Source organism: Loxodonta africana, chromosome 18, assembly GCF_030014295.1.
Source record: "Loxodonta africana isolate mLoxAfr1 chromosome 18, mLoxAfr1.hap2, whole genome shotgun sequence".
Classification (NCBI taxonomy): Eukaryota; Metazoa; Chordata; class Mammalia; order Proboscidea; family Elephantidae; genus Loxodonta; species Loxodonta africana.
Window position 1 is genome coordinate 32,808,648 of NC_087359.1, and position 70,465 is coordinate 32,879,112.

General features: G+C 46.4%; 4 protein-coding genes across 4 annotated transcripts in view; 3 read left to right on the top strand and 1 right to left on the bottom strand.

Moving 5' to 3' along the window:
• MPP3 (MAGUK p55 scaffold protein 3) overlaps positions 1–25 on the top strand; it is a 24,704-nt gene extending 24,679 nt beyond the window's left edge. Inside the window, exon 18 of the mRNA XM_064270312.1 lies at positions 1–25. This exon is cut by the window's left edge and continues 398 nt beyond it. The gene's annotated coding sequence lies outside the window, so the exon portion shown is untranslated.
• Positions 26–6,399: 6,374 nt separating this feature from the next.
• CFAP97D1 (CFAP97 domain containing 1) lies at positions 6,400–13,189 on the bottom strand. The gene is made up of 5 exons (XM_023553421.2): positions 11,654–13,189; positions 11,049–11,119; positions 10,422–10,540; positions 7,188–7,311; positions 6,400–6,456 (listed from the first exon to the last, which is right to left on the bottom strand). The coding sequence occupies exons 1-5, from the start codon at positions 11,775–11,777 to the stop codon at positions 6,400–6,402; spliced, it is 495 nt and encodes a 164-aa protein (XP_023409189.1). The 5' UTR covers positions 11,778–13,189.
• A 161-nt stretch (positions 13,190–13,350) lies between these two features.
• Positions 13,351–27,888, top strand: DUSP3 (dual specificity phosphatase 3). Its single transcript, XM_003414488.4, has 3 exons — positions 13,351–13,518; positions 18,154–18,380; positions 25,154–27,888. The coding sequence occupies exons 1-3, from the start codon at positions 13,394–13,396 to the stop codon at positions 25,351–25,353; spliced, it is 552 nt and encodes a 183-aa protein (XP_003414536.1). The 5' UTR covers positions 13,351–13,393; the 3' UTR covers positions 25,354–27,888.
• An 8,617-nt stretch (positions 27,889–36,505) lies between these two features.
• Positions 36,506–41,454, top strand: SOST (sclerostin). The gene is made up of 2 exons (XM_003414277.3): positions 36,506–37,068; positions 40,050–41,454. Exons 1-2 carry the CDS (start codon positions 36,849–36,851, stop codon positions 40,469–40,471), a joined length of 642 nt encoding a protein of 213 aa, XP_003414325.1. The 5' UTR covers positions 36,506–36,848; the 3' UTR covers positions 40,472–41,454.
• Positions 41,455–70,465: the final 29,011 nt, after the last annotated feature.

A 70,465-nucleotide genomic window follows, 5' to 3' on the forward strand; every position in this document is an offset into this window, starting at 1 on the left:
TCATTCATTAAAGTATCACAGGCAAGTTGACCCTGATTCTTTGTACCAAAGTAAAGTAGCCACTGTCTTTGGGAGAGGGGTGGTTAATTCATAGGTCCCTGGGTAGCACAAAAGGAGCCCTGGTGGCACAGTGATTAAAGTGCTTGGCTGTTAACCGAAAGGTCAGCGGTGGGTTGGTTTGAACCCACCAGCCGCTCTGTGGGAGAAAGATGTGGCAGTCTGCTTCTGTAAAGATTTACAGCCTTGTAAACCCTGTAGGGCAACTCCACTCTGTCCTATAGGGTCAAATAGGAATCAACTCTTTGTTTATTTGTTTGTTTTGGTTTGAGGTGGTGCAAACAATTTGCTCTTGGCTACTAACCTAACTTATGAGTCGGAATCTACTCGAGGGCAACGGGTTTGGTTTTTTCTGGTTTATTAACCTGAAGGTTGGTGGTTCGAGCCCACCCAGATGTTCTGTGGAAGAAAAGGCCTGGCCATCTGTTTCTGTAAAGATTACAGCCAAGAAAACTCTATGGAGCGGTTCTACTCTGTAACACGTGGGGTGGTCACCATGAGTCAGAACTGACTTGACAGCAACAAGTTTATAAACTACCGGTAAACACAGCGACGTAAACATAGCGACGCCTCTCTTATCCAGCTGTGTGGGAAGCTAACTTGTTTTACCTAAAGGGATGTCCACACAACTGAAACTCCCTGTCCTCAAGTGCTAAAATGTTGATTTTAACCTTTTTGATAGCGAATGCTTGCCTATTAACAGATAACTTGCTTCTCTGCCTTTTAAAGTAGTGAGCATACATTGACCTTCTCTGGCAGACTGAGATACACTTTACTGTCAACATAAATGACTGTCCTAGTCTATAATAAAGTAAGGTCTTCAGGGACTCTTGAGGAATGTGAGGCTGCTTGTCTCCTTTCTAAATACCCTCGGACTCCTAAAACGGAACTCATGTATCTGTTTTTTATTTTTTATTCCTTCTATTCCATCAGTTGTCCTGCTTGTTACTGCCAGTTGTCCTGGCTGTAGCCTAACTTTCAGATTCTAGGGACTCCTGTTGTGCTAGATGGTGGGAAACCAGATGACTCTCCTTGTCAAAATTGTCTAATGACATCTAAAACACAATAAATCAGTTCTGACGATATAAGGGTATATAGACTCTGAGTGTGCGCCTAATGGGTTTTCTCTGAGCAAAAGTGTTAATGTCACACAGAATTGGTGATATGTATCTTAGCTGCTCAGAGAATTTTATTTCTTATTAATAGCCAAGGTTTGTAAGTCTTTATTTGGTGCCAGGTGCTGTGCTAAAGACTTTTATACACATACAGTGCCTTGATAAATACTCAGACCAAGCCTATGAGGTAGGGATTCTTATCATCCCCATTATACAAACAAGAAAAACAAAGCTTAGAAAGTTTAAATAACTTGTCAAGCTCACATAGCTGCTAAAAAATTAGCATCGCTGGTATTTGAGATGAAGGCTCCCTAATCCCAGAGCTGGCCACTAACTACTATACTATACTGCCTTGTTCTTTTGTAGTCCAAAAGGAGTCCCTGGGTGGTGCAAATGATTAAGCACTGGACTACTAACAGAAAGGTTGGTGGTTCAAACCCACCCAGAGGCACCTCAGGAGACAGGCCTATTGATCTGCTTCTGATAGGTCACAGCCTTGAAAACCCTATGGAGCAGTTTTAGTTGGCACACAAGCAGTCGCCATGAGTCAGAATCGACTCAGCAGCACCTAGGAACAACAACAATTGAGGCTACTGGTTAAATAATTGACTTATAAGTGAGGAATGTGTTCATAACCAGAATTTACAATAATATACAGTGTGGCCATAATTTCTAAGGCTGAAAAGAGACTACTTACATGGGTATAAACTTTCAAGCTCTTTTACCTATGAGAAGAAGGGGAGGCCAGGTTAAAGTGGAAGCATCATAAAGAAGTTTTGCTGCTCATTTAGAAAGTACACAAGGACACCTTCACAACTCTGTAGCTCCCTAACCTGGTCGGTCCACCTAATAGGATCACATTCTACAGAGCTTTCTAGTAAAAGCGTGGGGATTTCTTTGTACCTACAGAGACTGGATTCTTGTCAAGTGAAATTGGTCTTGAGTTGTTCAGCAGAGAGCCAGGTCAAGGCGGGGGGCCTCCCCTTGAAGTGTGAATGGCACATACAAAGCTGCATGTTATACAGGACAGCCAGGATCCAAAGTCAGCTCAGAAGGCAGAAAACACATACAGTCAAAATCACCTTTGAAAATCCCCTAGCAAGCCACCTTGGTGGAGATCCTAACTACCACTTAGGAAGTCCCACCTGGGTGGTTTTTCCTCTAGTGTTGGCATACAGTGGTTGAGCAGCACATGACATGACTTCACGCAATTTTGTGTTTCATACTACTCAACAGACATTTTCTGCTGTTTAATATTTCTACATAATTGACAGATGAAATGGTAGTAATTCTCTTGTCATATATTATGAAGCAAGGCGTGAGAAAGCAATGCCTGCCTTATTTCCTGTCAAGGTAGCTTCCCCATCCCCTAAACAAGCCATGTGTACAGCTGTTTGTATGCTACTAGATCTGTGGGGTAGGAAGGATAGGATCCCCGAGACAGAAAAGTGTCAAAAAAAAAAAAAAATGCACCTGTTTACAAATATATATAGGTTGAATGTGTGTAAATGCAATTCCAAGACTCATTCTACCAATCAGGCACACCTTCACTGGTTTGGAACTAGGGACTGGTGACACAGAATTGCAGGGACAATGAAGACTCTTCAAAGGCAGCAGGAGCAGTTTAACAAGATCCTAGATCTAGCTGAAACAGTGGCAGCACTATGGCCCACAGCACTTCTAGGCCAGTCCTACTCCAAGATTGTGGGTGCTGCTCCTGGATGTGCAGTGTGAAGCTTGGCTCTGCAGTTTTCTAGGAAGTATTGAGAACGAATTCATATTCTTTTAATAAATTATTTCACTACGGATTCGGTTTCTGTTGCTTGAAACTAAGAGTTCATATTGATAGAGGTGGCAGAGGTGGGGTGGGGGGGATCATGGAGGGCCTTGTATGTCATATTTAAAGCTATGGCTCATTCTGTAAGGAATGGTAAGTCACTGAAGATGTTAAGCTAAAAAGTGATATGGGCATATTTTTGCATCAATAACACCAGCCATAAATCACAAGGACCTGAAATATTGATGGTAGCGCACACAGAGACTGGAAAGTAGGACTTACGTATTTAAGATATGTAGTTTTTTTTTTTTTTAGGGTGGGGGAAAAGGAGTTAGCTGGTGGCACAACTGTTAATTAAGCACTTGGCTGCTAACCGAAAGTGGCTCCACTGGAGAAAAGACCTGGTGATCTGCTAGTGTAAAGATTACAGCCTAGGAAACCCTATGGGCAGTTCTACTCTGTCTTAAGGGTCGTGATGAGTCGGAAATCGATGAGTCAGAATGGACTCGATGGTACATAACAACGGGGAGGGGGAAGGATGAGAGAAAGGGTGTAAAGTAAAGGGTGATCCTCAGGTTTCTAGCCTGGTTGTCTAAAAGAATGGTAGTTCCTCTGAGATTACCTGGAGCCAGTTAATTTATATTTGGACATGCTGCCTTTTTTTTCTTTAAATTAAACTTTTTATTTTGAGATAATTATAGACTCACAGGAAACCCTGGTGGCATAGTGGTTAAGTGCTACGGCTACTAACCAAAAGGTCAGCAGTTCAAATCCGCCAGGTGCTCCTTGGAAACTCTACGGGGCAGTTTTACCCTGTCCTATAGGGTCGCTATGAGTCGGAATCGACTCGACGGCAGTGTTTTTTTTTTTTTTATAGACTCACATGCAGTTGTAAGATATAATACAGATAGATCCCATGTACTCCTTACCCAGTTTCCCCTCACAGTTACATCTTGCAAAAGTATAGTATAATATCACAAAGATATTCACCTTGATACAGTCAAGACACAGAACAGTTCCATCATTAATAAATTGGACTTCATCAAAATGAAAAGGTTTTGCCTATGAAAGACCCTGTTAAAGAGGATGAAAAGACATTACAGCCTGGGAGAAAATATTTGCAAAGCGCATAGCTGACAAAGGACTTGTATCCAGAATATATAAAGAAGTCTCAAAATTCAATATTAAGAAAAAAAAAAAAAGACCCAAACAATTCAATTATATAATGGGCAAGAGATGTCCACAGACATTTCACCAAAGGGGATACACACCTGGCAAACAAGCACATGAAAGATGTTCAACGTCATTAGCCACTGGAGAAATTAAAACCACAGGAGATATCACTATACACAGAACCAAAAAGTGATAACATCAAATGCTGGCGAGGCTGTGGAGAAACTGGATCACTCAGACATGGCTGGTGGGAATGTAAAATACTGCAGCCACTTTTGAAATAATTTTGCAGTTCCTTTTAAAACTTAAAAAAAAAAAAGGACTTATGATGGACCCAGGATTTGCACCCTCGGGTGTTTATCCCAGAGAAATGAAAACTTATTTTCATGCAGAAACTTGTGCACCAAAGTGCATAGCTTTATTTGTAATAGCCAAAAAACTAGAAACTACCCAAATGTCCTTCAGTGGGTGAATGGTTACACAAACTGGCCACATTCATACCAGCAATAAAAAGGAATGAACCATTGGTACCTGCCACAACTTGGATGAGCTGCAAGGAAACTATACTGAATGACAAAAAGCCAATCTCAAATGGATACATACTGCATGATTCCACTTGCAAAATAACATAATTAGTGATTGTCAGGGGTTAGGAATGGGGGTGGGGGGAAGAGTGGCTGTGGCTAATAGGGGTGGCATGAGGGAGTCTTTTGATGATGGTACAGTTAAGTATCTTGAATATGGTGGTGATTACATGAAGCTACACATGTGATAAAATTACAAAGAGCTAAAAAAAATTTTTTTTTTTATACACACACATATACAAATGAGTGCATATAAAACTGGTGGAATCCGAATATGCTCTATGGATTGTACTGTCAATTTCCTGGGTTGATATTGTATGATAGTTATGTAAGATGCTATTATTGGGGGAGGCTGGGTGAAGGGTGTATGAGACCTTCCTGTACATTCCTTTTCACTTCCTGTGAATCCATAATTATTTAAAAAAAAAAAAAAAAGACTCAAAGCCAGCAGGACCAATCATGCAACAATGTCTCACCATGAGTTTTTAGATATTTTTGACAGTTTTACTGTTGCTGCCCCATAAATGAATAGAGTACATGGAAATTTCAACAAAGCCTTCTTTTCCAATTTTGTGTGTTGACAAAGGAACAAATGGCATTTGTTCCCTGTGTCATCTGAATCTTAATTTTGTCATGTGTTTGTATACCCTTTTTGACAGTTGAACGTGTGGCTGGATCATCTCACCCCCACCCTTTTTTCTTCCCCTCAGGATGGTGGTGGTGATGGTGTCTGTTTAAAAGGGTTTAAAGAGTTCTCATTCTCTTGCTCTCCCTCTTGTGCTCCCTCTCTCTCTCTCCCTGACTGGCTTGCTTGCTCGCTATCACTTGCCAGTATTAAAAGTTCTTTGCAAAGCCCCAAATAAAAATGCTCCTTGCATCTTTCCTTCTTCCTGCCTCATTTTGTCTCCAGATTGGGGTGAGGATTTAAAACCTTTGGGTACCTTAAATGTAACTTACTCATTTTATGTTCCAAGCTTTATTGCAGCATCCTAAGATTGAGCATTCAGCCACTCAGGAGTGTCTTGAGATTCTAAGCAGCTAAGAAATCCTAGGGCCTTCTTGTATTTTTTTCCATGGTGATGAACCTTGTATTTAGTGGGAGAGAGATGGGGAGAAGCATTAATTACACAGAACTGTTCTTTGCAAAGCCGGGTTGTCCATTTATCCCCACTCCTCAAACAAAACAAAAACACCTGGTCATTCCTAATACAAAATGCCAAGCTGGCCATGTTTTTGAAGAGTGACAGAAACCCATATACAACTTTGGCACAGCATGAAAGCCAAGAGGAAATGTGGACAACAGGCATCAAAGCCTCTTCCTGTTTCTGTCTGATTGGAACAGATCACTTCTCAAAGCTAATGACAAACTAAATGGAATGAGAAAATCTCCAAGCTGATGACAAAAGACAATGCACATGTAGAAACTGTTGAATTGGTATGTGTTTCGCTGGGTATATTCTCAACAACAAAATAAATTTAGAGGGAAAAAAAGACAACGTCATTCCTTAGCTGTATGGAGAGAGGAAACACAGTTCTCAGTACCCTGCTGAATGGCCAGTCAGCATGACATGAGAAGAGCTGAAGTCATCTCCTTAACTGGGCTCCTAGTTCTCCATCGATATGGATGTTAAGGCTTTGGTGTCAACTAGGATTACTGTGTTCTGTAGTCAAGAGCAGCCGTGTTAAGACGTACCTATTCATCTTGGGAGAGAAGGTACCTTGTTGTATTTCTGATATAGCGCCTTGAATTCTTAAAGGAAAAAAAAAAAAGGTAGAGTTATGTCAGCGCTAGAGTGCTGGTGCTAAAGCTGAAGTTTTAAATCCTAAGGATGACTAAGAAAAGGTTTACAGCCCAAAGCCAGAGACTGGAGGTATTTTAAAACACTGGACATAGCTTTGTTTCTTTTTTTTTTGAGGAGTCATTTCTTTTTTTTAAATATCTTTGAGTCATTTCTTTTCTTTTTTTTAAATATCTTTTTATTGAACTTTAGACAAAGGTTTATGGAGCAAATTAGTTTCTCATCAAACAGTACACACATTGTTGCATGGCATTAGTGAACAATCCCATGACACAACAGCACTCTCCCTTCTTAACCCTGGGTTCCCTATTACCAGCTTTCCTGTTCCCTCCTGCCAGGAAGGGTCATTTCTAAGTGAAGCAAATCCACCACACGTTGAATCCTATACCCACCCTCCTCTTTGCTTATACATTCAGCCTTTCTGAAGGAGTGAAGGGATGAGAGATAATGCTATAAACTAGTTTCTGAAACTGACACATAATAGCTTTGCTTGCTACCAAGGAGATTTCTTTAGCTGCTGGCTTGTGTTGTTAGCTCTGCTTGCTTTGGGCAGTTTTTCTTTGAACGATTGTTGCATTTCACATGATCTGGCCCTCCGCTGCCCAGGGGTCCCTCCTTAGACTCTCTTTACTCTGAACACAGGAACCTTGTGTGTGTAGTAATAACAAGGGCGCCCACATGCCTGCCAGTCTATCTCGGATGTCCTGCGGTCATAGTGGGGTTTACGATCGCCAAGCCTCTTCAGAATGCCCTGGTTTTCCACAGTGATTCTCACTAGCTCCCGGTTCCTTGTTTCTCGGTTTAAGCTGAAAAACACAAAACCCTGAGATTAGTAAAGAAGAAAAAAGATCTTCTAGGATGGGAGTTGGGGAGGAAAGGAAGTCATGACACCTTAAATGGAGGCTGCCTCAGGGTGGGGAGTACACTCTACCCTTGAACCCTGAGGCCGAGCAAACTTGATTATAAATGGCAGTTGAACCAGGCTACACTCTGGAAAATGGGCTAAAGCATTTGCAGGCTTATATCAATGGTTCTCAACCCGGCTGTCCACTACTGGCAGATTCTACTTGATGGGTCTAGGGTGGGGCCTGGGCATTGGTACTGTGTAAACGGTCCCAGGTTTATAATGTGAACCCAAGACTGAGAATCTCTGGTTTATGTGATGAGGGGAGGTCTCCATCACAAATGGCTTGAAACAAATTTCGAGTCACCTCACTCTCCTCAGCTTTCAACTCCTTTTCAGGTAGTCAAGGATATAGGCAATGGTACTGGTACAACAACAGACACATAGACCAATGGAACAAAATTGAGAATCCAGATATAAATCCATCCACATATGGGCAGCTGATATTTGACAAAGGCCTGGTGTCAGTTAATTGGGGAAAAGACAGCCTTTTTAACAAATGATGTTGGCATAGCTGGATATTCATCTGCAAAAAAATGAAACAGGACCCATACCTCACACCATGTGCAAAAACTAACTCCAAATGGATCAAAGACCTAAACATAAAATCTAAAACGATAAAGATCATGGAAGAAAAAATAGGGACAACGTTAGGAGCCCTGATACATGGCATAAACAGAATACAAAACATTACCAAAAATGCAGAAGAGAAACCAGATAACTGGGAGCTCCTAAAAATCAAACACCTTTTTTTTTTTTTTTTTTAGAGACTTCACCAAAAGAGTAAAAAGACCACCTACAGACTGGGAAAAAATTTTCAGTTACAACATCTCCGACCAGCACCTAATCTCTAAAATCTACATGACTCTGGTAAGACTCAACCACAAAAAGACAAACAACCCAATTAAAAAATGGGTAGAGAATATGAACAGACACTTCACTAAAGACATTCAGGCAGCATTAGAGAAATGCAAATCAAAACTACAGTGAGATTCCATCTCACTCCAACAAGGCTGGCACTAATCCAAAAAATACAAAATAATAAATGTTGGAGAGGCTGTGAAGAGGTTGGAACACTTATACGCTGCTGGTGGGAATGTCAAATGGTACAACCACTTTGGAAATCGATTTGGCGCCTCCTTAAAAAGCTAGAAATAGAACTACCATACGACCCAGCAATCCCACTCCTTGGAATATATCCTAGAGAAATAAGAGCCTTTACACAAACAGATATATGCACACCCATGTTTATTGCAGCACTGTTTACAATAGCAAAAAGATGGAACCAACCAAGGTGCCCATCAATGGATGAATGGACAAATAAATTATGGTATACTCACACAATGGAATACTACGCATGGATAAAGAGCAGTGATGAATCTGTGAAACATTTCATAACATGGAGAAACCTGGAAGGCATTATGCTGAGTGAAATTAGTCAGTTGCAAAAGGGCAAATATTATATAAGACCACTATTATAAGATCTTGAGAAATAGTTTAAACTGAGAAGAACATACTCTTTTGTGGTTACGAGACGGAGGAGGGAGGGAAGGTGGGTGATGGGTATTTAGTAAATAGATAGTAGACAAGAACTACTTTAGGTGAAGGGAAGGATAATACTCAACACAGTGGAGGTCAGCACAACCGGACTAAACCAAAGCAGTTTCCTGAATAAAATGAATGCTTTGAAGGTCAGCGAAGCAGGGGCAGGTGTTTGGGAACCATGGTTTCAGGTGACATCTAAGTCAATTGGCAAAATAAAATCTATTAAGAAAACATTCTGCATCCCACTTTGAAGAGTGGCGTCTGGGGTCTTAAATGCTGGCAAGTGGCCATCTAAGATTCATTGATGAGTCTCAACCCACCTGGATCAAGGAGAATGAAGAACACCAAGAACACAAGATAATAACGAACCCAAAAGACAGAAGGGGCTACGTGAACCAGAGACTACATCATGCTGAAGAACTAGATGGTGCCTGGCCACAACCAATGACTGCCCTGACAGGGAACACAACAGAGAACCCCTGAGGGAGCAGGAGAACAGTGGGATGTAGATCCCAAATTCTCATAAAGAGGCCAGACTTAATGGTCTGACTGAGACTAGAAGGACCCCAGTGATCATGGCCCCCAGGCCTTCTGTTGGCCCAGGACAGGAACCATCCCCGAAGCCAACTCATCAGACATGGATTGGACTGGACAATGGGTTGGAGAGAGATGCAGATGAGGAGTGAGCTACTTGGTTTAGGTGGTCACTTGAGACTATGTTGGCATCTCCTGCCTGGAGGGGAGATAGGAGGGTAGAGGGGCTTAGAAGCTGGCAAAAATGTCACGAAAAGAGAGAGTGGAAGGAGGGAGCGGGCTGTCTCATGGCAGGGGAGGGGGGACGGAGAGTAATTGGGAATATGTAGAAAGGTGTATATAAGTTTTTATGTGAGAGACTGACTTGATTTGTAAACTTTCACTTAAAGCACAATAAAAATTATTAAAAAAAAAATATATAGACAAGGCATCTGGATGCTCTCACACACACCCATACACACCCCATGAATTTTTGCCCTTGATAAATTTTTTAGCCCTAATCACACTGTGTTGTCATTATTTACATAAATGTCTCCCCCAGCAGGCCAGGAGTTCTTTGAAGTTAGGAAATACATCTCTCAACTTTTCTGTGTATTCCAGTTGCCTAGCACATAGTAGGTGGTCAGCAAAGATTTGTGAAACTGATTTTAAGAATGCTGTGTCATAGTCACAACTATGTCATCATTTTACAAAAGTATTCAGCGCATTCTTACGACAAACTCTAGGTGTGTCTCTTAGCTGAGATGAAATAGCTCTTTAGAGCTAGAGAAACGGCCCCATTGCTTGTAGTTTTCATTCTCCCTAATATGGTCTGTCTGGTGTTCCCTCAAGATAACTTCCCTTATGCATTTCTCTCTCTTGGGGGATCCTAGCACTAAAGTGCAACAAGGCGCTGAAACTTTTCAGACATGAAGTGAAGAGGAACAACACTACCTCTTGGAAAAGTATTCGTTCCAGCAGTCCACCCTGGCGGGGCCGCGGTGGGCATTTGCGATTTTCTGACACAGTTGCTTGTTTTCGTATTCAATCTTGTCGATTCTCTTTTGCTCGCCCTGGTAAGAAACCCCACCCCACCATAGTGACATCATTACACTGCTCCAACCCACAACGACTTAGTGTCACCCTTCTCTGGAAAGGGGCAAATCGAGTGGCCACCGCAGAGACTGGGTATAGAGATTAGGAACCTATGGGTGCTGTGGAGGGGCAGGAGGTTTATTCACAAATCTTTGGGTTAGGTGGGTATTTAAAAGGCTTTGGGAGATTGGACTCTTCAGGACAGAGATAACAACCAGCTAACCATACTGTTTGGTTACTGTCCAGTCAACTCTGACTCATGGTGACCCCATGTGTGTCAGAGTAGAAATGTGCTCCATAGGATTTTCGATGGCTGATTTTTTTGTGATATATCACCAGGTCTTTCTTCCTAGGTGCCTCTGGATGGACCTGAACTGCCAACCTTTCAGTTAGCAGCAGAGCACATTAACCCTTTGCACCACCCAGGGACTCCAGGACATAGAGAAAAATTAGTAACATGGATCTGCAGATGGCAAGAACAAATACCTGTAGTTTGCTCAATTTTAAAATGTGATGTGTATGTGCCACTGGAGGTTTGGTGTCCACAGTAGGCTTCACTAGAGAAGAGGGACAAAAGAGCCACTTATATATCACGGGAGTCCTCACGGCAGCCACAGAAAACCTGCTAACGTACTAGATAAGGATGCCAACAAATAACCATTACAATTTTGAATTCTGAGGGATTTTAGTTAGGTTTAATTTCTCAGACTAACATCTTTGAATAGTTTTGAGCAGAAAAGAATGATGAGGGCTAGAAAAAGTAAAATTTACAGAGATAAATGTCCTAATCCAAGGGAAGTGCTCCCCTCCCACCCCCTTCCCTATATTACTAGGCTGTCTATTGGGTGCCGAAGTCCTATTCTCTCTCTGGGTTACTTTGGCTTTAAAGGTTTAAATGGGTGTTTCCATCAAACGAATTCCCTGGTGGGAGATAAAGTTCGTCACTGATGCTAATGCCCGCTTAACCAAACTCAGCAGATAAGGTTATATCATTGGAAATCTGTAGATTGGGCTGGTTTACTGTCAGTATCTCTATGGCGGATCCTTCCCGAATCTCTAATAGCAATAACCAGTCCAAACTGCCCACGTACCTATTTGTATTCTATTCTTGTGAAATATGTAGTGGCCAAAGTCCAGTTTCCTCCTGAAGGTTGTGCTTTGCCTGTGATTAGAGACGATTACAGGGTAGGCCAGGTAATCCAAGGAATTGTTCATCTTCTCTTCCTAATCTCACTTCAGAAATGAGACACCCAGGCTCCTCTGTGAAGTGCTTAGGTGTCCCATAAAAAGGTTGTCATAGTTACCCAGTTATGACATCAGGAAAGGAGTAGGCACAGCAGAGCCTGCCTGGCCATCCCTGGGCTTCTGTCTTGAATGCCATCCTAGGCCCAAGTCAAGATGAGGGACAAGGGACTAGGAAGCTTTCCCACCTGCCTGGTCTGCAGGTGCCACCAACACCGGAAGGAAAAGGTGTGGTGTTCTGGAAGGGAAGAGAAGGCACAGGGTAAAGAAATTCCAACCCTGGCTCTGTATCTGGGACTATAAATTGAGTGGTCTCTCCTGCAATGGTTTCCCTGAAAGTGTGAGACCACAGATTTTCAAGAGTGAAGGATGACCTTCAAGATAACCTGATCTAATCCCTTCATTTTGCAGATGAGGTGACTAAAATCCAGAACAGCAATGAAGCTGCTCAAGAACACAAAGCAAGTTAGTGGACTCCTGATGTGGGTTTGCTGAATTCCAGGAACCATGTTTGCTCTTTTAGGGAGGTGGTCTGCATTTTCCTGGCAGTGGGAGTAGGTGACTTTCTTCAAGGACAGAGACTGTTTTTTGCACATAGTGGGAGTTCACTAAACGCAGAGTTGAGGACACTGTGTGGCTCAGAGTGGGCTGGAAGCTGCTCCAGAAAGGGTTGCAAAAGAGCCTGATTCACCTCCACACTAGCACAGGTGTAGCACATAGTAGGTGTTCAATACATTTGCTGATGAAGAAAGGAAAAACAAACACTGACTGCTCACTGTGTCGTGCCGGGCGCTTTCCTTGAATGCCACATTTAATCTTTCCAACAACCCTAGGAGTTAGGTGGTACTATTATGATGCCCATTTTTCAGTAAACTGAGGCTCGGAAAGGTTCATTCCCTGGGGTCAGAATTCCAAGCCTGATTGCATAGATTCCAAGCTTTTAAGCACGAGGTGGACTCTCAATGAGTGATGGAAGCTGGTGTGCCCCAGAGCAGGACTTCCCAAACTTTTAACTTTCACAGGGATCTTGCCAATTGCACATTCTGATTCCAAAGGTCTGGACTGGGGCCGAGATTCTACATTTCTGACAAGCTCCTCGGTTATGTCGACGCTGCTGGTCCGCAGCAGAGTTAGAGCTCAGAAACAGAGCCCGAGGGCTCCTGTTATCCTGAAAATTGAGAGACACGTGGGTCCACCTCCGTCAATAGTAGCATTTATTGCGTCCTGCATTTTGCCCAGTGAAGGAAGTTACTGCACTTCCCAGTTTACAAAGGTAAAGAAAATGTGTTAGCTGAGGGTCAGGAGAGGACCCCTAACCTCCAGTGTGGCGGTATTACCGCCCCCCGGGACAGGCCCAGGGGTCTTCCTAAGCGCTCGCTCGGCGCCCAGCGGCGCCGTATTTCTGCAAAGTGGAGCGCGGGTGGCTGCGGGCGCTGCGGCGCCTGGCGCTCCGCAGCTTCCCGCGCGCGGCGGGGCCCGCCCCAGGGGCGGGACGGGGCGGGTCTCGGCGCTGGAGCACCGGCCCAGCTGACCCGGCGCCTGTCCCCCTCGCTCGCTCCTGCCCCGGCGTGCAGGGCCCGGCCGCCGCCATGGCGGGCCCGTGCGAACTCTCAGTGCAGGACCTCAACGATCTGCTCTCGGACGGCAGCGGCTGCTACAGCCTCCCGAGCCAGCCCTGCAACGAGGTCACCCCGAGGATCTACGTGGGCAACGCGTGAGTCGCCCCGGCTGAACCCCAGCGGCCGGCCCCACCCCAGGCGCCCCGCCCACCCGAAAGCCGGGGTCCGGGTGTCGCGAGGCGCAGGTCCGGGAGCGCGGGCGTGGTCGTCCTTCTTGGAAGAGCAGCAGGGCCAGGGAAGGGGGCGCGAGGCGAACCCCGGTGCGTGGGGCGGAGGGGCTGGGCTCCGCCCCGGACCAGAGCCGGCCTCCCGTTCGCGGGGTGCATGGAGCCTGGGGGATCCGCGGCCCGGTGGGCCGCCGGGCCAGCTCAGCGTCAGGCCTGAAGCCGCCACCCGCTAGCGGCCGGGCCTTGGGTGGGGCCGGGCTTCCATGTTCATCGAACAGGTGGTCCGCCGTGGCCCGGCAGGTCTCCTGCCCGCGCGTCATGTGACAGCTGCCTGGTTCTGCAGTGAGGTCACCGCGGAATGTCTGCTTTCGCTGCCATGGCAACGGGCTGACGTCACAATCGGGCTTGGAACTTTCCCGGCCCGGCAGGTTCAGACCCGGGAATTGAAATCTTCCGAACCAGGGGTGCAGAGAGCTAGGCAGCAGTTTCCTCGTCCCTTCTCCCGCCCTCAAGATAGGGTTTGATTTATATGGGATTCTAGAACGATCCAATGATAAACCTCATAAGGAACCATCGCCTAGAAAAGGCTTCCAATGTTCTCACTGCCAGGAAATGCATTATTTATTACTTCCAAGTTCTTATTACCAAAACGGGAAAAATTTCCTTTTAGTCAATCTACTAGTAAGAATTTCTCAGCAACAGGCGAGAGTCAGTGTTAACCATTTCTGAGAGGTGCTGAAATGCAGCCCAGAGCAAAGAACGGATTAGCACGTGGGTACAGCCTGGGCAAGGCTTAGGGTGGATTTTAATGAGACGAGGAGGACCGTTACCAACTTCCTAATAAGCTCCATGGGTCCAAGAACTGCATGTCGGCAACTCTAGTATTAGAGAAGGGAGATGAATGGGAGTGACTCTTCAAAGCTAGTTATTTTATTGTTCATTTTTCTCTTGGCCACTGCTTTACAACCATGTTCAGTGTGGTGAGCAGCAACAGCTAAAACAGGCTCCCATAGTCTCAGTCGAAGACCCCAGTACTTACAAAGTTCTGAGGACCCATCTTCCCCAACCACTGAAGTAGCAAGCAGGCCTTGGCACATGCAGAAACTCTGCTCTTTTGAGAAATTTGTACACTCAACTGGGTATGAGCTGACAAGATGCTGCTGTCACCACATCCCCAGTGGGGACCAAGGCTGTGAAGGTCTGCTGGTAGCCAGAGTGGCGTGTACTGATGGCCACCCTAGAAAACACATCCCTTCCCCCAGGCAAATCTGACCTTGGCGGAGGCAGGGGTGGGAGGGGGTGGCTCAGTAGGGAGGATGAACTGAGCATTTAGTGCTGAACTGACTTGGGCTCCCTTACCCACTGGGAGTCCCTTAGCAAAACCAGGACTCCATCCATGGCCTCACTGGGCAGAGACTGAGCCCGTGCGCCACACTTTCTGGGCCTCTGGGTTTTGCAGTTGCTGTGGGCACGAGAGGCAGAGGGGGTGGAAGACTGAAAGCTGGGTGTCAGTAGACCAAAGTCTGCTCCCAGCTCTGCCACTCAGCAGCCCGTGTGAGCATATCACATCCTTCCGCCTGTCCCATCGGGGCCAGAGTTGAACTCTCTTGGATGGAGATACTGCCATCCTTCCTTCCTTCCTTGGGGGGCTGCTGGGCCGGGCAATTGAGATCAAGTAGGAGGACGTATAAACTAAAGTATAAACCATTTGCATTGAGGTGTTATTGTCAGATGAAATAAAGGGGCCATCTGACTGTTCAATCAAGTAGTTTGCAACCTCCTTAGTTCTGCTGGGGTCACTTGCTCCCCAAGTGCTAATTCACCCAGGAGAGCTCTAGAAATGGGACTGGTGGAGGGCGACAGGAAGGATCCTGCTGCAGGATGGGGAAGGGGCTGCTGCACTTGATAATCCAAGGAAGGGCACAGTCTGCCTGGCATGTGACCATTTCCTTCTTTACTCATTCACCACATATTTACACAGCACCTTCTGTCTGCCAGGTGCTGGGGATACAGACCTGAAGCAACTAGGGTTCCTCCCTCAAGGAGCTCACAGCCTGGACATCGAAACAAACAAGCACAGCAGAGTGTTCCAAACGTACCAAAAACCAGACCTGTTGTCACTGAGTTGATTCCTAGTGACCTTATAGTACAGAGTAGAACTCCCCCGTTGGGTTTCTAAGGCTGTAATCTGTATGGAAACAGACTGCCACATCTTTCTCCCATAAAGCGGCTGGTGGATTCGAACCACTGGCTTTTTCGATTAGCTGCCAAGTGCTTGACCACTGTGCCACTGTGGCTACTTGCTTGAATAGTAGCTGACACCTGTTAGGTGTCAGGCTCTGTCTATGGAATAGCTCATTTAACACTCAGAGCAACTGCAGGGAGTAGATACTATTATTATTGTCCCTATTTTTATGGAGAGGGAAACTGAGGCACAGAAAAGTTAAGTAACTTCCTTGAGGTTGCCTGACTGGACTCACGCAGTCCAGCTCCAGAATCCATTTTTAGCCACGACAGTATAGGGAGCGTGATGCCAAATGGAATGGAAGGGGGATGGGGAAATACCGCAGAGAGGTGAAAGACGAGAGGGTGCGTGTCCCCAGAGAAGGTGGGGGAGGGCACTTCAGACAGAGGGGACAGAATGGACATGAAACACCCAGTCTATTTGGAGAAGCTGCTGGTTATTAGATATGGCTGGAGTGGGAGGGGGGTCATGAGATGAGGCTGGAGAAGCTGGCAGGGGCTGGACCATGGAGAGTTTCCTTGCTTTTTAAAATTTTTGTATTCTGCTTTAGGTGAAAGTTTACTGAGCAAATTAGTTTCTCATTAAACAATTAACGTGCAAATTGTTTTGTGACGTTAGTTGTCAACCCTGTGATGTGTTGCAGTACTCTCCCCTTCTCTACCCTGGATTTCCTGTTTCCGTTCCTCCAGTTTTCCTGTCCGTTCCTGCCTTCTCGTCTTTGTTTTTGGGCTGGTGTGCCCGTTAGCCTCCTATATATGACTGAACTGCAAAGCACCTTTCTATATGTGTTATTGTTTGCCTTGTAACAACCCATTGCCATTGAGCTGATTCCAACTCCTAGCAACCCTATGACCTGTCTGATTTCGGGAGTGACTTCAGTATCGAGTTAAAGGGTGTTGGGGACCATACTCTTGGGGTTTCTCCAGTCTCTGTCAGACCAGCAAGCCTGGTCTTTTTTTTGTGTGTATGTGAATTTGAATTTTGTTCTATATTTTTCTCTCGCTTTGTCTGGGACGCTGTATTGTGACCCCTGTCAGAACAGTTGGTGGTGGTAGCTGGGCACCATCTAGTTCTGGGCTCAGTCTGATGGAGGCTGTGATCGTTGTAGTCCATTAGTCCTTTGGACTAATCTTTCCCTTGTGTCTTTGGTTTTATTTATTCTCCTTTGCTCCAGCCAGGATGGGACCAGTAGATGTATCTCAGAGGGCTGCTCACAGGTCTTTAAGACCCCAGACACTACTCACCACAGTCTGACGTAGAACATTTTCTTTATAAACTGTTATGCCAGTTGAGTTAAATGTCTCCCGAGACCATGGTCCCCAGCCCTCAGCCTGGTAACTCAGTCCCTCAGGGAGTCTCGATGTGTCTGTGAAGCTTCTATGACTTTGCCTTGGTCAAGTTGTGCTGACTTCCCCAGTATTGTGTACTGTCTTAGCCTTCATCATATTTACCACTTATCTATTATGTAGTTAGTGTTTTTCCCTTCCCACTCCTCTCCTCTCTCATAACCATCGAAGATTGTTTCTTTCTGTGTATAAACCTTTTCTTGAGTTTTTATAATAGTGGTCTCATACAGTATATGTCCTTGTGTAATTGACTTATTTCAGTCAGCATAATGCCCTCCAGATTCATCCATGTTGTGAGATGTTTCGCAGATTCATCATTGTTCTTTATTGTATTGCGTTATGTGTATGTACCACAGTTTGTTTATCCATTCATCTGTTGATGGGCCCTTAGGTTATTTCGATCTTTTTGCTATTGTGAATAATGTTGCCATGAACATGGGTGTGCATATGTCTATTCCTGTGACAGCTCTTACTTCTCTAAGATATATTCCTAGGAGTGAGATTGCTGGATCATATGGTATTTCTATTTCTAGCTTTTTAAGGAAGCATCATATCATTTTCCAAAGTGGCTGTACCATTTTACATTTCCGCCAGCAGTGCGTAAGAGTTTTAGTCTCCTTGTACCCTCTCCAACATGTTATTTTCTGTTTTTTTTATTTGTGCCAATAATGTCAGGGTGAGATGGTATCTCATTGTAGTTTTGATTTGCATCTCTCTAATGGCTAGTGATCACAAGCATTTCCTCATGTGCCTGTTAGCTGCTTGAATGTCTTCTTTGAAGTGTCTGTTCAATTTGTTTGCCCATTTTTAAAATGGACTATTTGCTTTTTTGTTGTAGAGGTGTTGGATTTTCTTTTAGATTTCAGACTGAGTTTCCTCGCTTTGCCACAAGGCTTAGCTTCTTCCCCATCTTCTTTCCGTTGGGGCTGCTGGTTGGTCCATTTATCATCCTCTGTGCTGTCTCCTATCCAGATCTGTGGCTCAAGACATCCCCATGCTGCAGAAACTGGGCATCACCCATGTTCTGAACGCTGCTGAAGGCAGGTCCTTCATGCATGTCAACACCAGTGCCAATTTCTACAAGGACTCCGGCATCACCTACCTGGGCATCAAGGCCAACGACACACAGGAGTTCAACCTCAGCGCCTTCTTTGAAAAAGCTGCAGACTTCATTGACCAGGCCCTGGCTCAAAAGAATGGTAAGTGGCCTGCTGCCCAGGAGAAAAATAGGAGGCAGCTTTGGCTGGACTATCCTTCTAGAAAACGGTCCCACAGAGACCTCTTCTTGGAAACCCCCTGGCTTCCCATCTCTTGTGGTAAATGACTGAGAGCTTTAGGGCTCTCTGCTCATTTGGCTGTCTGTCAAATGGCCCCATATGACATATGATGGCAGTCCCAGGGTCCTTGCGTTTGATTTGATTTTGCCTGAGGGTTGCTTTCCAGCCACTTACCAAATGCTCTCTGCAGCTCCTGAGCAAGTAAGACCGAAGCAGAGCTGCTGAGGTGCTGGCACATCCCAGAGAGAAATACTAGAAGGCTAGAGGGCAGACAGCAGCTGAACAGGCGGGCTGCTTGCCCTTTGTTTTCAGTTTGTTTCCATCAGCAACTCCCTTTACCTTTTGCTGCTTCCTGCAGCCTCTTCTTTCTCCCCACCCTAAACCTCCAGGGGGAGATGACCTCCCATTGAGGTGCAATCAGCCTTGTCCCCCTGATTCTAGCCTGTCTCTGCTATACTGATGTTTCCGTGCCCAGCAGCCTCCCCATCCAAACCATTTCTAGTAAACTGAGTTTACTAGACCACTGGATAGCTCAGAGCTGGGGTCCAGGAGACCTGAAAATCTGTAGGCTTTACTGTTAGGCCCTTGACTGTCCTGTCCTTGTCACATCCTCCCCCTGCCCCAGCTCAGCCCAGCCTCGTCCACTCCAATGGCACTGAACTCCTTCTATATTGATGGAGGACGAGGGGCCCAGTTAAGGGGATGCGTTTTGCTCTTCCCATATAATATTGACTGACCATCCATGTAGGGGATGTAGAGCCCTCTGACTTTGCTTCCTCTCTCCATACAGCTAGGAACAACCTGACTCTTTGTGACTGCCTGCCTTAGCCCAGGTGGGCTGGGTCTTCAGTCTGGAAAGCTTTCTCTGCCTTTCTCCACCCTGTTGTCTGGCAAACTCCACCTTGTACTTAGCACTGGGTCTAAGTGTCTCCACTTCTTCCATGAAGTCTGCTCTCAGGTTTGGTCCACTGTGTCCCTTGTCTATCTCCTCAGCACCTAACATAGCATCGGGCACATAGGTGCACCGTAAATGCTTACCAAATGAGGGACAAAAGTGAATTCCATGGGCTTTAATGCCAAGTGTAAGTAAGTGCTCCTGAGATGGACTGGCCAAGTGAGTTTCAAGAAGCGCCCTGGCCAACCTCTGTGTGCAGAACTCTGCGCCATGGGCAGGGGTCCATTACCAAGGGAGCTCGGTGGAGGGAGTAGTCACTTCTACCCAGGAAGATCAAGGGAGGCTTCATGGAGAAAGTGGCATCTGGCTGGGTCTGGAAGGATGGGAGGTTGAAGCTCCCTCCCCCGGTAGGCTCTGTGTGACCTGGAAACACTAGATACATTACAGGTGGGAAGGCAGCTGCTCTGCAGAGGGTCTGACTCCCAGGGCAGGGGTGGGGAGGCCCCACTCTGAGTAGTTTGTGGAGACTAGACAGAGAGTGAATGGACAATAAAAGTGGAAGACTCCCACTCCCTGGTTTGAGAAGTGTGGGGAAAATAGAGTGGTGTTTTGGGAGTGATGAGAGCAGAAGAGGCTGTGTTTGACTCTGGAATAGCAGATTTCCCTTCATTTTACTTGGATCCCCAATCAATGCCTATGGCAGCAGCAGTTAAGAAATCAAACGATGTATTGCATTGGGCAAATCTGCTGCAAAAGACCTCTTTAAAGTATTAAAAAGAAAAGATGTCACTCTAAGGACTAAGGTGCATCGACCCAAGCCATGGTATTTTCAGTTGCCTCATATGCATGTGAAAGCTGAACAATGAATACGGAAGACAGAAGAAGAATAGATGCCTTTGAATTATGATGTTGATGAAAATATTGAATATACCATGGACTGCCAGAAGAACAAACAAATCTCTCTTGGGAGAAGTACAGCCAGAATACTTCTTAGAAGCAAGGATGGTGATACTTCATCTCACTTACTTTGCACATGTTATCAGAAGGGACCAGTCCCTGGGGAATAACATTGTCTCAGTTACCTAAAGAAACCTAGTCTGCCAAAATAGAAATACCACAAGTGGATTGATTTAACAAACAGAAATTTATTTTCTCACAGTCTAGGAGGCTAGACGTCTGAATTCAGGGTGCCAGTTCCCAGGGAAGGCTTTCTCTTTGTCAGTTCTGGGGGAAGGTCTTTATTATCAATCTTCCCCTGGTCTAGGAGCTGCTCGGTGCATGGATCCTGGGTCCAAAGGACACACTCTTCTCCTGGTTCTTCATTCTTGGTGGCATGAGGTGCCTTGATCCAAGGCAATGCTGTGTGGGATACCATGATAGTGGATAAGGCATTCTGTAAGTCCGTGGATGGTGGTTTTGGCAGAAGCATTGTGGGCAGGGAAGGCAAATCCATATCCAGAGTAAGTGTCTGTTCTGGTAAGAACAAAATGCTGGTCTTTCCGTAATGGAAGCAGTCGAATGTAATCAACCTGCCACAAGGTTGCTGACTGATCACCTTGAGGGATGGTGCCATATCAGGGACTCAGCATTGGTCTCTTCTGCTGGCACACTGGGCACTCAGTTATAGCTAAGTTGGCTTTGGTGAGTGGAAGTCCAGGTTGCTTAGCTCATGCATAACCTCCATCTCTGTCATCATGCCCGCTTTGTTCATGAGCTCGATGGGCAGCGACAGAAGTGGCTAGGGAAAGAGGATAACTGGCTTCCATAGAATGTTTCATCCTACCCACTTGACCTCCTCTGCTGAGGTCACCCTTTGGTGAGCATTCACATGAGACACAAATATCTTCACTTCTTTGGCCCATTCAGAGAGGTCTGTCCACATACCTCTTCCCCATATCTCCTTGTCTCTAGTTTTCCAGTCATTTTCCTTCCAAGTCCCTGACCATCCAGCCAAACCATTGGCCACAGCCCATGAATCAGTATATAATCGGACATCTGGCCGTTTCTCCTTCCAAGCAAAGTGAACAACCAGGTGCTCTGCTCGAAGTTCTGCCTATTGGTAGGATTTCCCTTCCCCTCTGTCCTTCAGGGAGGTCCCAGAAAGGGGCTGTAGTGCCGCTGCTGTCCACTTTCAAGTGGTGCCTGCATATTGCGCAGAACCATCTATAAACCAGACACTAGTTTTCTCCCGCTCAGTCAACTGATCATAAGGAACTCTTCATGAGGCCATAGGTGCAGACTAGGAGATGGAAGGTAACGTGACAGGAGTGGAGACCATGGGCATTTGGGCCACTTCGTCATGCGACTTACTTTTGCTTTCAGGTCCTGCTTGGGCCCGAGCTGGTATATACCACTTCCATTGAATGATGGTGTGTTGCTGTGCACGCCCAACTTTATGGCTGTGTGGGTCAGACAACATCCAGTTCATGACAAGACACTCAGGCTACATGGTGACTTGGTGGCCCGTGGTTAAGCGTTCAGTCTCTACTAAGGCCCAGTAACAAGCCAAAAGCTGTTTCTCAAAAGGAGAAACCAAACCAAACCCAGTGCCGTCAAGTCGATCCCAACTCATAGTGACCATATAGGACAGAGTAGAACTGCCCCGTAGAGTTTCCAAGGAGCGCCTGGTGGATTTGAACTGCCGACCCTTTGGTTAGCAGCCATAGCACTTAGCCACTATGCCACCAGGGTGAGTAGTTACCATATTGGCTGGTGTGATTGATCCTGATTACCAAGAAGAAATCAGATTGGTATTACATAATGAAGGCAAAGAAGAGTATGTCTGGAATGCAGGAGAGCCCTTAAAGTCAGTGGAAAACTAAACCCAATTCTGACACGACTACTAATGGCCCAGACCCTTCAGGAATGACAGTTTGGGTCACCCCACTAGGCAAAGAACCACGACCAGCTGAGGTGCTTGCTGAGGGCAAAGGGAATACAGAATGGGTGGTGGAAGAAAGTAGTTCTAAATACCAGTTACGACCATGTGACCAGTTGCAGAAATGAGGACTGCGATTGGTGTATTTCTGCTTTGTAGGTGTGCATCAAATATTTTTGTTTTCATCACTTATAAAATATGGGACATAAACAGGCCTAGTGCGTTTTCAGTTGTGTTTGTGTTAGTTGTATCGTGTTGGTGCAAATATGGCTTTAAATTGTCTATTAGAGATTATGTATGGTTTAAGGAGATGTGTATAGTGCCAAGTTGACAAGGGGTTGGCTGTGATCATTAAGGTTGTGTGCCAACTTGGCTGGGCCGTGATTCTCAGTGCTTTGGCAGTCATGATGTGGTTTGGCAGTCGTATAATGATGTGATCATCTCCGTGATGAGATTTGGTATAATGTGATCACCTCCATGACGGTATCTGCAGTGAGTAGCCAACCAGTTGAAAGGGAGTTTCCTTGGGCATGTGCCCTGCGTCCAATATAGATGGACTTTCTGGCAAGGCTTGCAGGCCTTTCGTCACTCTGGATCCTGCAGCTGGCTCCTGTTCATTTGATCTCTGGTTCTTGGGACTTGAGCTAGCAGCTTACCTGCTGCCTTGCCTGCCAATTTTGGGATTCATCGGTCTTCGAAGTCTGTGATCCAGAGCCCTGCTGTCTGACCTGCCAGTCTTGGGCTCAGCAGTCCCTGCGGCTACATGAATCAGGAGAAGCCTCCAGCCTGACCCATGAACTTGGGACATTCCAGCCTCTACAACCGTATGAGCCATTTCCTTGGTATAAATCTCTCTCTATATATATATTTACACGCTTTACTAGCTTTACTTCTCTGGAGAACCCAGCCTAAGACAGACATCATACTTGGTAAACTAAAGGGTCAGCAAAAAAGAGGAATACTCCCAACGAGATGGATTGACACAGTGGCTGAAACAACGGGCTTACACATAGCAAGAGTTGTGAGGATGGTGCAGGACTGGGCAGCATTTCATTCTATTGTACATAGGGTCTCCTACTGACTCGATAGCACCTAATAACAATAGAGGCATTTGTGGGTAATCATTCACTTGGTTAGTCAGCAAATACCTATTGAACACCTAGCACGTGCTAGAGATTGTAGGGGCACCCAAAAATCAATACTCCACAGTTCTCGGCCTTAAGGAATTGACATTCTGGAAGAGGAGGGTTGATCTGTGCATGGCACACAGGGTCCGGGCTGCTGTAATAGTGGATGTACTAGGTGCCACCAGAGGAATGTTGGTTAATATTTATTGCATACTCATGTATGTCAGACACTAGCCCAAGAGCCTTATATGTTGTCTTGTTTAATCTCATAACCATTTCACATGGTGGCCATTAATAGCATAGATGTGGAAACTGAAGTGCTGTGAGATTAAAAAAACCAAAACCATACCTATTGCCATTGAGTCAATTCCCACTCATAGAGACCCTATTGCACAGGGTAAAACTGCCTGATAGGTTTTCCAAGGCTGTATATCTTTACGGAAGCAAACTGTTGCATCTTTCTCCCACGGAGCAGCTGGTGGGTTCGAACTGCCAACCGTTCGGTTAGCAGCTGAATGCTTTAACCATTGTGCCTTCAGGGCTCCTTACTGTGAGGTTAGGTAAGTAAAATAGTTAATAACCAGCAAGTTAAAAATTTAAACCCAGGTTCATATGACTTCAGAGATTTGGGTTCTAAATCCCTGTGCTGATGATGGAAATGCTTGATGGGGTCTTAAGGTATGAGTAGGAGTTTTCTAGATAACCAAAAGGGAGAGCATGTTCCATATGGAAGGTACAGTGTATGCAAAAGCACAGAGATGAAAAAAAGCATGGAAAGGTCTGGTAGGCATGGGTAGTTGGCCTTGTAAGCCACACCTTGAAGAATGCCCTCTACCCTACAAATGTTGGCAGGTCATATTTGTATTTAGAAAGGTGTGTGGATCGGTGGTGGTGAGGTAGAGCAAGAGAGCTCAGTTTGGAGATGTCAGAGTGGTGCAGATGAGAGGTACCAAGGACCTCTCAGGGTGGGGATAGAGAGAAATGAAGTTCATGGCTCACAGGGGCTCCGCCTGACCTGCTGGGATTTTTCTCGACCATCTCCTCACCATCCATTGCCCTGTTCCTTTGCCAAGTACTGGAGATGCTGCAGGGGGCAAAAGAGACAGACATCCTTGCCCTGTGGAGCTGAGGGGGTAGAATCCCTGAATTTGCAGCCAGTTGGTCCAAAGTAAAAAAAAAAAAAAAAAAATTTTTTTTTTTTTTTTGTCCAAAGTGTGGGCATCTTGGGACCCCTAAACTTCCGGCTAGTGTCTGAAGTCTTGGGCAGACTTGGCAGTGGAAAGGACTGTGAGATCTGATCTAACTGGGTGGTTAAGATCAGAAAAACAACATTGAGTTGGTGTCACAAGAGAAGAGAATAGAAATGACTAGTTGCAGTTGGTGTCAGAGAAGACATTTAGAGTTGATTTCAGAAGACACATCTTATATTGCTGTGAACATTCTTCTAGTGCATTTCTTTTACTGAACATGTGTACATATTCCTGCTGGGTGTGTACCTCGGAGTGGAATAACTGGGTCGTAGGGGATACGTGTGTTCAGCTGTAGTAGATAACAGCCACACAGTTTTCCAAAGTGGTTATACCAATCAACACACTCTTCAGCCATGTATTAGAGTTCTAATACCACATCCTTACCAGCACTTTGTGTTTTCCGTCATTTTCATTTTAGCTATTCTGGTGGCTGTGCAATGGCGTCACATTGTGGGTTTTGTTTGCATTTCATGGAGGAGTTTCGTGGACTAGAGTTGTGATGTGGCTGGATATCCCAGCTCATGATTTTCCCCCATTTCTTACAGGCCGGGTGCTCGTTCACTGCCGCGAAGGTTACAGCCGCTCCCCAACCCTAGTCATCGCGTACCTCATGATGCGTCAGAAGATGGACGTCAAGTCTGCTCTGAGCATCGTGAGGCAGAACCGTGAGATTGGCCCCAATGATGGTTTTCTGGCCCAACTCTGCCATCTCAATGACAGACTAGTCAAGGAGGGGAAATTGTAACTCTAGGGTGCCCCCACTGCCTCTCCTCTAATGGCCAACAGGGGAGGCCCTGGGTGAGTGTCCCAAGCCGCCATGTTTAGGAATCACAGTGTACCCTGCTCCTAGCATCACCAGGCACTTGCCAATGAGTCTGTCCCAACACAGCCCTGGGCCACTTCCCCCTTGAGGAGCATATAAAGAAGCTTGCTGAGAAGTGCATCCTTGCTCCCTGATGTGTCCTGTTCCCGTAATTTGTGATGTCCTCTCCCCAAGGTATGGGCCCAGAGGGGCAGGCCTGTGGCATGCACTCTTCTTCTCAGTGACCCAGGGCAGGAACTCTGTGGATGCTCACAGGGGCACCTCCTGATCTTCGCCCCACTCCTGGGTTCTCTCCTAGGTGGGGACCTTGGCATCCTGAGCTCTAGTGAAGGAACTATGCAAACACGGGCCTGTCTCTCCCCATCATGTCTTTGCTCCCTGATCTCACAGCCATCCACACCCTGCTCACAGGCAGGGCCATGTCATGAGGTCTGAAGCAAGAGGGGTGGGGGTGCCTGCCAGAAAAAAATTTAGAGGGTGGAAATTCCCATAGAGAGACCTTATTTTTAAGTATTTCTTTAGGATTAAAGATACTTAAACAAAGCGGCCCTCTGAGTGGGCAAACAAATTCCCCTGGAAGATTCTCCTAAATCCAGAGAGTTTAAAAAATGTGACTCTCTGGATGGCTTGAGTTCAGAATTCACGGCATTAGACTATTTCATTTGACCTGCTCTCAGTTACTTCGTTTGTTAGAAGGGTGAAGCCTTGGGCATAGTTTTATTTTTCTTTTTCAGAAAACAGGGTGTTATAGCCCATCCTATTTAAAAACCCCACCATTTGGAGAATTACAAGGGTTTTGTCCTGAATTATAGTGTTGGTGAGCCCAAGCCACTCCTGCTAACTGCTTTTTGTCTCGGTTGCTATTCCAAGAGCAGAGGGAGGAAGTTGGCCAATTACAGCGTGCATGTGGGGGCGTGTGGGGGTGTGTCTCTCAGAAACACAGCCAGAGGCTGAGCAGGGAAATGAGTAGTCCTAGGCTCACCACCTGCCCACTTACAGGTTGTTCTTCCCCTCCCTGGGGCCTATGCAAGATCCCTGGAGCCTTGGGAGCCAAAGCGACTCAGCCGGGCAGAAATAAAACATGGCGGAGCGCCCAAACAAAAACAAGCAACCTCTTTTAGGACTTTCTTTAGGATGCAGTTGGAATGCACTAGCACTTACACTCACGTGTGTGCGCACATTTGTTAGAATATAAGTTTTGTTTTGAACACAGTCTCATTAGGGTTTTGCACTATTGTCATTACAGAAACTGATGCAAAGCTGTTTATCTTCAGGGTCCCAAAGGGCTGAGGGGTGGTCCTCGGGTACACCCCTGTTGCCTAGCACAGAGATGTCTGATGAAAGTTTGTGGAATTAATCCCCTCCCCTTTTTTTGAGTGCAAATATATGTAGGGTATGTAGGGTGTTCTTTTGGGTGTACGAAGCTTCCAGGAGGGTGAATTTGTGTTAGGATCACTTGCCAGGGTTTGCAAAGTAGTCTTACCTGAAGTGAAATATCAGGGACTTTTGTTGAATATTTGAAATTCAGTTTTAAATTTAAGTTCAAGAAGTGTTAACATGTTGCAATGCGGAACGTGCCTTTTTCAGGGTTTACCGAGGCATTCCGCTAGGAAAAGGAGACTGGGCTTAGATAGAAACAGGTGTGCCTTAGGGCTTTGCTAACAGGTGCGAGGATTCTCTGATCTCCTCAGGAGCCTCGCTGAGGCAGGAGGTTCACTACCATCTTTCCTCTTTGACCACAGCAGCCCTAAAGAAATGAGGCTCTGTTCCCTTTTTCTAGAGACCCGGCTGTCCAGATAGACCCACCTAAGTGACATAGCCATCCTTTAAACTGTGTACCTCACTTACAGTTCTCAGATAACTTTCTCATTTAACCAAACTTGATCCTCAAAATAACCTTGTACAGTTGGTAGAGCTTATTAGTGAATTGTTACTTTAAAAAAAAAGGCAGGAACTGGGGTCCAGAATGATTAAGGACGTGGCCCCCAGGGTTGCCTGGCTCTTGGAGGCCCTGCTGAAGCATGACTTCAGGTCTGCTGGTCTCTGAGGCTCAATTCTTCCTCTCATACCGTATTCTTCCTCAGCTCAGCTGCAAACGGAAAGGTCTGCGGTTTGAATCCACCAGCTGCTCCGCAGGAGAAAGATGTGGCAGTCTGCTTCCGCAAAGATTTATAGCCTCGGAAACCTTATGGAGCAGACCTGCTCTGTACTATGGGGTTACTATGAGTGGAATCGACTTAAGGGCAGTGGATTTGAGTTGGGGTTCTTAAGACCTAAGTCCACCTCACCCCGGGGAGTATTCAGTGGGCCGCACATGCCCTTGACCCACCCTAGGTGCACAAGTTTCCCAGAGGACACCACTCAGGCTGGGTTGCAGAGGTGATCTGGGTAAGGGTGGAACAGAGTTAGCACAAACCCATCTCTGCTCCTAGAGAAGGAAAAAAAAAAAAAAACATTCCAGCTGACTGGGCTAGAATGTGCAGCTCTTCTTCCAAGCAAAGTGTAGCACCCTTAAGTCAGAGCTTTCTGCTCCGCTCTGGATGAGGCTCTGGAGCTGGGGCTGGGGGTCCCCTCTGACAGCAGGCAGTGGTCATTCCACATGGACAGCCACAGCTACTCAGGCAAAGGCAGCAGGTTGGTGTGGCTGAGACTGGCTTTTAAAGGCTGTGTCTGGTTAACCAGGACCTCTCAAAGGCCTCTTTGTGGGGGCCTAAGAGAGAAAAGGTTACTGGGAGAATTACTGCCTTTACTTGGGGCTACTTTTATGCTGACAGCTTGGGATTTTTTTAGTCCCAGAAACCCTACATTTACTTCACGCAATTTAGGTCCTAATTTTTAAGTAAAGTAAAATAAAATTCTATTGTCTAAGACCTTAGCCAACACATACCCAGCTGGGAGTGGGAGCTGTGCTTGGACAGCTTTCTACCTCCCTGAGAGTTGATGGAGTTGGAACTCAGGGTGCCCCTCTATACTCTGATCCTTTTCTTTGATTAATAGAAGCCCTATCGAGGCAAAATTAGAAGCCAGACAGTCTTCTTCATCCTAAAGCAGTACAGCTTTCCATGGGATGATTATCTGAGCTGTCTTGAGGGCAGAAGCCACCATCTTTCAAATGCGGGGCTCCTCTAGAAGATGCAGGTTCCTTCTGACTCTGACATTATAGGGCTGTTTAAGAACCCCCATTTGGGAATTTATCACCACCCTGAAATTATAGAGTATGTAGTAATAATGTTGTGGCCAGCAGGTGGCGCTGTTGCACCTGCGGTGATGGGATGGTTTGAAAACGGAATGTTGGTGTCAGAATTCTGAGTCACAAGTTAATGTTAAGATGCTAATGTTTTAATCAAAATAAGCACTGATCGTATAGTATAAAGATATGCTCTTCTCTGGCAGGAACATTTCTTTGTCAAAATCACTGAGGAACTAACAGTAATTGTTCTTCCAAGTTAAGATTTTATCTTGATTAGAGATAGAGAAAACCCACTGCCATAGAGTCGATTCCGGCTCGTAGCTACTCTGTAGGACAGAGTAGAACTGCCCCATAGGATTTCCAAGGCTTTCACATCTTTCTTCTGAGGAGTGGCTGGTGGGTTCGAACTGCTGACTTTTCCGTTAGCAGCTGAGCACTTAACCACCGTACTACCAGGGCTCCTCTCAAATTGAGACTGGTTGGAAGCTTAATTTTTGTTCTCCTTCCCCTCCTGCCACCTTTTTGGGTAATTTGATTGTGAAAGGATGAATTTCCTGGAAAGAAAAGGGTGAGGTGTCAAATTGTTTGAAAAAAAGAAAGAAATCTTAATGTCTGTTGTATCACAAATTGGTGTTAAAATACAAACTTGTAACCAAAATAAATGTCTTACATTATAAAGAAATGGTCTTTTTTGTCCTTCTTATCACAGCTGATTTTCTTTTACACTTTAATGCTTAGCTTTTGTGTTTGCTTTCTCTAACTTAAAGTTTTTATGATCACCTAAAAATTAGCCCTCCTGAGCTACTTATAGGTTCTTTGATGATCATATGTATGCAGTAAATATTTGTTGAACATCTCTCCAGTATCAGAAATTTGCTGCACTACAAATATTCCCAGGTAGGATGGTCCACTTGAATGAGTGAAGTAAGATTCGGGTTCCTAGGAAGGCAGGGGACTGGAGAGACAGTCTCTAGGTGGCCTATTCCTATAAAGATGATTGGGTGGCATTTTAGCATGTGAGTGCTCCTGCAAACGGGCAGTCTCCAAAACACTTCCCCTGCCCCAAAAGCCTAGAATTTCACCTTTAGTTGTTAGTTGTTGTTGGGTCATGCCCGCCCCCTCCCCAACTCTTAGTGACCCCGTGCACAACAGAACAAAACGCTGCCTGGTCCTGCATCATCCCCATGATCAGTTATGGATAGGACTGTTGTGATCCACAGGATTTTCATTCGTTGATTTTTGGGTAGGTCACTGGGCCTTTCTTTCTAGCCGTCTTAGTCTAGAAGTTCTGCTGAAACCTGTTCAGCATTATAGCAACATGCAAGCCTTTACTGACAGGTGGCGGCTGTGCCTGAGGTGCACTGGTCAGGAATTGAACCCAGGTCTCCCACATGGAAGGCAAGAATTCTACCAGTGAGCTACCTGCTATATCCCTTACAATAAGCATTGCCTTTTCTGTCTGAATTAAAAAACTCAGAGAAAGTTGGGTGATCAGAAAGCTTTTTTTTTTTCAGGCAGAAAGAGTCTGGGTGGTTAAAAGAGGCTGTCTAGCCCCAAAGTCACCATGTGTAACTGAGGCAATTAGACTAGCTCACTATTTGTCAAACCTCTTTGGCAACATTATATTTTTATATAAAACTTAAGGTAGAACATTAACTTATAAAACTGATTAAAAAATGCTTTTTTAAAAGAATAACTTTTAAACCATTTTAATTAAAAAGAAAATTACATATATTAATAAATTCAAATAATACAAAAGGCTTATAATGAAAAGTGAGTCTCCCCCATCCCAAATCTCTAATTCCTCCCCCCAGAGGAATCACTATGAGGTATCATATCCTTCTAGAAAAATCCCAAGCACACATAAACACATGCATATGTGTGCCCAAAAGTATCCTTTTCCCCATAAGTGGGGAATGTTCTGCACTTTGCTTTTTTTGCTTCACTATATAGTTTAGCCGTTGTGTCTGGTACTTCTACCCTATTCATTTTAACAGGTACACGGGATTCCATGGTGTATGGATGGACATAATTTGTGTATATTCTTAGACCTCCAGGCTGCTTCGATGAGCACAAAATTTTGAAATGAGACTTATGGATGACAATTCTTGATCTGCTTTGTGTCCTGTTTTCTGTCCTTTGTTGTGGTAGCACAGTGTTAAGCACGTCTCCATACTCAGAGCTAAAGAGGAGTGTCCCGTGCGCACTTGTGTAATTTTTTGGGAGTGTACTCATCTGTCTTACTCATCTAGTGCTACTATAACAGAAATACCACAAGTGGATGGCTTCAACAAAGAGAAAGTTATTCTCTCATAGTCTTCTAGGCTACAAGTTCAAATTCAGGACATTGGCTCCAGGGGAAGACTTTCTCTTCTCAGCTCTGGAGGAAAGTCCTTGTCATCAATCTTCCCTGGTTGAGGAGCTTCCCAGCGCAGGGACCCCAAGTCCAAAAGACCCGTACTCCTGCTCTTCATTCTTGGTGGTATGAGGTCCCCTGTCTCTCTGGTGGCTTCTCTCTTATACCTCAAGAGACTGGCTTAAGACACTATCTAATCTTGTGTATTTCATCAATATAATTGCCACTAATCCATATCATTAATGTCATAGTGAGAAGATTTATAACACATTAGGAAATCACATCAAATGACAAAATGGTAGACAATCATACAATACTGGGAATCATGACCTAGCCAAGGTGACAAATATTTTTGGGAGGCACAATTCAATCCACGACACTGTCCAAGCCATATTTTTTTTAAAAAAAGCAATATCGGAGCTATGGCCTTCTTACTTGATGCATTTATAACAAGTTCAAGTGCACAGAGGTTCCATTCTGAAGTCTACACTAGAATGAGTCTATCTGGTGGCAACACTGTATGAACTGGCGGTCTCCAGTTCACTAAAAGTGGATGTGCAGCATACTTGATTCATCGGTGTGTTTCTATTGTCTTTTTAAATAATTAGAATGCACAAGGATTCCTGTACATATTTTTAAAACTTTGAGGCCTCTCAGGAGAAACCTGGGGTTCTAAGAAACATAGTTTGAAACCCCATAAACCAGATGACCTTCCAGCTCTAGTGCTGCAACATGCCACTGTCAGAAGGAGAGCAGGAGGAAGAGGGAGGGGAGGACAAATCTCCCACTTGGTAAGTTGGCCTCAGTCAGCCCTAGTCAGCAGGCTGTAGCTACCCATGGGGCCCCAGCTGGTTCTGAAAGATGTAGACATTTTCCAGACACACAGGGTTTGCAGACGGGGGCATTCCAGGCAGAGGGGACACCAGTAACGCAGTCTCTGGGTTACCAACATCCGTGTACAACCTATAGTTATAAACCAACCCCTGTAAAGCCTATTATATTAAAAATTCAAGTTACATACAATGGTTGATGATAACAAATGGGTGCTATGTTGCAACATCATCCAAACATTATTATTATTACTGTATTATTATGTTAAAGATGTTTTAGTGTATGTGGAAGTATTTTTAAAAATTTTTTATGCATGGAAACCTATGTATACTACCTACTAAGACAACATTTGACTAACTGACTTTAGGTATCAACCATAGCTAACTTCTTATTTACGTACAAATTCAATTTAAAGAGGGATTTAGGAGCGGAACTCGTTCTTAATCTAAGGACTGCCTGTAGTTCGGGTGGGCATCCGGGGAGTGGCTGCGGATGAGACAGGGCCCACCTTGAAGGGCCTGATCTGCCAGGTGAAGGAAGCAGAAGTTTTATCCTGTTAGGGCTTGGAGAGCCATTAGTGTTCTCAGCAGGAGGGTGAGGGACACAAGCCCTTCGGGGCTGCTCTTCCTTTTCCCTCAGAAGCTGCTTAATGGACAAAGTAGGGAATTTCCACCGGCGCAGAGACCCCGAGTCTACAGAGAACAAGTCTTCAGCTGCTGATAAAGACGGAGGGGGGTGATTTGAACATTCTTCAGTGCAGGTAGCTGTCTATGAACAGAGATTACTCTCCAAATCCAGATGTTCCCTTTTACCACTGACCTGTGGGAGCAAAACATGTTTAAAAATCCAGTCAGTAGAGAGGGCCCAAGGGGGCCTGGTGGTACAGTGGTTAAGCACTCGCCTGCTAACTGAAAGGTCAGAGATTCAAACCCACTAGCGGTTCCTGGAGAGAAAGAAGTGGCGGTCTGCTTCCGTAAAGATTATAGCCTTGAAAACCGTATGGGATTTCTGTCCTATAGGGTCGCTGTGAGTCGGAATGGACTCGATGGCAATGGTTTTGGTTTTTTAAGGAGAGCCCTCAATTTCTAGTAATCAGAGACAGCGGGAGTGGGGAGGGAGTGGGGAGAAGTTTGTGAACCAAGGAGAATGAAACCAGATGACCTTTGAAGTTCCCTTCAGATCAGTTTCTATGATTCTGAAGAGTCAAAGGAGTGTAACTGACTTCCCATATTTCCATATTTTTCTTGTCCTTCAAGGTCGAGTCCAAATGGAGTCTTCCTGTGAGGACCCCAGATCTACTCCAGCAGGGAGAGATTTTTCTCTCCTCTGAAGACCCATAAAACTTTGCACTTAAAAAAAAAAAATTATTGCCCATATTCTCCACAAAGCAAAGCAAAACAAAACAAAAGCATCTGAACCTTTCGTTAGTGGCACCAAACACTGTCTACTTGGCACTGGCATTATTTGGGTGAAGAATTTGTTTCTTGCTTAGTATGAGAACTCCCCGAGGGGGAGCATGTTTCCAGTTCATGGCGCCTGGTGAGAGGCTTTGCTTCATTAAATGTTTGGCAAGTGGACAAACGAACAGGCAGCTCACTAGACATGAAAGCCAGTAAATCATCACATGGAAAAACAAACAACTTTGCTAGAAATTTGAATTCAACTATTAAACAATTAAATTTGATTTAAAAAGATTTACAGCCAAAACGCAGTGTTGACTGTCTTGTGGAGAAACGTGCCTACTGACCAGTTACAGGGACCCCAGAAGAGTGAGGAGGCGATGGCTCCAGTGAAGGTCACACCTGGGTTCCTGGTCAGGTCTCAGCAGAGACGCTGGGGTGGGGGCGGGGAGGGGGTGGTGGTGCTGAAGACAGGAGGAACTTTCTGGAGAACGACTCTGCATGCAATATTAGGGAGACCTACCAAATTGTTCAACCCCTTGAACCCAGCATTCATTTCTGAAAATAACCCTAAAGTAAAAAAATTACTTCGTGGAAAACTCAAGGAAAAAAAAAAAAAAACCATTACCAGCGAGTCATAGGACTCACAGGACAGAGTAGAACTGCCTTGTCCCATAGGGATTCCAAGGCTGTAATCTTTACGGAAGCAGCTGTCGTCTTTCTCCCCAAGAGTGGTTGGTGGGTTCGAACCGCTGACCTTTCAATTAGCAGCTGAGCGCTTAACCACTGTACCACCAGGTCTCCTTCATTACTCAGCAATAAAAAGGAATAAATTATTGACACACACAACAGCTTGGATGAATCTCCAGGGAATTATGCTGAGTGAAAAAAGCCAACCTCAAAAGGTTACATACTAATAGATTCCAGTTAAATACATTTTTGAAATGACAAGATTATAAAAATGGAGAATGGATTAGTGGTTGCCGTGGGTTAGGGGTGAGGAGGGAGTGTTTGGAAGGGAGATGGGTGTGGTTATGAAAGGGCAACAGGAGGGACCCTCGTAGTCATGGAACTGTTGTTTATCTCGACTGTGGTGGTGTGATAAACTGGCAGAGAACTAAACACGTGCACACACACGCACACACACACACACACACAAATGCAAGTAAAACTGGGGAAATCTGAACACAAGTAAAACTGGGGAAACTGATGGACCGTGTCCTTAATAGTATCCTGGTTGTGATATTGTACTACAATTTTCAAGATGCTACTGTTGGAGGAAACTGGGTAAAGGGTACGTGGAATGTCTCTGTATTATTTCTCATACCTGCATGTGAACTTACAGTGATCTCAAAAAGTTTAATTAAGAAAATTACTTTGCATAAGGATGTTCATAGCAGCCCTAACAGAAATCAGCTAAAACCCCAACTGGGTTGACTCCAGGGAATAGTGCCTTGCTTTGAACAATGACATGTTTGTGGACTGAGTAAATACAAAGGGCTGTTGCTAAATTAGCATGAAATGGAAAAGCAGATGACATTATCACAGGTTTGCTCTCAGCCATTCTGTGAAAAGCATGGTTCTGAATTGTCAGGGAAAAATTCAGAGGGATGGAGATATGTTAAGAGTTTCAGGTCAAGTGGAGTCTTCTTTTTTTTTCTTTTAATATTACGTCAGTTTCAAATAAAATAATAAAATGAAGTAAAACGAAATAAAACCCTAAACCTCATCATTCTGCTGCTGCTGGATCCTCCTCCCATTTCCAGCAGGTGGCAGAAGAGTTCCAAGGATGGTGTCCACATCTTCATTCGGTGGATGGTCCGGCAGCTCCCAGCAGCAGGTGTGGCTCTAAGCATCAATCCTGCCAGCTCAGGGACCTCAAGCACCAGGACTGGCCTCTCCTACATCCAGGGCAAACAGGCAGTTGTCTGGCCACAACAGGGTTAACCATCCACATTCCAGAGCCAGGGAAAGAGAGGCTGGAGGGTCACAGAAGAAGGGGGGGGGGGGTGTGGAGGGCCAGCTTCTCACAACACAGCCGGCTCTGTTGGGAGAGATAGATCACCCCAACAATGGCCACAGCTGTTTTTGTCTGCCCTGAAGGAAACTGGCTTAGGAAGCAGGTATCAGAAAGGCCCCTTCCTGCAGGGGCTTCTGTCTGGCTTATAAAACTGTCAGAGCAACTGCATTCATGTGCCCGGTGATGAATGGGGAAAGAAGGAGGGACAGACGGCCACAGATGGACACAGTGACTTGCAAGTTGAGGCAGGTGGCAAAGGCCTAGCAGAGGCTGTGCAGGTGGGGCGTGCTGATTCACGGCCCAGTTAACACACCAAGGGGGTCTGGGCCGCAGCCCCCTTCCCAGTCTCCCTTCAGGGCCAGGAGGGGTGAGCGGTGCTGAAACAATCCACCTCCACTGAAAGCTTCCGCCGCCAGCTTCCCTTTCTGTTTTTGCACCTCAGGTGTGAACCTCCCTGCCCCAGCCTCTCCTTTGCGCCATCCCCCTCCTTCAGTACCAGGGCTGAGGTCGCAGTTCCTTGTGGTTTCTTTGAATCCAGTGGGACCTGGGATGGCTTCATGGACTGCACCTCATGGTATGCTGTGAGGTAAAAAATGACTCAGACATTCTTGAAAAATGTAATGGGATGGGAGACCGGGAAAAAAATGTCAGCACTAAAAACGCTGGCCTTGGCTTTTGCTAAGAAAAGGGATTCTAGGCTGTCCACCTCCACCCACACCCTGGCCAGAGAAATAACTGCCTTTGGTATGTCAGCTTGCCAGCCACAGTGAGTATCCTGGCCGAGAAGCGCCTGTCATTGTGCACAGGGGGCCCAAGGAGTGTGTGCTGAGGTTTCCTTATTGTGTGCAGCCATGTGACCTGCTGGCCCTGGACTTGTAACCAGAATCCCTGCCCCCTATGCGTGAGTGAGCTCTCCACCCTCACTGTGACCTTCCAGCTTTCTCTCGCCTTCCAGAAGATTCCAAGAGTGGCTTTCTTGGTTAGGATAATAAATTCTGAGCCTCAGGGAGTTGGGCCCAATGGAATTTCTTTGAAAGCATACTTCTGCCTCTGCCTTGGCCTCTGCCTTGGCCTCTGCCTTGGCCTCTGCCTCGGCCTGGGGCGGGGGACGCAAAGAGATGACCCTTGGGCCACTGATGAACTTGGCCTGAGAAATGGGATCACCTGGGCTCAGCTGGGTAGAGGACTCAGAGCTGCACTTTTTTTTTTTTTTTGGTTAAGCTGGCCAAAGTTTGTTTGGTGAAGGCCCCAGAAGCCTAGAGAGGTTGAGAATCAGGAGCACGTTCTGATGTCTGCAAACCACAGCTGCGTGCCCGTGGGAGGTGCTGGAGAGCAGGCTCGGGCACTGCCTCACACGTCCCCTCCTCTCTGGGTCACCTGGGAGCACCAACAACAATTTGGAAGTTCACTGAGCTTGAGGCAAAGTCTTCGGAGAGGGCTTATTCTGAGCACACCCCTTTCCCTCCCCCTGGGCTGAAGGAAACGTGGGGCCAGCCCTGCCCCATTCCATCCCCATTGGCTGGCATGAGGCAGAGGGGAGTTTAAAAAGGCCACCGTGCCTGGGCTGGGGACCGGAGCCTGTGCTACTGGAAGGCTGGGTACCCTCCTCTGGCTGGCACCATGCAGCTATCTCTAGCTCTGTGTCTCGTCTGCTTGCTGATGCATGCAGCCTTCCGTGTGGTGGAGGCGCAAGGGTGGCAGGCCTTCAAGAATGATGCCACAGAAATCATCCCCGAGCTGGGCGAGTATCCTGAGCCCCTGCCGGAGCCTGAGAACAACAAGACCATGAACCGGGCAGAGAACGGAGGGCGGCCTCCCCACCATCCCTTTGAGACCAAAGGTATGGGGTAGAGCCAGGAATTTATATCCTAAGGGTCTGGGGATGTAGCGGGGAAGTTTTAGAATCTTCTCTTGGGAGGCTTCGAAGACTGGAATAGACCCCCAGCCTCTGCCAGCACCAGCAGTGGGGCTGTCTTGCCTGGAGGCAGGGGAGGGATGGTATGCCAGCACAGCCTTGGAATTCAAGTGCAGGGGCAGGAGGTGAGGGGTTGGGGTGAGTGCTCCCCAGCAGGAAGGAGGCCCAGGGGGCTGAGGGCACGGCACTGGCATGGACTCAGGCTCAGAAGAGAAATGGGTTCAAAGAATCAGGAGCCTGATCCAGTTGCAGGCACCACCGGGAGGGGACAAAGGGAGGAGCCTCACGTCTGTGGGGTACCTGCTGGATGCCAGACACTCCACAGCCAGCTGATCCTGTCCTGTTAGCCCACAGACCCACTTCATCGAAACCTCATGAGGGGAACCTCCCAGCTTGAAAGTGAAGAAACTTCTCAGAGTTTAAGTAACTTGGTAGTGAGTAGAAGAGCTGAGACTTGAACACCGTTTGATCAATTCCAAGACAGGCTGGGTGTGTGGCGGCGGGGGGGGGGGGGGTGGTGGTAGTGGTGGGGACTGAGAGCTGGAGCAAATACCCCCAAAGCAGTGAGAATAGAAAAGCCAGACAGGTACCCTTTCAAGTCCCTTGTCCACAGTCTGCTGTGAGCTAGCACTTGAAGGCATGGGAGTTGAAGACCCACTCTGAGCCTATGACACGGATGGCAGCTGAGTCCAGGGCCTGGAGGGCAGCAGCATCCTCTGTGCAGGGGACGGATACAGGTGGCATCATTCTGTCCTAAGCTCTGACCCCACCCCAGGCTTGCCTCATTCCCAGGGAAGGAACCAAACCTGGGGACAGTGAGAAAGCGATGGCCCCTGTGGAGACCACACTCGGGGTCCTGGTCAGGTCTGCACAGAGAAGCTGAGGGGCAGGTGGTGTGGTGCACAGGTTGCTTTCAGCTGACAGAGATGGCTGAGGGGCTGGAATGACACTATTGTCTGGGTGGGAGATGAACCACTGTCTGCCTAGGCTCCTGCATCTCCCCTATGCCCCACCTCACAACCAGCTGGAAATATGGGACTCCAGAAAGAGCAACCCCAGAGGAGGCTGGCTGGACCTCTGGGGCTTCGAAAGGGAGAGCAAGAGCGCCCCGCACCCCACCCCACCCCACCCCACCCCACTTCAGGCAGAGTCAGCTGAGCTCAAGCAGCTGCTTAATGGGCTGCAGGGGAACTGTGTCCAAGACAGCCACTTCCCTGGGCACGCGTGAGAGGCCACAAGGAAGCCATGTGCTCAAAACAAAGTCACCCTCTTCAGAGGAAGTGCCTGGCCTGGAGACACTATTCTTGGAAAACCCCAAACGCCACCTTCCCTGGGCAAACAGGCCACTCACACACACCACGCCTGCAGCCTCTAAGGGGTGAGGATGCCGAACCAGCCCAGAAGGCAGCCCATTAGCCCCAGGAAGAGGCATAGTCCCTTTCCCCTGCTGTGCTTACTCTCCAGGGCCACCTTGCCCCCTCTCTGGCTTTAGTCATTTTAGGACTATTTTTTATCCCTTTGTGTCATGTTGGAAGTGTCCCCATGAAACCCTTGGGGATGGACAGGTGCTCGCATGAGGACCAGCTGTTTAAAAGTTTGCACATGTCCAAGCCCATAGTAGGTGACATGACCAAGGGGTGCGCAGGGGACCAGGCCAGGCCTCAGAGCTCCCCTGGGAGCTAACCTGGGTCATCAGATGCCCTTTCAAATGACACAAATGAGAGTTGTGTTAGCAGAGTGCCAGCAGGTGCTTAATAAGTGTTTGAGACAGCCGAACCTGTAGATTTTCAGTCAGAGCTCAGGTCACTTCTGGTAGGGAAGCAACAGTGTATAAAGCAGCTCCCTGCCCCACCCCAGTCCAGCTTCCCATGGGTGCTTCAGCACACAGCTTCCATCCTTGTGGCAGCCAAGAGGTGCTGGGGCTCCAGGGAGACCTGGCCCTGCCACATCTGCTGAGCCTCTTTGGGCAAGTTTGTGAACCTCTCTGAGCCTCAGTTTCCTCATCTGTAGCAAGGGGGTTGGTTTACTGAATTCTTATTCATTAAATAAGATCTAATAAATTCTTGGAAACTCTCGTGGCGCTGTGGTTAAGAGCTATGGGTGCTAACCAAAAGGTCTGCAGTTCAAATCCACCAGGCGCTCTTTAAAAACCCTATGGGGCAGCTCTACTCTGTCATATAGGGTTGCTTTGTGTCGGAATCAACTTGATGGCAATAAATTCTTATCCTGAGGACCTCCCTTTCTCCCTTTTCCTCTGCAGCAGCTGCCTCTGATTTATTGGTTTCAATTAACCCCCATTCCTTTCTCCAACCCCTGCCCACCTCTTCCAGGTGACTGGAAAAGGAGTTTGGGAGAGGCCAGAGCCAGGCAGAGAGTGTGGCTAGTACCTACCCTGCCCCAGCTTGGGACCCTGTAGCACAGGTGGGCTGGCGGCTGAAGTCTGGAGGAGAGGGTCCCCTTGGAGAGGAATAATAATACACGATAAAAACTAACACTTCCAGAGCTTACTCTGTACCAGTGTTCTCTGCATTATATAAAAAAAAAAAAAAAAAAAATACGTAATGGATTAACTCATTTAATCCTTGAGACAACCCATTTTACAGATAGAAAGCACAGGTAGGTTAAGTAACTTGCCCACATTCACACAGGTATTACGTGATGGAGCTGCTATTTGAATCCCCGCAGTTTCTTGGCTGCAAAGTCTCAGCCATGACGCTGAATTGCAGGGGAGGGCGGGCTGGAGATCTTTCCATCAGCCAGAGTGCCTGAGGCCTCCCTGTGGAAGAGGTGTCCAGGGGCAAAAACGTCCGGAGAAGGCGGGTACAGGTTTGGAAAAGGCGGGCTGGGATGGAGGGGGCCGGGCTCAGCAGCCGCCCTCCTCGGCTCACGCGCGCCTCTCTCCGCAGACCCGTCGGAGTACAGCTGCCGCGAGCTACATATCACCCGCTACGTGACGGATGGGCAATGCCGCAGCGCCAAGCCGGTGACCGAGCTGGTGTGCTCCGGCCAGTGCGGCCCGGCGCGCCTGCTGCCCAACGCCATCGGTCGCGGCAAGTGGTGGCGCCCTAACGGGCCTGACTTCCGTTGCATCCCCGACCGCTACCGCGCGCAGCGCCTGCAGCTGCTGTGTCCCGGCGGCGCCGCACCGCGCTCGCGCAAGGTGCGCCTGGTGGCCTCTTGCAAATGCAAGCGCCTCACCCGCTTCCACAACCAGTCGGAGCTCAAAGACTTCGGGCCCGAGGCGGCGCGGCCGCAGAAGGGCCGCAAAGTGCGGCCCCGTGCCGGGGGCGCCAAAACCAACCAGGCCGAGCTGGAGAACGCCTATTAGAGCTCGGCGGCGCTGCGCCTTCCCAGCCGGCGCCCCCACGATGGAGGTTCTCCCGTGTTTCTGTCCCCTGCGCGTTGTTCGATTGTTTGTACTTCATTTAAAATACCAGCAGCCCAGGGGGAGGCAGCCAGGCCCTGTGGAATCCGGGATGCCAGCCCAGGCCCCCTACCCCGTCCGCTGAGGGGGACCCGCAGCGCGCGGGAGGGAGTTGAGAGTCACAGGCACTGAACCACGCAGCCCCGCTCCCTGAGACCACCCAGCTTTGACGGTCTCGCAGCAGAGGAGGCAGATGTGGAACCGTTATCACCACCGGGATTTTAAGGGAGTGGAGGGGAGTGGGAAAAATCTGGGACCAGGTAAGAAAGTTCGGTAGGATCCCTCCTCCACCTCTCTGTCTGATCATAAAGCCTTCAATGCTGGGTTGCGCCAAGATCACAGGCGTGGAGGTCCTTAGATAGGGTTTCCAGTCCCGGCTGTGCCACTAACTCGCTGTGTACCCTGCTGACTACAGCATTCCCTCTCTGAGCCTCGATTTCTTCCTTTGTAAAATGGGGGTGGGTGGGACCAGGATGGCAGAGGCATCTACTGCCTTATGACTTCAAGGGCTCCAGTGCACTTCGAATGGGCAGAGGAGAGAGGTTGAATTGAATTACTACCCAGATCATTTCCAGAATTCGGAGATATGATCCTCTGATCTGACAGCCAAAGATGAAAAACAAGCAGGAAAAAAGAAGAGTCTATTTATGGCCGAGAAACTCCTGGGAGAAGCTGTAGTGTTTCCAAGCCTGGCCTCCCCAGACGTTTGGCTACCTCCACTCCTCCATCTTAAAGGATGTAGAAATAACACCATCAATTGGGGTTGAGAAGGAGGGGGTCCCAAGAGCGAGAGGGAGGGATAGAAATTGCCCCCCGCATTCCCAAGGAGCAGCACCCCCCTCTCCTGCCCCTTGGCCATATTTTAAAGTCACCTTCTACAGAGATGCTCCAAGTCACAGCACACTGAGGTCCAGGTTTGACATTCAAAGTCCCACAGGTCCCTTTCTTAAGCACCTCCTCCTGCCCACTACTCACGGTCACACATCTGCCTAGAAAATAGCTTCTTACTGCTCTTGTACAGGATGGCATAGCTTAGGTTAAAAGAATATCATTGGGGAAAGAACTACAAGTGCTGTACATATGCTGAAAAACCGCAAAGCATAATAGCTACCACTCAAAACTTTTTGGAAACCATTTCCAGACACCTCTTACTTTCTGCATAGTTCTTAATTTTTTTTTTTTTTTTTAAGGAGAAGCACATCCTGTGTAAAAGTCTGCAGGGCGGGTGGCTTTTGCAATTCTCCCACATGGCACTTGTACACACGAATGAAAGTAGTTGTTTTGGAAGAGTTAAGTTACGTATTTATTTTCTCACTTAAGTTATTTATGCAAACGTTTTTCTTGTAGAGAACGACAACGGTAATATTTGCTTTCTGAAATGACAGTCTGTTCTTTCAGAACCCGGAGGCGTTGTTAATAAACACAATGAATCATTATGGAGAGGATGTGGTCTCATTTTGTCAACCACACACAATGTCATTTCTGCCCAGGTTGACACTCTTCTTTCGGTCACTAGGGCTTCAAACTTGGAGGCACCTTGGACTGCTCTCTGGTGACCCTTGTGGCAATTATGTCCTTCCTTTGAAAAGTCATGTTTGTCTCTTCCTTTCCAAACCCAAGCCTCATTCCTTCACCCCGGCTCCATTGCAATAACCTCATGCTAGTCTCTCTCTAGCACCTGCCCTCCACACTGCCTTCCAAAAACTCTGCATCATCATGTCACACCCCTGCTCAAGATCCTTCAGTAACTCCTCCTTGCCCAAGATCAAGTTCCAGCTTCTTAGTCTGGCCTCCCTCTGCTTGGTTCCCATCGCCACTCTACCAAGCTTCTCCACTTCCTCCAGAGGACCACAGGTTCTAGTAATGGTTGCCTCTTTAGTTTGACACCCCTCATTTACCACCCCCAGCAACTCCTGTTTTAGGGTTCATATTATTTGTCGCCTCTTCTCTGACCCTTCCCAAAATGCTCCAATCTCTCTCTCTCCTCAGATGTTGTTGTTGTTGGGAATATACACAGCAGAATCCAAGCCCCTTTTGTCTATGCCACTACTTTGGTTTCTAATTCTGTGTCTCCCAGTTGATGGACATTCAGGGAGTACCCATCTTGTCTGGCCAAGTTTGCTTGGTCCAGGAGTAGACACGAAACCTAGTAAGATCAGGACCAGCTCATGGGAAGCTCAGCCAAGCTAATACTGTTCTTTTTTCTAGATGTGGATTTTGTGCCTCCCTAGTTTTTTTTTTTTGTTGTTGTTTAGTGAGAATGCAAGATCTTTAAAAGCAGAGATAATGTCTTGCACTTCTCTGAAAGTTTTGCCTCCCCCAAGATGCCTAACAGTGCTGGGTGCTAACTGGGACTCAATAAATCTCCTTAATTGCCATAAGGAAAGATAATCACCTGCAAAGCTTTAAATAGAGTCCAGCCTATCTTGGCGTAACCTTGCCCCAAGAGCCCCCACCAAAGTAAGCTGCGGTCTGCCCTGACCACCTTTCAGTTTAATTCCCAATGAACTCTCCTAAATTCATTATTATCCTCTAGTCTTTGATAGATGTCAACAGGTGTTGCTGGCTGGTTCCTCCCCGTCACTGCAGGTCTGGAAGAGGCCACAGAGAGACCCTCCAGGGAACCCAGACATCATGAGGAGTATCCCAGAGAGCAGGTAGAAAATGGAGACATCAATTAGCCCTGAGGGACAGTGTGGCTCAGTGAGGGGAGACACAGGCTCTGGAACCAGGTCTGTATTGGAATTTGAGGAGACTGAGGCACCGAAGGGTTAAGTGCTTTGACCACAGCCAGACATGGGCTCAGTGCCCAGCCCCAACACTCACTCAAGCTGCCCAGAACCTGGTGGGCACATGGGAAAATAATCAGGTCACAGTGTGTTCTTTGTGAAGTGTTATGGGAACCAAGGACATGAATCATTTGCTCGGTGACAGGAATGAAGGATAAGCGTTCGGAAAGTTTTCACAGAGGTGGGTGCTGCTTTGAGGCTCACCAGCTGAAGAAGAGGGCGCTGGCCTTCTAGGCAGAGGGCATAGCCAAGCAAAGGTATCGAGGTGGCAAGTACATGGCTGATCCTGGGTGGATGAGAGCCAGCCGGTCCTCAACATGTACTGAGTCCTCACCTTGTGCAAGGCAGCACAAGGAACCAGGCACCTCAAACAATGCCCAGACTCTAGCTACACCGAGGGTCTGCTTTCTGGGACCTGAGACTCAGGAGGGACCAGCCCAGGCTGCAATCCCATTACCATGAGGGGAAAAAAAAACCAAAGACTAAATTGTAGGTCAGGTTGGAGATTATTTATGGAAAGTTATATTCTACCTACATGGGGTCTATGAGCCTGGCGCCAGCTCGGCTGGAAGGGTGGCCTTGTGCTGCAGGCTGGGGGCGCAGCCAGATGTAGGCTTGTATTAATAGTCTGAGAGTTAGACAGACAGAAGGAAATAGATCTCTCTTTCTCACATACACACCAAAAAAAACCCAAACCAGTTGCTATTAATTCTGACTCATAGTGACCCTATAGGACAGAGTAGAACTGCCCCATAGGGTTTCCAAGGCTGTAATCTTTATGGGAGCAGACTGTCACATCTTCATCCTACAGCTCGGCTGGTGGGTTTGAACCACCAACCTTTCGGTTAGCAGATGAGTGCTTAACCACTGCACCGTACACAATCCACAGGGCTTTACTTTTATTCCAAGTACAAACCGGGCCACCTTTGCACAAGGAAATAGAGCAAAGGAAATTTAAAAAAGCCACAGGACCCCCAAGTTCCTCCATCTTCCTCGAAGCAGCTGGGGAGGGTGGAGAGCCTAAAAAAGCCACCTGCCTTTACGTCAAGCTCAAGGTCATAGAAGCTGAAAGTTTGGGCAGTATCCCACACCCACCCGCCTCTGATCTGTTCCCTAACACAGACTTGCACTCCCTGCCCTTGTTCCTAGATCTTCAATATTATAGCTCTGGGGCCTGCATATGCCTTCCTGCTCAACCCCTAGCCCATTCCTGGAATGCATCTTCTCCCTTGTCCAAGGGCAGGTGAGGGGCTCAGGTCTCTGGAAGCTTTGACCAATAGCTGACATACCTTTTGTGGCTAGAGGGGTAGGAGGCAGAGGGGATGTTCCTCTTAATCAGTGTGATCATGTCCCTGGTTTGCCCAGGATGGTCCCGGTGTACACCCATGGCCCAGTGTAATCATTACAGCACCCACTTTCACTCTCGGGGTGTTCTGGTTTGGACAATAAATTATACGATCCTCCTGCTGTTAAGAGCCACACGTTCCTGTGAACTGGCTGGGGCTCAGACACTCACTTGTTTGTCAGTGCTGGTCACTCTGCCTGGCATGCTGTCCGGGTGCCTAGCCCATGCCTGTCCATCCTTCAGGCCTTGGCCAAGTGTTACTGCCCAGGGAAGCCTTCCCTGAGCAAGCAGACCAGTCCAGAGCCCTTTGCTTTATCTTCCATAACAGTGCTCCTTTCCTTTGGAAAGCTTGTCTCAGGAGTCGTGTAATTACGTGTTTATTCCTGTAAATATTTTATTACTCTCTCTCTCCCCTCCTAGACTTTAAGACCCAGGAAAGCAGGGACCCTTGTCTACTGCTGCTCACCGGGGCATCCCCCAGTCCCCGGCACACAGTAAGCACCTAGTATGCACTGTGATTTCATATTTGTTCTCTAATTTAGTTTAGGATTTCTCCTTTCGTGAGATTTAACCAATTACCGTAGAGTCCGTTTTAACTCATGGTAATCCCATGGACGTCAGAGCAGAACCGTGCTCCATAGAGTTGTCAGTAGCAGGTTTTTTGGAAGTAGATGGCGATGACTTTCTTCTGACAAGCCTCTAGGTAGACCCAGAATTCTAACTTTTTGGTCAGCAGCTGAGCTCATTAACCATTTGTACCCCCCAGGGACTCTGGCGTGAGATTGTTGTTTTTTTGTTAAGAGCTGTGGAGTTTATTTTAACTCATGGTGACCCCATGTGACAGAGCAGAACTGCCCCATAGGATTTTCTTAGCTGTAATCTTTATGGAAGCGGATCACCAGGTCTTTCTCCCTCGGAGCTGCTGGGTGAATTCCAACTTCCAACTGATGCAGTAGGAAGGGCAGGAATTAATTCTTTTGATCACGCATGAATGATACCCATTGCTGTCCTGTTGATTCCTACTCATTGTGACCCTATAGGACAGAGTAGAACTGCCTATAGGGTTTCCAAGGCTATAATCTTTATGGAAGCAGACTGCCACATCTTTCTCCCAAGGAGCAGCTGGTGGGTTCAAACCACCAACTGTTTGGTGGTTAGCATCTGAGTGCTTACCCACTGTGCCACCAGGGCTCCTTATCTGGATGATAGAGATAATACATAAACACATAGCATAATGCCCAGGGATGAAAAGTTCTCGAAAGAAAAATACAGCGGGTGAGCAGATAGAGTTCCAGAGGTGGCCAGGCCTGGCATCTCTGAGGAGGTAGTATTTGAGCTGAGACTGAGATACAGTGAGGGAGAGAACCACTCAAGTGTGTGGGGGGGGTGCATGTGCCAGGAGGGGGAACAAGTGCAAAGGCCTGATGGTATGTGGTGGGGGTGTGAGGGGACACCACTAATTGCCTTGGGTGCCTTTCAGGCGTCTCCATGCCAAGGCTGCTAACCCCTGATCAGGAAGCCAGCATAGTAATTATAATTATAGTGGTGAGTTGAGTGTGTGTGTGTGCGTGCGTGCGTACGTGCACGCAAGCGTGCCTGTGTGTAAAGGAGAAAATTTCTCTTTGTATGTTCTCCTGGCTCTGTATGTTAAAGAATAAGAGGCCCCGGAGAATAATTTGCATAGTATTAATTATGTAGCTATGTATACCTCTATTCTTAAAGTGCATAAGTAAGGCTGTTGGCATTGGGCAGAAGTATTACAATAGGAAAACTGATGCCCTTGAATTCCAAAATGCTATGTGATTGCAGAAAAGCCTGCAGTTTTTCTTTGCTGGATGCTATCCCCAAATCCAGGCTGAGATGGAAGCAAAGGATTGGCTTGGCCCGGAAAGTGTAAGCGTAAGTGTGTTGGTTGGTTGGTCTTTCCTGCCCTGGCTTTAACCCAGACGTGTGGGTAGAGATATACATGCTCATTCTGTTCAGCTGAGACCCTGGGTCAGGGGACGTGGATCTGAAGGGTAGAAAGGAGTCTAGAGTGAATGGATTCCTCTACCAAGATTAACTCTTACTTCTCTGAGCTGCATAAGAACACTGTGACATGAGCACAAGTTCAAGTCACGGCATCTACTGTAGACACCCTTCCAGGAGACTGGGTTTCATTCTGCTCTTTGGATTTGCACTTGTGCTCATGTGTGCATGTGCGTGCGTGTGAACACACTCACCACCTTTACTCTGCATATACAATGCTGAACTTTCAAAGGTCCAGGTGTTGTAAAGTCTCCTGTTTCTGCCCCTTGGTTGGCAAGTGTCCAAGAACGGTACTGGCATCCTGGCAGCTGTGAAGGATATTGAGGTCTAGAAGTCACATCAGGTCAGAATGGTGGCCAGTTCTGGACAAATCAGAGCCCAATATCTGCTGGGGACACCAGACAACAGCTGGGACCAAGAAGTGGAGTGTCCTCTGGATGCATTGCCCTCTGGGGCTTCCTGAGTTCTGCCTCCAGCCGTCGTCCTTCCAGGAGGAGCCCCATGGAAGCAGAGAAGTCAGTTTGGAGGCCTTTCTCTCAATTACCCCCTTTCATCCTCCACACTGCTGCCAGATGGACTTTTCTTTTACTGTTTTTTAAAAAAAAACAAAATTCGAATTTTAAAAATACAGGAAATTTAACATTTTAGTATTTTCGCTCTAATACCTAATATCTAAACAAAGTGGCCTGGTGGTATAATGGTTAAGCACTCAATTGCTAACCAAAAGGTCAGTGGTTTGAACCCACCAGCGGCTGTGTGGGAGAAAAGACCTGGCTTCTGCTCCCAGATTACAGCCTTGAAAACCCTATGGGGCAATTCTACTCTGGCCTATAGGGTTGCTATGAGTCAGAATCTACTCAATGGCACACAACAACAACAAATAAATAGCACGTTGTAAAGTTCTCTTTGCATTTTTTCTCTTTCTCATGACTTTTCCTCTTTCTCATGACTTTTCCTCTCTCTCCAAAGGCAATAATCCATATTTTTATACTTTTCTACATATATATTATTTATAACTGATATGCAAACGTGTGTTTTTACATTTTTACTTGCATTTTACCATACTATACATACTCTGGTATATGGTAGCTTGGTGGTTAAGAGCTCGGCTGCTAACCAAAATGTCGGCAGTTCAAATCCATCAGCAGCTCCTTGGAAACCCTATGGAGCAGTTCTACTCTGTCCTTTAGGGTTGCTATGAATTGGAATCGACTCAATGGCAAGGGGTATACACATTCTGAAAATCAGGTTTTTAAGATCTAGCCATGTTGAATTATTTTTAACTATTGAATACAATTACGTTTTGTGAACAGATCACCATTTGTTTATCTGTTTCTCTACTGGTAGACATTTACATTGCTTCCAATATTTTCACTATCACAACCAATGCTATAAGAGAGGTACCTGTACCATTCTTTGATGTGACGTATAGTAGAAACTTGGGGAATTTCTCCAAGACAGAAAGAAATGAGTGTTCTAATACAAAAATCTAATCATGTCACTTCCCTGTTCAAAATTCCTCTATGGCTCCCTGTTACCTAAAGGATAAACTCTAAACTCCCTAGCTTACAAGGACATGATCAGGTTTCTGGCCACCTGTTTCATCACTCATTTGACCACTGACCCCCTGAGCACTTTCTTCTTTTGCTCATGCTGCTTAGTCTGCCTAAACACCCTCCTCTCACTTCTCCAGTCTGGAAAATCTTCTCCACCTTCAAGTCTCACCCCTAATGCTGCCTGTTCCACAGAGTCCTGACCACTGGGCTGTGTATATGCTGCATTACGGGAACTACCACACTGACCATCTCTCCTCCTGACTGTGAGCCTATGGATGGCAGGGCTCCAGCTTGCTGGCATCGGTAGCCTCAGTGCCTTTCCACAGTGCTCAGTAAGTAGTTGTTGAAGGAACGCATGTTTGGCAGGTGGAGATTTGAGCAGCAGGAATAAAAAGCTTAGCTTCCTTCCAGCTCAGCATCAGGCAAGAGCTCTGGGACAATTTTTTCAAAAGCATTTCTTTCATTCAAGTTCCTCTGTAGCTTTGCAACATCGTTGGCGGAGGAGGGGGCCCTCCCAAGAAACGAAGTCCATGGTTGTTTACCCAGGACATTATCGAGTCCCCAAATTACAGATATCTCTGTCACTTGGCCAACGATTTGGTGTTGTGGTGTTGGGTTATTTCTGTGTCTGAAGAAAACAGCCCAGCTCTGACTAAAGAAATAAATGATATCATTTTTCATTCAGGCAACCAGATTCCTCTGTACAAAAAGCTCCCTGGGGAGGAATGCCGCCGGGACAGCGTGGCTCCTCTGAGACTATTTACATCTGTCAGCTTCTCTAATCTCTTGCTTTCCTTCCTCTGCCTGCTTCCTTCCCTTCACGCAGAGGCCAGTGTTGTCAAACCTCGGACTTTCAGGGAGGTGGTGGAGCCACCAACCTCACGTATGTGCTGGGGATGGGAGGGAAGGAGGGGACAGGCAGGGTGTCATTTTTTTTTTTCCTCCTTTTTCTTAGAAACCAGCCTTAATTTAAGATAATGACTCTCTTCATTTGCTAGTGGTCGCCATTTGTAGGGACTCATTTTTCCCTAGTCATTTTGGGTAAGAGAAGTTAGGTCAAAAAGGGAACATTTTCTAAAAATGTTTTCAGGGCACCAACAAGTGTCTTCTGGGTCACTTGTTCCATGAAAGCCTGGATGCCCCCTTCTTCTGAAATGAGAACTGGAGATGGAAATGATTCCCAAATCCTTTACAATGGAGTCAGGGTAGCTCTTTAAAATGTCTTTGAAAACCTGGGTTAACAAGGGCCAAGAGAAATCATTTTGCTGACCCTTTTTGCAGAAACGTTCAGTTCCTGTACCATCAGCTCCCACCTCTTCACCAGCCCCATCTCCTGTACCGCCCCCTCTGCCCTTGCTCATACCATCCACCCCTGCTTCTCTTTTAAGTTCCTCGAAAGCACTGGGCTCTTTCTCACCTGGGGTTTGTGGCGATGCTGTTCCCTCCTCCTGGAACACTTTTCCCTGCATTCTTTGCCCTCTAGTCTCAGCTCAAATGTCAACTCGTCAGAGACCTCCCCTGACCATCCCATCTGAAACAGGATCCCACTGTTCTCTTACCAAACCCTAGTCACGGTTTGTCGTCTTGTACTTGTATCACATCATGTCTGCTCAGTCGTAAGCTCTAGCAGGAGGGACTGAGGCTGTCTTGGAGACCCTGGGTAGGTGCAAATGGTTAACATGCTCGGCTGCTAACTGAAAGGTTCGCAGTTTGAGTCCACCCAGAGGTGCCTTGGAAGAAAGGCCTGGTGATCTACTTCTGAAAAATCAGTCATTAAAAACCCTAGGAGCACAGTTCTACTCTGACACACATGGGGTCGCCATGAGTCAGAATTGACTGTATGGTAATTGGTTAATCTCACAAGAGAAGAAATCCTAAACTAAATTCAAGAACAAACACGCAACCACAATGCATATTAGGTGCCTACTGTGTGCCGGAGACTGGGGGATGCCCTGGTAAGCAACGATAGACAATAGTCCCTGCAACTGGTTTGGTTTTGTTTTTTGGACGCTGGCTTGCTCCCCAGTGTACCCCATGCCAGGACTGTGGAGTCTGGCACATAGCAGGTAGGTGCTCAGTAAATGCTGACTGCACAGTGAACCAGCAAGGGCAGGAGGGCGGTCTGGCACATTCCCTCCTCTCCCTCTGACAACTTGACCACTGTCGGTGTCCTTTAAATCCAGAGTCACAAACTCGGAGGAGCTTTAGTCAGCCCAGGGCAGCTGTCCTCCTGGTTAGGGGGTGTCATGGATTGAATTGTGCCCCCCAAAATGTGTGTCAACTTGGCTAGTCCATGATTCCCAGTATTGTGTGATTGTCCACCATTTTGTCACCTGATGTTATTTTCTTTGGGTTGCAAATTCTACCTCTGTGATGTTAATGAGGTTGGATTAGAGGCAGTAATGTTAATGAGGCAGGGCTCAGTCTGCAAGATTAGGTTGTGTCTTAAATCCATCTCTTTCACAACATTGTTATGAAACTCATAAGAAACCACCACAGGTGGTGCCAACTGTCCAGAAGTGGGAGAGAAGATCAAGGTCAAGTGATAAATGGTCTCTTTTGGTCTTGCCAGACTTGCTCTCTGGGGCTAAGCATGTAACTGTGTTTGAAAATGACATCAGGAGTCAAATTTGAGGCCTGTTGAAAATAGTAGACCTGGAACAAATGGTTCTCCAGACTCCCCCTAGCCTCCCACCCCGATTTAAAAACAAAACAGGTAACCCAGAAAGCTTCTCTAAAACTGGGCCTTGGCTTACCTTCTCAGCAGAGTATGGCGCCCACCCTCAGATCTTCAAATCTAATGTCTTGTTGCTTGGAATGTCTCTCCCACACACCCAGTCCCAAACCCTGGGACTTGCCCTGAGTCAGCCCTCTTGGTTGAGGCAAGATGCCCCACAATTGATAGCCCCATCAGGACCGCATGGAACAGGAGAGGGGTATTTGCCCAAAGAAGAACTGGGATGCAGACAAAAGCAACAGCTTTCCATTAGCCAAGCTGCTAAAGCTTTGGGGGTTGGGGGGACTGCTGTACTCTAGGATGGGCTGGCAAAATATGGACCACAGGCCAAGTCTGGTCTTCTGCCTGTTTTTTTATAGCCTGTGAGCTAAGATTTTTTTTTTTTTTTTTTTAAGAATGGTTTTTAAAGACAAACATTGCAGTCAATTTGGTGATAGGAAACATTAATTTTCAGTCCCATGAATTTCATGGGCTTCAATATTTTCTCATAAATGTGGTGCTATGGGGTTCTCTGCCCTTGTCAACTCCTTTCCCCTCCACCTCCTCATCCCTACTAGAGAGGGAGTTCTTAACATCATAAATCATTGAGTGATACATTGAGACCCAATTCACTCAGACCAGAGAGACTAACTATTTTGAGGGTCCTGCAATTAGAGAATGGGCAGATGCAGGGCAGGTGGTTTTGCCCCACCTTGATTACAAGGGTCGTAAGGGGCAATCCATACCTGCTGGCCCTTAACCAAAGTGGATGAAGCTGATTTTCTAAGAGAAGATTAGAAAAGGAAAGAGGAGAGGGAAGCCAAGGAAAATGGAGACTGATGGGCATTATGAAAGCTACTGTCCCCAAGGCAACCCAATGTAAAGGGTGGGAATCTTCTGTGTCTGAGTGTGTTTGGGTCTCCATGGAAGGACAGTGAGCCTTCACCCCCTCCCAGATATTGAAGGGTGTAATGTAGCCATGACCATCTTTGTGCAAATAGATTTTCTGGTATTAAGGATTATTTGTTTTCCAGAAGGAGGACACTTCTATGGCTCCTGACATATATTGCCTGATTGCTTCCAAAAGATAGGTACCACTTTGCAATCCCGTAACCTAAATAGGCCGGGAGAGGATCCCATTTCTGACACATATTAATGTGCAATGAATAAATGTTTAATAGCAGGCAGAATGGAAAATCCCCCAAGCTAGCGGGCAGGGGTGCTGTTGCTGGAGGGAGACCATCCAGATAGATCTTGAACCCCCGGAGGCCATTTCAGACACATTTGCACAGGATTTAAGGGTCATTAGTAGATGTTGCCTGGCTGAATCAATAAATGGATATGGCGAAGGTTGTCTGGGAATCAAGAGCAGGGGCAGATGGGTGTGATTCTCAGAAATCCCACAAAGCCTAGCAGTCTCAGTGTGATCCTCACGGCAGAAATTAATTCAGGGCCCCACCATCAGAAGGCTGCTACAGCCGTCGCTCTCCACCACCGATAACTCCCCTCAAGACTTAAATTCCTCAGTGAGAAAGTCTGATTTTTCTAGCTGGGGTGAGGGTGGGGAGTGTCAGCACCCCACAAATGACAGTCCCATCAGGACCACACGGGACAGGACAGAGGTATTTGCCCAAAGGAAGACTGGGATGGAGACAAAAGCAACAGCTTTCTGTTAGCCAAGCTGCTAAAGCTTTGGGGGGTAGGGGGACTGCTATGTGCTAGGATGGGCTGGCAAAATATGAACCATGGGCCAAGTTTGGCCCTCTGCCTGTTTTTTTATAGCCTGTGAGCTAAGAATGGTTTTTACAGACTAGCATTGCAGTCAGCTTGGTGACAGGAAACCTTAATTTTCAATCCTAATTAAGCAAAAATGTTATTTAAAAAAAAAAAAAAGGAATTCCGTTCTTCTCATTGTTATTAGTTGCTGTTAGTTGGCTCAGACTCAAAGCGACTGCACATACTACACAGTAAAACATCACAATACGATTCGCAATGCCATCTTCCCAGTATTTGGTATGCTCAAGTCCATTGTTGCAGCCATTGTGCATTTTGAATGCCTTCCAGCCCAGGGGGCTCATCTTCTAGCACTATATGGGACAATATTCTGTTACGATCTATAGGGTTTTCATTAGCTAATTTTTGAAAGTAGATCACCAATTTCTTCCCGGTCTGTCTTAATTGGGAACCTCTGCTGAAACATACCCACCATGGGTGACCCTGCTGGTATTTGAATACTGGTGGCATAGCTCCCAGCATCACAGCAATATATGAGCTCCTACGACTGACAGACAAGTGGTAGATTCTTCTCATTAGCAGACTCATGTTACAAAAATTTATACCCACTTATTATTACTATATTTAAAATTTTGTCGATAAAAAATTTGTGGAAATTTTCTTACTTTCTTGTTTGTATAAGTATCTACATAATACAATTGATTTTGTCTCTTGGCCTGCAGAGCCTAAAATATTTACTATATGGCTCTTTATAAAAAAAATGTGCAGCCTCTTTCTCTAGTCCAGTGCTTCTCAAACTTTGGTGAGCACAGAATTACCTGAAGAGTTGTTAAAACACAGATTTCTGGACCCCAGGCCCAGTAGTTCTATTCATTCAGCAGGCCCAAGATTCTTCATTTCTGCAAACTCCCAGGTGAAGCTGATGCTGCTGGTGGGAGGACCACACTTCAAGCAGCAAGGCTCTAGGAGACACACCTTGGAAAGCAGACAAGAACGAAATCCTGAAAATGAGGCCCTAGAAAGTACCACCGTAGTTCCAGAACTTCACTTTCAGAACTGTGTTCTTGTGACTTATTTTGAACCCAGGACAGCATATTCTTCATGTATCTGAAAGATGTACTTTTCCTTGAAATTGTTTTTTCGAAAGCTTTTGCAAATCCACGTATCTGCTCTGTTCTATAGGGTCGCTATGAGTTGGAGTTGACTCGATGGTAACAGGTTTCGTTTTTGGTGTAGTTCATTGATTTTCAATAAGGGTGCCAAGACAATTTGTTGAGGAAAGAATAATCTTTCCAGTAAATGGTGCTGATACAACTGTATATACACATGCAAAAGAATGAAGTTGAACTCCTACCTCACACCATATACAAACATTAATTCAAAATCAAAGACCTAAATGTAAGATCTGAAACTATAAAAATATTAGAAGAAAGCAGATCAGTTGTTGCCAGGGGATGTGGGATGGGGGAGTAAGGAGTGAATGCTTATGGGTACGGGGTTTTTCTCTGGGGTGATGAAAATGTTCTGGAGTTAGATGGTGGTGACGGTTGTGTAGTCTCATGACTATACTAAAACCCACTGAATTTTACACTTTAAGATGGTAATTTCATAGTATATGAATTAAACCTCAATAAAAATAAATAAAATACATGACCCACATCTGACATAATCTACAACTAGGTCTCAGAAAGTGCTTTTGACTCGATGTGTAATGTAGAACCAATGAGATAGGATAATAGTGCAATTAGTGACTAGGCAAGCACTAAGGGGAGCACTGGGGTCCATGGGAGGGTTTGAAGAGTTTCCTAAGTTTTTATTTTAATTTTAACTTAAATTCTGCCGTTGTACCCATGTTCTATTAACTTCCAATTCATTAAAAAAAAAAAAAAAGTTTATGAAGTTTACAGCATGTGTATCAATAGTTTCGAACTTGTTTGTGGGTCCCTCATGTTCTTAGTAGCAAACATATTACCCTTTTTAGCCAGTAGAAGCAGAAAGAGAATTTATTAAGGATACACTAGGGAGCTGACAGATTCTCCCCCAAGGACAGAGAGCAGGCAGCCAGGAGCAAGGCTCCAGGGGAAGGCCCACTGCTGCTGCCACCAGGCTGGGATGTCACAAGTCACACTGTGGCTCGATCCAGGACACAGCTGCTGCATGCCCTGAAAGGTGGTGGTTCCTCACTTGCTCCAGGATGTTCTCCCCAGAATGGTGCCTCCCTTCTGGTTGCTCTCCTCCAAGTCACTCTTTCGAGGTGCCTGTCACAGGTAGAGCTTAGATCACAGGCTTGTGTGGAAGAACACTGAGAAAGTGAGTTTTGGTGTCTACCAGGGGAAGGCAGGACTCACATGGTCAGAAATTCATCAAATTTCAGGAAGTGTGTTCAAAAGGCACTAGACAGTCAAAAGCATGAGAAACACACTCTCTAACCTGATAGCCTTTGACCCTGTAATTTCAGTGCTGGGAATTGCTCCTAATGGAGATAATCAGAGATCGAGAGCAAAGTAGATTCAAGGATGTTCACTGAAGTGCTGCTTATAATAAAAAAAAGAGGAGAAAAAAACCCGTTGCCCCCGAGTTGATTCCGAGTCGTAGCGACCCTATAGGACAGAGTAGAACTGCTGCATACAGTTTCCAAGGAGCACCTGGTGGATTCGAACTGCTGGCCTTTATGGTTAGCAGCTGTAGCACTTAACACTATACAACCAGGGTTTCCAACAAGAGAAAAAGTGGTAAATAAAGTGTGGTTCATACAGATGATGGAATGGTATGCAATTAGAAATCATGTTTTAGACGACATTTTAACGACATGAAGAAATGCTTACAATATAACCGAAACCAAACCAGCTGCTGTTGAGTACACACTGACTCCTGGTGACCCCATGTGTGTCAGAGTAGAACTGTGCTCCATAGGGTTTCCAGTGGCTGATTTTTCACGAAGTAGATCACTAAGCCTTTCTTCCAAGGTGTCTTTGGGTGGACTCGAACCTCCAACGTTTTGGTTAGCAGCTGAGTGCATTAACTGTTAGCACCACCTAGGGCCTCCTGTTATGTAATTAAAAATCATGTTGTAGAAGTTTTAATGACATGAGAAAATGTTTACAATATATTGCAAAAAACTATAGGGTAAAGCCAGCATTTCTATGCAAACGAATCCCCTGGGGATCTTGTTAAAATACAGATTTTGATTCAGTAAATGTGAGGTGGAGCCTGACTTGAAAGTCTGCATTTCTAACAAGCTCCCAGGTTGATGCCTCTGATGCTAGTCGGGACCACAACTTGAGTACCAAGGATGGAAACTATATGTAGATAATTTCAGTGTGTGTGCACAGAAAAAAGACTGGAAGAAATACACCAAAACACTAACAATGTTTAACTCTAGGTCATGAAATTATGAGTACTTAGTTTTCCTCTTCATGTTATTAGGTACCATCGAGTAGGTTTCGATTCTTAGCAACCCTTTGTATAACAGAAGGAAACACTGCCCGTTCCTACACCATCCTCACAATCATTGCTATGTTTCAGCCCATTGTTGCAGCCACTGTGTGAATCCATCTAGTTGAGGGTCTTCCTCTTTTTCACTGACCCTGTACTTTACCAAACATGATGTCCTTTTCCAGGGACTGGCCCCTCCTGATAACATGTCCAAAGTAAGTGAAACAAAGTCTTGCCATCCTTCTTTCTAAGAGCATTCTGGCCGTAAGTCTTCCAAGACAGGCTTGTTCATTATCCTGGCAGTCATGGTATATTCAATATTCTTTGCTAACGGCATAATTCAAAGGCATGAATTCTTCTTTGGCCTTCCTTATTCATTGTTCAGCTTTCACATGCATAAAAAAAGGTAATTGAAAATACCACGGCTTAGATCAGGCTCACCTTAGTCCTCAAAGTAACATCCTTTTTTTTTAACACTTTAGAGAGGTCTTTCGCAGCAGATTTGCAGATCTCTTGACTGCTGCTTCCGTGGGTGTTGATTGTGGATTGAAGTAAAATGAAATCTTTGATAACGTCAGTATTTTCTCTGTTTATTATGTTGCTTATTAGTCCAGTTGTGAAGATTTTTGTTTTCTTTATGTTGAGGTGTAATCTATATTGAAGGCTGTAGTCTTCGATCTTCATCAGTAAGTACTTCAAGTCCTCTTCGATTTCAACAAGCAAGGTTGTGCCATCTGCATATTGCAGGTTGTTAATGAGTCTTCCACCAATCCTGATGCCATGTTCTTCTTCATATAGCCCAGCTTCTTGGATTATTTGTTCAGTATACAGATTGAATAAGTATGGTAAAATGATACAACCCTGATGCACATCTTTCCTGATTTTAAACCATGCAATATTCCTCTGTCCTGTTCCAATGATTGCCTCTTGGTCTGTATGTACATGTTCCCAATGAACACAATTAAGTGTTCTGGAATTTCCATCCTTCAAAGTATTATCCGTAATTTGTCATGATCCATACTGTCGGATGCCTTTGCATAGTCAATAAAACTAGGTAAAAATCTTTCTGATGTTCTGCTTTCAGCCAAGATCCATTTGACATCAGCAATGATATCTCTCATTCCACATCCTCTTTCGAATTTGGTTTGAAATTCTGATAGTTCTCTGTCACTATACTACTGCAACCATTTTTGAATGATCTTCAGCAAAATTTTACTTGCGTGTGATATTAATGACATTATTTGATAATTTCCAAATTCTGTTGAATCATCTTTCTTTGGAATGGGCACAAATATGGATCTCTTCCAGTCAGTTGGCCAGGCGGATGTCTTCCAAATTTCTGGGCGTAGACAAGGGAGTGCGTTCAATGTTGCATCCGTTTATTGACACATCTCAGTTGGTATTTCATTAGTCACTGGAGCCTTGTTTTTCACCAATGCCTTCAGTGCAGCTTGGACTTCATCCTTCAGTACCATCGACTCTTGATCATATGCTACCTCCTGAAATTGTTGAACATTGACCAATTCTTTTTCATACAGTGATTCTGTGTATTTCTTCCATCTTCTTTTGATGCTTCCAGCATCATTCAATATTTTGCCCATAGAATTCTTCAGTATTGCAACTTGAGGCTTGAATTTTTTCCTCAGTTCTTTCAGCTTGAGTAACGCCGAACTTGTTCTTCCCTTTTGGTTTTCTAGCTCCAGGTCTTTGAACGTTTCATTATTATACTTTACTTTGTCTTCTGGAGCAGCCCTTTGAAATCTTCCGTTCAGCTCTTTTACTTCATCATTTCTTCCATTCGCTTTAGCTACTCTTACGTTCAAGAGCAAGTTTCAGAGTCTCTTCTGACATCCATTTTTGTCTTTTCTTTCTTTTATGTCTTTTTAAAGACCTTTTTCTTTCTTAAAAATGGATGACCTTGTCCTTGATGTCATCCTACAACTCATCTGATCTTTGGTTACTAGTGTTCAATGTATCAAATTTATTCTTGAAAAAGTCTCTAAATACAGGTAGGGATATATTCAAGGTTGTACTTCGGCTACCGTGGACTTGTTTTAATTTTCTTCAGCTTCAACTTGAACTTGCAGTTGATGGGCTGTTCTGCAGTCAGCCCCTGGCCTTGGTCTGACTGATGATAGTGAGCTTCTCCAACATCTCTTTCCACAGATGCAGTCAATCTGATTCCTGTGTATTCCATCTGGTGAAATCTACATGTATAGTCACCGTTCATGTTGTTGAAAAAAGGTCTTGCAAAATTCCATCATGTGATCTCTGGCAACATTTCTATCACCAAGGCCATATTTCCAACCACCGATTCTTTCTGTTTGTTTCCAACTTTCACATTCCAATCGCCAGTAATTATCAATGCATCTTTTTTGCATTTTTTAAAATTGTGCTTTAGTTGAAGGTTTATAGAGCAAATTATCGATGTATCTTGATTGCATGTTTGATCAATTTCAGACTGCAGAAGTTGGTAAAAACCTTCAATCTCTTCATCTTTGGCATTAGTGGTTGAAGCATAAATTTGAATAACAGTCATTTTAACTGGTCTTCCTTGTAGGCATATGGATATTATTCTATCATTGACCGCGTTGTACTTCGGACAGATCTTGAAATGTTCTTTTTGATAATGAATGCGATGCCATCCCTCTTCAAATCGTCATTTCTGGCATAGTAGACCATATGATTGTCTGATTCAAAATGGCCAATAGCAGTCTGTTTCAGCTCACTAATGCCTTGGATACCTTTCTTTATGTGTTCCATTTCATTTTGGATGATTTCCGATTTTCCTAGGCTCATACTTCTTACATCCCACATTCCAATTACTAATGGATGTTTGTAGCTGTTTCTTCTCATTTTCAGTCAGGCCACATTAGCAAGTGAAGGTCTCAAAAGCTTGACTCCATCCACTTCATTAAGGTGGACTCTACTTTGAGGACGCTGTTCTTCCCCAGTTGTATTTTGAGCGCCTTCCAACCTGAGGGGCTCATTTCCAGCACTATACCAGACAATGTTTCCCTGCTTTTCATAAGCTTTTCACTGGCCAGTTTTTTCAGGAGTAAATCGCCAGATTCTTCTTCCTAGCCTGAAAGCGCCTCTGAAACCTGTCCACCATGAGTGACCCTGCTGGTATTTGAAATATAGGTGGCATAGTTCCAGCATCACAGCAACACACAAGCCACAGTGCAACAAACTGACAGATGAGTGATAGTTCCTCTTTATATTGCCATATTTTTGAAGTTTTCTCTAATGATCATTATTTAATAAAAATATTAAGAAAAATATATAAATTAATATTAATAAAAAAGAATGCTGCTTCTTGGATGCACTAGCATCTCACTCGAATGTTTTTCTCATCAAGGTCAATGAGAAGCACAGTTCATGAAAAGAAACTCTGCTGCCGATGATCTAACCCCGTCAGTAACAGGTCCCCAAGGATACCACTATGGGACTCCGGGAATCAGTGACAGACCCTAGCTGACTATTTTGACTGGCTGACTTATCAAGAAGTGAGTGATGCCAGAAAGGATCCAATACCGCCTGGGAGAGAATTTATAGCGCCTTTTGTGTTTGTGGGTGGAATGACCGCGGATGTGGTGAAGTCAACGTGTATCAGCAGCCACATAATAGATTTGGGTTTTTGCTTGCAAAATCCATTTGAACTTCGTGGCTCCATTCACTCGAGCCCAGCCTGGAGATTAAGTCATCACTCTGGGTAGGGTTTCATTGAAGGCTAAATCAGATCCAGTGAAAGAGCACGCGGCGCGATGCCTGGCTTGAGGGAATACTCAAATACTGTCAAAATGCGTACCTCATGGCTGTTGTGAGATTTTGATTATTTAATGTTCATAAGTGCTTAGAACGTTGTCTGGCACAGACCAAGTGCTACATAAGCATTAGCTGATACTACTGTTATTAAACAGCCCAGAAGTCTGCCTTCCTTGGGAACTGACCCTCTACAATCAACCTATTTAAAGGGCACCAACATTTTTTTTTTTTTTTTTTTACCTTGAACGATTCAAAGACACCCAGCAACTTGGAACAAGTTTCCAGCAGTATTCTAATTATCAATCAGTGATGCTCCAAGTATGGTCTCTGTCTACCTCACATCAGAATCCCCTGGGCTGCTCTTAAAACACACCTGATTCTTCTACACTTGTAAGTTTGGGAACCTTAGGATGGAACTCCATACAGTAGTTTGTAATCTGCAAGCAGAATCAGGAGGGAGAGCCCCACCCTGCTGCCTGTGTCCGCCCCTGCAGCACTTGTATAAGGCCAGGAGCTAAAGTCTTCCTCCAAGGATGATCAGCAAGGCTGGGGCCTTCCTCAGGGATCTGCCACTGAGTGCCAGGGAAGGCCTTGTCCCAAGAACAGAGCTCGAGGGGTGGGGAATGAGTGGGAGGGAGGTAGGCATGGACCACCTGTTGTTGTTTTTGTTAGGTGCCCTCAAAGTCGGTTCTGACTCAGAAGGAAACCCTCAGTCCTGCACCATCCTTGACAGTCATTATCCTTCTGGAGGTCCCTGACCCCTCTGAAAATCTATGGAAGTCATGGGCCTTTTCTCACGCATGCGAGCATGAACAATTGGGCCTATGGCTATTGAGAGGAAGGGAGGAAGCTGGAGCCTCTGAGCAGACTACAGTCCAGCATGTTCCACTTTCCTCAGTACAAGCAGAGACTGAAAGAGTCAGAGAGAGGCCCAGTTGTTGAAGCTACAAGACAGGAGAATTGGAGCTGGGTGTGAGCTCAGTCCTCACCCCAGGATTTCTCAGCTGGTGTCAGGGAAGCTTCTCGGCACCAGAACCTGCAAAGACCCCAGGCCCTCCTGTTTAATGCATGTGAAGAATCTCCTTCCCTCCCTTTGAGGCATTCCAGGCCTTCCCGGAGCCCACCCGGAACTTAAATAAGTATCCCACGAGCATGGCGAGACTCCAGAACAAAAATAAACTTAAATAATATCCCAGAAAATTGTAAATTGTGTATTTAGAAATCAGAACGTTCGAGGCAAGGTTTTCTCTGCCTGTATTATAGCTTTCACAAAAGGGAAACAAATAATAAAGCTCCCCCCAAGCTAAAGTTAGATTTGACATATAGTTTACACCAGAAAATATACAGTTAGGTATTCATTTGAAATGCATGTACTTCTGTGTGAAATCCTCTTGGTGACCACAAGCTCCTGAAAGCCAAAGCCAAGAGCAAGGGAGGGCTCTGTGTGGTCCAAATGTTCAGGAAGGGAGGGAAGTCGAATTCATTGAATGTTGACTGTCTACCTGGTACATAATTTAGGCCTCTCATAACATCCTCACAACAACCCTGTGCAAGAGACTTTATTAACCCCATTTTACAGATGGGAAAACTGAGGTTTGAATGGACAAGTAACTTGCCCAAGATCACAGTAACAAAATGATGAACCTGAAGCCAATTTATCTAACGATTTATTTGCCTAATCAGCTGTTTACATCTCTTAGCATCTTATTTTCCCCTATTTTTTAAAGCACTTTATAAAAAGTTTATCTAAGGCTGTTATGGAGTCCCTGGGTGGTGCAAGTGGTTAACACACTTGGCTGCTAACCGAAGGCTGGAGGCTCCAACCCACCCAGACGCACCTCAGAAGAAAGCCCCGGCCATCTACGTCTGAGAAATCAGTCTTTGAAAACCCTGCGGAGCACAGTTCTACCCTGACACATATAGGGTCACCGTGAGCCAGAATAGACTCCACGGGAACTGACAGAGGTTTCTGATTTTGTTAAGAATTGCCATCAGCACATGTTTTGGTCAGCGAATAAATATTTATTGAGTACCTACCACGTGTCAGGGAAATCCTGGTGGCGTAGTGGTTGAGCGCTACGGCTGCTGATCAAAGGGTTGCTCGTTCAAATCCGCCAGGCGCTCCTTGGAAACTCTGTGTGGCAGCTCTGCTCTGCCCTGGAGGGTTGCTAGGAGTCAGAATTGACTCTATGGCACTGGGTTTGGTTTGGGTACTATGTGTCAGGCTCTGTTTCAGGTGCTTGGGATACATCAGTGAACAGACAATACGAGTCTAAATAAATGAACCTTGAGGGTCTGTTTGCGTCTCTCTGCCCATCTCACTCCTGGGGAAATAAGTGCTGTAGGCTGAACAACCAAATAATAAATGCAATTACAAGGCTTTTCCTACCCCTTCCCCCTGAGCTCCCACCCCCTTTTGATCCCCAGTCAAGGCCAACTCTGAAAATCCCTCAGTAATCAGCCAGAAGGTTACAGGCCACAGACAGTCCCTCAGTGGCCTGTGGGAATGTCCCAAGAGGAACGATTTTTGCCAAAAGAATGCCAGGAGTTTAATTACTGTGTGGCCCATGGAGGTGATTTCCATTTGTCAGAGCCGAGTCCAGACAGTTCCTAGGAAGGCCCGTTGTGCAAGGCTGTGGCCAGAGAGGCCTGCTCTCATTGGGGCAGGAACAGGCCTGGGGCCTGCACCCTGAGGGGGGTGGGGCAGCAGGAATGCTTTGAATGTCTCCTCCGCATGTGGCCTGGGGTTTACCACCAGCTTCTGCAGGCGGTTTAATTAATAAACGTCTGGGCTTGTCATTTATCATTAGTAAAACAGGAGTGGTTGGGGTGGGGGCAGCAAAGAGGGCAGGGGAGGGTCTCTCAAAATAAGGTGCATGGATAAATTAAAGTCTTACCCGTCAATCTCGTGGCGGCTGCTATTGAGCAGCCCCGTGTTTCTGTCCTCTTGTTCAGAGGCCAATCTTGTCTTTCTACCCAGGGCTTCCCGGCAGCTGGAAAAGGATTGTACCAATGATCGCGTTTCTCCTGTCGAATCTGAATCTCAGGGAAGGACTCTGTAGTGTGGTGCAGCGGGGAGGAGAGGCAAGGGAATATGCCCCAGGGACTGGTCCCATGTAGGCTGCAGGCTGGAACTCTAGGGTGTAAACAGCCTAAGGATGGGTTTGGTTTGGCCCCAATAGTGTCTAACAAATTGAAAAATTTTATATAAAAATCGGAGTTTTTGGCTTCTCTTGAAAAAGTAAGATGTGGCAAAACCAAGCCCTCTTTTTCAGCAGGGCAACAAGCAGCTGATGGCCAGTGCTGGGGGTTGACATTTAAAATAAGGGAGTAGGGCAGGCAGAGAAGCCATGTGATGTTCTGTGGGCTGTGCACTACACGAAGCCTCCTGCAAGATGGGGCAAATGGAGGCTGAATCCAGACCAGCCTCTCTGCCCAGCAGAGGCCCCGCCCACTACCAACTCCGGCAATCTCTGTGGCCTTACTTCCGCTGCCCCGTGCAGTTGTGTTACCTGCTTGAGCTTAGTTAGTAGATGTTTTGACTTGTAGTGCATGCAGGATGCTGTTCCATCGCCCCTACGTGAGGAACTCCTCTTCCTCCTTCTAGGCTCAGCTCAACTCTCACTTCCTCAGGGCACCTTCCTGGGCTCCCCAGAAGGCTAGAGTGTCCCTCCTCTGCATTTCCTAAGCACCCCTCACCCGTGGCTATTTTGGCACTCTGCACATGGCTGTGCTCTAGTTGGCCGATAGGTCCGTATTCCCCACAGACTCTGAGCCCCTTGAAGACAGACCTTACTCACTTCTGCTGTTCCTCTGCCTGACACATAGTAGGCACTTCATCAGTGAAGGCGGAATGGATGACTTTTCTGCTCAGTTCACAACAGGCAAGAGGCTGCCAAAATTCCTAAGCCATGAAGGCCGGGAAGAGGCAAGTTTTCAGCTTTGGAGTTTTTAAGGGACCCTGGATTCCCAGGCTTCCTCTCTTGGATGCTGTATGTTGTTGTTGGGTGTCAAGTTGACCTTGACTCATGTGACAGAGTAGAACTGCCCCACATGGTTTTCTAGGCTGTAATCTTTATGGAAGCAGATTTCCAACTCTTTCCCCCAAGGAGCTGCTGGGTAAGGTAAGTTGCTTTCAGATACTAGCTGAGAGCTTAATCATTGTGCCACCAAAACTCCTTGAATACCCAATAGGGTGCTTGAAACCTCGAGCCACACTAATTCGGGGTTTTCCTTTGGCCAGAAGGTCGAGTTTTGGGGATTGTTCACATTTTCCTTGTTCCGTTGTAAGGAGCTGCAAACAGCCCAGCTTGGCCTCTGGTGACACCACCTGCCAAGGAACAGTGCAGGTGATGTGGCCAACAGAGCCTGCAGGGTGGAAGGACAGCTACCTCCCTCTCCAGAGCAGTTTCAGGATCCTGTCCCTGAAATCCATTTCCTCACCAGCCAAGCTGCAGCCTGAAAGTTCTTTAACTAAGAACAAAGGGTGAACCTTCCTTCCCGGAATTAAAGACAGGGCTGAACTATTTCTCACTAAGGTGTAAATGACTGATGGAGGATTTTTTCCTAAGAGCTAGATCGGTGAGAAGGTAAAAAGAGCCATGGGCAGGGGGGAAGGGGTGAGAAGGTAAAAAGAGCCATGGGCAGGGGGGAAGGGGAGGAAGAGCTATCATAGAGTGCCGAATGCTGGAAGGGGGCTCTATGAGGAGAAAAGGGATGCACAAAGGGAAGGCTGGAATTTAGGAAAGATCAACATTAGCTCAGGATTTCACCTACTGCCTGAGGGCAGGGGAGGCATATTGAAATAATAAAGAAGCATCAAGGCCCATCCGCCTGGAGCTCACCTGGAGAGTCTGAATAGTGATTTCAAGTAGAAGGAGCAAGAAAGAACCACTCGTAGGGGCTCAAAAACAAAACTAGGTGTCTAGATACTTGGTATGCAGACTGGGCCAGAGCCAGGGAAGGTGAAGAGCAGTGTATTCACCCCACAGACATTTGCTGTGGACTTACTAAGTGCAGGAAGCCTGGCTAGGCCTGGAGCCCAGAGACTTGTTACAAAGGTTTCATCAGAGCCTGATGGGAGAACTGAAATTTCCTGAAGTCTGTCAAGAATCCTTAATGCGCAGAACCTTAGACTCAAGCTCTTGGGTATAGGATAACTAAAGGAGAAGGCACAACCTTTTTCTAGAGACTTCCAGGGTCTCAGAAGGAATTCCTCCAAGGCTTTTTCCTGAAGTTGGCCTAAGAAAGGCTCACAAACTGAAGGTGCAGTCCCCTGCCTGTGGGAGGATACCACGTCCCAGGGTTTAGCTCCACCGCCCTTCTCGTATTTTAAATCGCACCCCAGCACTCCCGAACCCCCGGTCCTGCTTTGTCTTAACTCCTTCTGACATAGGTTTTATTCATCTACGTGATTATTGTCTGTTTTCTTGAGCAGAATATTCACTCCAGAAGAGCAGAGATGTTGTTTTTCAATTAACTCAACTGAGGTATCATTTACATACAATAAGCGGTATCCATTTAAAGAATACAATTCTGAGTTTTTCAGGTGTATAGGCCTGCGAAAGCACCAACACTACCAAGATAACCGAAGATTTTTCATCGTCCCCAAAAGTTGCAGTCCACCCTCCCATCCCAAGCAACCACTGATCTGCCTTTTGTCATCTGGATTGGTTTCATAGCAGAAATGTTTACCACACATTGTTTATTTCTCTGTCTCCAGTACATAAGATGGCACCTGGTGTATAGCAGGCACTCAAAAATCCTGGTCAAATGACCGAATTAATGAATGGAGAATCAGAGACAATTAAGCTCGTTCCTGTCATCATGCAGCACATAGCCCAGTAGGAGAGACAGTTGTAAACAATAGTTGTTGTTAGGTTTCACCCAGTTGATTTTGACTCGTAGTGACTTGTAGAGCGGAACTGCCCCATAGGGTTTTCTAGGTTGTAATCTTTACGGGAGTAGATCCCCAGGTCTTTCTCTCTAGGAGCCCCTGGGCGAGTTTGAATGGCCAACCTTTCGGTTAGCAGCTAAGAGCTTAACAGCGGCACAACAGTTACAATCTGTTCATTGTTCTCCTAGCTCCACAAGTCCTCCTCAGAAAGCATTGGTGGAGTGTGGAGGACACACATGATAAAACGGAAGATCCCTGAGTTCAAGAACCAGCTCCATCTCTTACACCTTTAAGATCTCAGGCAAGTTCCTAAACTCCTCTGAGGCTCCCATTCTCTTTGGTAATTTCTATATATGAGTAGTACCCACCACCTAGGCCTGTTAAAAGCATGAAATGGGGCGTAGGACAGTGCCTTGCACATAATCAGTGCTCTGCAAGTTTTTAACTATTAATATTACTAGCCATTCAAAGAACATGGGCTGAGGTAGCTTAGAACGTGAGTAATGTCAGAGTCCTGGTTTTGTGGAGGTAAAGCCTAGGGAGAGAGGCAGAGGTTGTAGCAGTTAGGACCAATGAATTTCTGCTGCAGTAACAAATGATTCCAGGGCCTCAGAGGCCTCAAGCACCATGGTTGGGTTCATTTCTCTCTCACATTTCATGTGCATGGTGGGTCGCTCCTGCGCAGCTCCACAATTTCTCCATTGCAACTCCACTCCAGCACCGTCTGGCAGCCCAGCTTCTGGCTGGGTCCCTGCCATCCTAGTTGGGGCAGAGGGAAAAGAGAGCATGAAGAACCATGCTTGGCTTTGGGACCTTCTGCTTCCCAGTGACTCACACATCCCATTTCACTGGCCAGAGCAAATCAAGTGGCCAAGCCTGAGCAAGGCCAAAGGGTCAGAAAGTAGAATCCTCCTCCAGAGAAGAGGAGGGAATATTTATGAAAAGCCTGGTGTGTTTCTGGGAGCTGGAGCACCTGCAATGGAGGGGCTGACTCTGGAGAGGTGGACTGGGTCAGGCCCCAAGGGCTCCACCATCAGGCTAAGGAGGCTAAGGAGTCTGGACTTTTTCCTGAGGGTAATGTAGAGGCAGTGAGGTTTCTGAGGAGGAAGATATGATTTTCAACCCTGGGGTGGCTGGATGGAGAGGTGTTCTCACCCTGAGTGCTGAGAAACAGCCAAATGAAAAGGGCACTTGAGTCAAGTGGAGTCCTTGGGCGGTGCAAATGGTTAACAAGCTCAGCTGCTAACTGAAAGGTTCGAGGTCGCAGTCCACCCAGAGGTGCTTTGGAAGAAAGGCCTGGAGATCTACTTCTGAAAAATCAGCCATTGAAAACCCTATGTTACACAGTTCTGCTCTGATACACATGGCGTAAATCAGGGAGAATCCCCTGAAGGAGTCAGGTTTTCTGTACCAGAACCCCGACGGGATGGCCCCTGGGAGAACTGGAACCCTGAGGCCCGTTCCTGCTGCTAGGAGCCGGCCCTTTCCGCTGGCAAACATCGTCAGTGGCGCAGCAGGGACGAGCCTGCAAGGCCGGCTTGAGCCCCGCGGTCCCGCCTGACCCCGCGCCCGCCCCCCGCGGAGAGAGAGAGGCCCCTCCCGGGGCCCCGAGGGCCTGGCAAAGTGGCGGGTATTTGTCTGTGATACGATTGTAATTTGGGTCCCTTTTGGCCGCAGTAAATTGTCCTGTTTGCACACCGCCGGGCTGAAATAGCCCGGGGCGCGCGCCCCAGGAAATGAGTTCACGCCTGGGAGGCGCTCGCCGGCCACCGGGGAGAGCGCGCGCTGCAGCCGCCCGGCCTCCCGGCGCCCAGGCAGGCCGCGTGGGGGCGGGCGGCTATTTTTTCATTTGACCGACTTAAACAGGTAATTTGAATTATGATCATGAAAAAGTATCCCAAGGCTCTGTCTGCAAGGAAAGCTCAGCGCAAAGTGGGAGACGCTGGATTGGAGACTTGGGAGCCAGCAGCAACTCCTTTGGGGTGGGGGTGGGGGCGACTAAGGCTTGGCCGGACTTGATTCTTCTACACCTCCCATGAGGCAGTAAAGAAAGTCAAAACTCGTGGTGACAAACGACGATTTTATAAAAAAATATTTCTCAACAGAAGAACTCTACAGCCACTGAGGAGAACATGTGAATCACAGGTCACCCACCTTCCCCTCCCCTGTATGTAACACAACAACTATTTTATAAATTTCTTCAGCTTCTGGCGAGCCTTGACCCCTAAAAAAATTTGCCAGCTTCCTAATAATCACGGCCCATGTACAATTTTGTGCACTTTTTCCACATGCCTTTATTTTTGTAAATACTGCTACTGTTTGTTGTACGGAAACCTAGTGGCGCAGTGGTTAAGAGCTAGGGCTGCTAACCAAAAGGTCAGTGGTTTGAGTCCACCAGGCGCTCCTTGGAAACTCTATGGGGCAGTTCTACTCTGTCCTATAGGGTTGCTATGAGTCGGAATCGACTCCATGGCAGTGGGTTTGGTTTTGCTTGTTATACGGACAGTTTTGCAGTTTATCATTTTTAATAGTATCTCGCAGGATAGCTGGATGGTAATTTATAGAACCATCACCCTACGCTGGCTGGGGAGGGTGGCTCCGGTTTTTCCCTATCATAAATAACACTGCAATAAATGTCTTGGAGATAGAGAATTGTCCTCTCTTCCTTGTGAATTATTTCCTTTGCATTAATTCCCAGGAGGAAGATTATTGGGCCAAAGGCTATGAACATTTTTATGTCACTGGGTATTATTGCCAAATTGCTTTCCAAAAGGGTTGTGTCTGATAATTTACAGTTTTAAGAGGAGGAACTAACCAAATGTGTATAGTGTACATTTATATACACACGGGAAGAGCATGACCTTGGGGACCAGAGGAACAGGTGTCTGGGGGCAGTCCCAAGTGGGAGTAGGGTAGGGGTGCAGGTAAAAAGGGACTGGGAGGTGTGGGTGCTGGGAGAGCCCTCACTCAGTATTGGTACCTTCTGGAAAGGTAGGCTTCCCAGATTTTCAGACTCCCTCTCCTTTCCCTTCATCAGCCATTCAGACTTATCACTCCCAAGCCCACACTTCCTGTCCATCCCTGAGCATCTCTCCTGCTAGGGCCACCTAGGCCCTGGGCGTGATTTGCCTAGCCAGTTTTATTATGAAATGGGAACTACTCGTACCTTTGGCTTCTCGTCATCTTTGTGTTTTCCGTGATGCAGAGCTATCCCCTCCATGGCAGGCTAAGGAGGATAAGATCCGTTCTAGTACTCGTAAGGCACTTTAGACTTTTCGATGGAAGAAAGGCCAGCAATCTACTTCTGAAAAGTCAGCCATTGAAAACCCTATGGAGCACGGTTCTACTCTGACACACGTAGGGAAACCATGAGGTGGAATTAACTCAGTGGCAACTAGTTTGGTTTTTGGTGCCAGGAATGATGAGGGCTCTAATAATATAACAACAAAAACAGCTAATATTTTCTCAAACACTTAGTAAATGCCAAGCCTGGTGTGGAGCCCTTTACAGTCTTCATCTCCTTGAATCTTCACAAAAGCCCTATAAGGCAAGCACTATTTTTATTTTGAGAATGAGCAAACTGAGGACCAGTGAGGTTGCTGAAAGGTACACAGCCAGTAGATTGGTAGAGCCGGGGCTTGAACCAAAACCCATGTGTTCAACCACTGATGGTGCTAGAAGGAAGATGGGAAATCAATGCCTGCCTCCAACCCATATCCTCCCCAAAGACTGCAGTTTTTTTGAGAATTCCCTATCCCCGCCTGATGGAGAGTGATCTTCCCTGAAGCCCAGGGGATGTCACTTATCTTACTCTTGGTTTTCAAGGAGGCTACAGCAGAGCTAGCTCCTTTGCCCCATATTAAAAAGCCAATTTCCTATTAGCACTTCTAGTCCTGTACTCAGGAGAAAGGAACTGCCTACGCCCCCATAGTACCTTTTGTGGATAGCGAGAGTCCTTGAAATGAGAAAGTACAGCCTCTCATTTGGTCCTTTCAAGGTCACTTCCAGACAGAGGAGAAGTGCAGAGACGCCTAGCACTCACTGCAGTTTCCTGTGTGGGCTATGGCACTAGGCTGCCTGGGTTTGAATCCCGCTGCCCCATTTCACAGCTGTCGGATGTCTAGGAAATTATTTAACCTCTCTGTGCCCCAGTTTCCTTATCTAAAAACCAAGAAATAACCACAGTACGTGTCTCGTGGGCTATGAGGATTGGAGAAGATGATGCTTGTGAAATATCTAGAGCGCAGTGAATACTAAAAAAACATTAAGAAAAAAAGTAGTTTTGTTCCGTTCAACACGCATCCTGTGGGTATGCCCCGGGCCCAGCACCAAGCTGTGGGCTGGGACAGGTGAGACTTCTCAAGGAGCTGCCGGGGCGGCAGTGTGAAAACAAACCCCAGCCAAGGAGAGCATGGCCAGGGCCAGAGGAGCCAAACCCTACACGGGCCAAGGAAGGAGAGCTGTCACCTTGGTTGAGGAATCAGGAAAACTTCTTAGATAAAGTGGAATTTGGATGCGCTTTTAAGAATGTGTAGGATTGCAAAACCTTCTTAGGGGAGACATTGTTTCAGGCAGAAGAAACAGCAGCAGCCAAGGTATGGACAGAAAGAGAGAGCCCTTTCTCAACATCA

Excerpts from the sequence above, each read along its gene's own strand:
- DUSP3 (XM_003414488.4), top strand. The coding sequence starts at position 13,394 with ATGGCGGGCCCGTGCGAACTCTCAGTGCAGGACCTCAACGATCTGCTC. Across the intron at positions 13,519-18,153 it reads AGGATCTACGTGGGCAACGC|ATCTGTGGCTCAAGACATCC; the intron begins GTGAGTCGCCCC and ends TCTCCTATCCAG. Across the intron at positions 18,381-25,153 it reads GGCCCTGGCTCAAAAGAATG|GCCGGGTGCTCGTTCACTGC; the intron begins GTAAGTGGCCTG and ends CATTTCTTACAG.
- SOST (XM_003414277.3), top strand. The coding sequence starts at position 36,849 with ATGCAGCTATCTCTAGCTCTGTGTCTCGTCTGCTTGCTGATGCATGCA. Across the intron at positions 37,069-40,049 it reads CCATCCCTTTGAGACCAAAG|ACCCGTCGGAGTACAGCTGC; the intron begins GTATGGGGTAGA and ends CTCTCTCCGCAG.
- CFAP97D1 (XM_023553421.2), bottom strand. The coding sequence starts at position 11,777 with ATGAACAATTCCTTGGATTACCTGGCCTACCCTGTAATCGTCTCTAAT. Across the intron at positions 11,120-11,653 it reads CAAGAATAGAATACAAATAG|TGAAGCCTACTGTGGACACC; the intron begins GTACGTGGGCAG and ends CCTCTTCTCTAG. Across the intron at positions 6,457-7,187 it reads CATCCGAGATAGACTGGCAG|AATTCAAGGCGCTATATCAG; the intron begins GCATGTGGGCGC and ends TTTTCCTTTAAG.